At 40.6% G+C, this 72,089-nt stretch overlaps 2 protein-coding genes across 2 annotated transcripts in view; one reads left to right on the top strand and one right to left on the bottom strand.

Moving 5' to 3' along the window:
* rbpjl (recombination signal binding protein for immunoglobulin kappa J region-like) overlaps positions 1-953 on the bottom strand; it is a 19,910-nt gene extending 18,957 nt beyond the window's left edge. The window contains exon 1 of the mRNA XM_053636356.1: positions 474-953. Within this exon, the coding sequence (XP_053492331.1) occupies positions 474-586 (113 nt within the window). The 5' untranslated portion in view covers positions 587-953. The remainder of the gene's footprint in view (positions 1-473) is intronic.
* Positions 954-14,757: 13,804 nt separating this feature from the next.
* Positions 14,758-34,947, top strand: matn4 (matrilin 4). Its single transcript, XM_053636357.1, has 10 exons — positions 14,758-14,993; positions 15,413-15,976; positions 18,705-18,827; positions 18,966-19,088; positions 26,054-26,176; positions 30,592-30,714; positions 31,118-31,531; positions 32,228-32,383; positions 32,720-32,824; positions 34,689-34,947. Exons 1-10 carry the CDS (start codon positions 14,921-14,923, stop codon positions 34,745-34,747), a joined length of 1,863 nt encoding a protein of 620 aa, XP_053492332.1. The 5' UTR covers positions 14,758-14,920; the 3' UTR covers positions 34,748-34,947.
* Positions 34,948-72,089: the final 37,142 nt, after the last annotated feature.

The following is a 72,089-nucleotide window of genomic DNA, read 5'->3' on the forward strand; positions in this document are numbered from 1 at the left end:
TTTCCCTCACTGTACATTCCTTACCACTCTCCGGCTCCGCCCTCCATTCACAAACCATTGTTTGAGAATGCCCCCACTTCCACAGGGACTATATTTAAGATGTTTTCTCTTGCTAAGATATCATCTTTTGCAGTGTACCTTACATGAATGTTTATCTTTTTTTGCTTTCCTTTACTTTGGTTACTACTCACTAAAACCTAATCCTATACAATGTTACATGCCATCTAGTAAATGAGGTGTTTAAGAATGAATCCTGACTTGTAATATTTAACTGAGAGTTCACACTAAATGTAAATATTACTCTGAGGATATCACATATAAAACTCCACTGAAAAATAAAGTAGCATCATAAAATCTAAGCTAGACAGCCAATTTAGGTCTCTAGGTCCATAATGAAATTTTACACAGTTAAAATTGGGAGAATTGAATGAAGGATGTCTTATTCTTCATTGTCTTATATAAGACATTCTTACCGTTTCTCATTTCCATAGGACTTCTGAGCAACTCTGGCATGGAGAATGAGCACTGATTGGTCAGGTCTGTATCGAAGGTACTGTGTCACTGAGTCTCTGTTTATTCTTGGCATTAAAGCAAAACTCTGATCCACCCTATGGATGTAGACAATTTTCGTGAATTGTAGTAAACTGTTCTGGTTTAAGCATATTTATAATACTATGTATAAAATGTGGAATGTGCTGCAGTAAATATTTAACAAAAGAGCTAAACTAGGCATGTTTTGAGTTCACATGTTTTTTAAATCTCATTATACTTTTATCGTATGGTCAAATATTGACATTATATAACCTCACTGACATCATATATAACAATGACATTATAAACTCACTGAAGAGTTGGTCCAATAAGGCTGCAAGACTTGCACCTGAGTGTCCATATAGTACCAACATTAGTAATATGCACAGCAAATTGAAGTGGTTAAAAGTGGAAGACACCATGCATCATGGCCATTGGAACGTCATTTCCGTATTCCAAGAGCAATATTAACTACCTAGAAATACCATCTGCAGGGCAATGATTGCACCCAGTGATCTTTGAGTGCACACACACACACACACACACACACACACACACAATTGGCCAGTAAGTTACTGACTGTTGGTTAGCTTTTATTTGCAGTCATAAAAGGGGAGCACTGTTCTGTCACTAACCATATGATCTAGAGATACACATGGATCACATCTAAGAATAGTAGCTTTCTACAGTGTTAGTGAGCTACCCTGAATTATAATAATTTCTATTTGCTAGCTCACAATTTTGGGACAATTTTGTTTAAAGATTTTGTGTAATATTTGTGATTTCAATAATTTATTTTAGTTTTAGAAATAAAATAACACATAGAACTCTGCTGCCAACAAGTATAGTCCTTCTAATAACAAAAGCCCTATTCGGACTGTGTCACAACTCGAGGTTGAGCCAGAAGCAGGTGCAGATAATGACATTTATTTGAAGAAACGTACTAAGAAACGAATACACTATGACAACTTGGAAACACACTGTGGCAAGAAACAAACACCGAGACATAAACAACGTGAGTCTTAAACACTACTTGGTAGAATACTGTGGCAAAACTAAACATAGACTAACAAGATCAGGAAACATGGAACACAGGGGTCTAAGACAACGAAAGACCAACAAACCGTGCAGACACGGACTATATATACACAGGAGTGCTCATTAACCAAAACGTGAATCAGGTGCATGTGGTCATGTGACAACTAGTGCAGTGCAGTGGCTGATGGGAAATGGAGTCCAGAGTTTCTTGATATGTGACAGAACCCTCCCTCAAGGGCGCTACTCCCGGAGCACCCAAAATTATACGTCCTCCCTCTGGTGGTCCTGGTCCCCTGGGATAAATGTCCCCAGCAAAACCAGGAGGCCGGGCAGCTTCCACAATGGCATAGGGAGGCTGAGATATTTCCTCAGCTGAACATGAAAGCGGGGCGATGTCCTCGGCAGAGCATGAAAGCGGGGCAACGTCCTCCACGGGACAGGAGAGGGGAGCGATGTTCTCCATGAGACTCAAGGGGGGAGCGATGTTCTCCGCGAGGCCAGGGAGAGGAGCGAGGTTCTCCGCGAGGCCAGGGAGAGGAGCGACGTCTTTAGCGGAACATGGAGGCAGAGCGACGACCTCAGCGGAGCAGGATGGCAGAGCAACGATCTCAGAGGAACATGGAGGCAGAGCGACGACCTCAATGGAGCAGGAAGGCAGAGCGACGACCTCGGCCGAGCAGGAAGGCAGAGCGACGTCCTCGGCGGAGCATGAAGGCAGAGCGACGTCCTCGGTGGAGCAGGAAGGCAGAGCGACGACCTCAGCCGAGCAGGAAGGCAGAGCGACGTCCCCAGCCGAGCAGGAAGGCAGGGCGACGACCTCGGCCGAGCAGGAAGGCAGAGCGACGTCCTCGGCGGAGCATGAAGGCAGAGCGACGTCCTCGGCGGAGCAGGAAGGCAGAGCAACGACCTCAGCCGAGCAGGAAGGCAGAGCGACGTCCCCAGCCGAGCAGGAAGGCAGGGCGAAGTCCCCCGTGCGGCCAGGGAGAGGAGCGTGGGTCTCCGTGCGGCCAGGGAGAGGAGGGTGGGTCTCCTCGAAGCAAAAGGGGGGAACACTAGTTGCCAAGGAGCAGGGGGACTGAGCGACGACCTCAGCTGAACAGGCGGGTTGAGCGACGACCTCAGCTGAACAGGCGGGCTGAGCGACGACCTCAGCTGAACAAGCGGGCTGAGCGACGACCTCAGCTGAACAGGCGGGCTGAGCGACGTCCACAGCTGAATGGGGAGGCTGAGCGACGTCCACAGCTGAACGGGGAGGCTGAGCGACGTCCACAGCTGAACGGGGAGGCTGAGCGACGTCCACAGCTGAACGGGGAGGCTGAGCGATGTCCACAGCTGAACGGGGAGGCTGAGCGACGTCCACAGCTGAACGGGGAGGCTGAGCGACGTCCACAGCTGAACGGGGAGGCTGAGCGACGTCCACAGCTGAACGGGGAGGCTGAGGCTCTGAGGTCACCAGGTGACCCTTGGGCACGGGCGGAGCTTGGCTGGCCGTGTTGGCGGACTGTGGCACGGGCAGAGCTTGGCTGGCCGTGTTGGCGGACTGTGGCGCGGGCGGAGCTTGGCTGGCCGTGTCGGCGGACTGTGGCGCGGGCGGAGCTTGGCTGGTCGTGTCGGCGGACTGTGGCGCGGGTGGAACTGGGGCGACCGGGTCGGTAAACTTGGGCGTGAGCAGCATTTGGTCATTTGGATCAGTAGGCTTGAACGTGAGCTCAGGGACATGAGGCTTGGCTTGGACCTTCTTGACTGGAGGCTGGACCTGGAGCTCAGGGACTGGAGGCTGGACCTGGAGCTCAGGGACTGGAGGCTGGACCTGGAGCTCAGGCACTGGAGACTGGACCTGGAGCTCAGGCACTGGAGGCTTGACCTGGAGCTCAGGCACTGGAGGCTTGACTTGGATCTCAGGCACTGGAGGCTTGACTTGGATCTCAGGCACTGGAGGCTTGACTTGGATCTCAGGCACTGGAGGCTTGACTTGGATCTCAGGGACGTGAGACTTGACTTGGACCTTAGGGACTTGAGACTTGACTGGGACTTGGATATCAGGGACCTGAGACTTGACTGGGACTTGGACTTTCCTGACTGGAAGCTTGGCTTGGATCTCAGGGACTGGAGGCTTGGCTTGGATCTCAGGGTTGAGCTCTGTATGACGTTGCCTGTAGTAGTGGGTAAACGGCAGGGCAGGTTCGCCTTCCAGACTTACCCCCCTGAGAAGTTGTTCTAGCTCCTCCTTCGCCTCCGGACTCCCGAATCGCAACATGAAATCCCCCACAAACTGTTCTACACCGTCCAGGTTCCTACAGTGCCTCTCCAGTTTTAGCTGCACCCATTGACGGGCCGGTCCAAAGAACCGGGACCACATAAATCGGAGCCATTGCTTCTCCTCTGGCTTAGGGTCTAACAGGCTGGCGAAATAGTATTGACAGTCTACCAGGAAATACTCTGGGGCACCGAAAAATCCGTCAAATGGGTCCGGAAGCTCCATAAATGTCCATTGTGGGAAGTGGACGGAGTCTATAGCGGGGACGGTTGGCGTCGACTTCCCGGTTCTGCGTCTCCTCCGTTCTCCTGCTGCTTCCATCGTGGAGGCGATCTGCTGCTTCTGATAGTGGGTCTTTCGTTGTCTAAGACTCACGTTGTTTATGTCTCGGTGTTTGTTTCTTGCCACAGTGTGTTTCCAAGTTGTCATAGTGTATTCGTTTCTTAGTACGTTTCCTTCAATAAAAGTCATTATCTGCACCTGCTTCTGGCTCAACCTCGAATTGTAACAGACTGGATTAGTTTTCAGGACATATGGCTGTAAATTAATTGTTACTACAGACGTCTGTGATATTTATCATCAATTCGTATGGGAAAATCGATTTCTGTAAAAATTGCAGAGATGGGCTTGTTTTGGTCATTTACATGCTGACAATCCATCACAGCAGCCCCGCACGTCATACCTAACATGGCAATGACGATGATATGGTAATATGATATGGCACCAACAAAGCAAAAGAAATGCCGCAACTGGACGAGAGCTAAAATTTTATTTTTAGTTTCAGTTTAGGGAGAATGACATTATCAAACTCTGTTTGAAGAAATGGTACATAATCATTCCATTTGTGGGATTGGGAAGATTACAATGGGAAGATTTTTCGGGAAGTTCGCGGTGTTTGATGACTGGACTCAAGAATGAATCAACTACCTAAAAAATACAGAGTGCACTCACACAGGATTAGTTTAGCATGGGGTAATTAATGACTGTCAGAAGTCTGGAACCCATGGACATCACCAAATGCTGAATCTTTACCAACCACAACAGCACTGCCAAAGCTAAATCAGCAATAAGAAGCTTTCTCCACATATTAATCTAACCACCTGCAAATTACAGAATATACACAACAAAAAAAAATGACATCTTAGCAAATGAAAATATCTTGAATATAGTTAGAATTATCTAGTATTTCCTATAATAAGCTTTCAGTTAAACAAATATAACATTATTAAACCTATTTATAGACTATTTTTATTCATTTCAAACTTTGCATTTTCTTGGTCTATTGGCAGATTATTTAGCTTTTTTCTAGAAATAAATGCTTAAAAATGATAAAATGATCTGCCAATAGAACAAGATTATTTCAAGCCTGGAATTAGTACAACTGTTTAAAAATACATTTTAATAATCTTACATTTGGTTTGTTGTAATCTTGTAATAGGAAATACTTGATACACTTGACAGTTTAAGATATTTTGCTACTATATATATATATTTTTTTGCAACGTACTGTACTGTATACCACAGGCTAGCCATCTTCTCACATCTCAGCAAGACTGACAAAAAGAGAACATAGTTCTGGTAATTGTGGTGGCCTGGGAAAACTGTGAAATTTTTAACAATTTCTGCTATATGAAATTCTGAAAAATTAAATGTTTCTCTTTTGCATGAATCTCAACCAGAAGAAAAGTTACAGCATTTGTAAAAATAGGGTTAATCCCAAATGTAAAAAAAAAAAAAAAAAAAAAGGAGGGGGGGGGGCTTTAAAATATAATTCAAGCTCCAGTGAACCACCATAGTGACTGGCTAAAAAGGTATTTATTAATTTCATTTGAGAAATTTGCGATTTTGAGAATGCTACATTTATTTATTTATTTATTTATTTATTTGTTTATTTATTTTATTTTATTTTTTTTTACATATTTGTACATTTGTTCACCTTATTTGAATTCAGCCACAGCAACATCCAAAGGGTTTTCAATAATCTTCAATAATAGTTTTCAATAATCTTCAAGTTTGCACATTTTCTGAATTTGTTGTCAAAGAGTTTTTGAAATCTTCAGCAACAAATTCAGAAAATGTCCAAAATCAGAACAGCTCAAAAACCTTTACAACCGCAAACACAGAGACACTGTGGACCAAATATATGCATGTCCATTAAATAAACAAAAATTGAAAAATCAATTTCAAAATCTGTGAAACTATAATGTGGGAAATATTGAAAGTCATTAAATAAAACAAAGAAATAATGTGGGTCAGTACGAAATGCCAATATATGAAATTCCTGAATCCAAACAACAACAAACATTAACCAATGATATATATTAGAACAAATATCAGTAAATAACAACCTAACCGAGTTTTTTTTTAACAACCTAACATTTTTTTTTTAGAATAAATACAGACTATAGGCAATGCCCTAATAACCACAACACCAGTTACATACGGTATATTTATCTTAAAAGATAATCTCAGCCAAAACTTTTAAATCTTTAAATCATCATTGGCTAGTGAGATTTGTATCAACAGCTCCCTGAAAAAGAAGTAGAGACTTCAATGTCATGAATTTTGGAGAGCGTTCTGGATGCGGTTCTCTGTATAGTTATATTGTTTGCACTTTGTAGTGGAAATTACTTACTTGTTTAGTTAGTATATTAGTTCATAATTAATATTTGAGGTTTGGGTAGTCTCATATGACTTTTTTTCTCTAAGATGAGATCTCAGGAGTGGCACACAGCGGCAGTGGTGTCATCAATGTCCTCCTCCTCCTCCTCAGCTGGACACTTGAGCTGTCGTTCCAAATCTCACTAGCCAATGAAAGTAAATCGCTGTTAAGCCCTCCCAAATGTGAGATTGGTGCCAGAATGGTGAACATAAAATTGTACAGCATGAACAAAAAGTTTGTAAGAATAAATGAAAACTCTGGCAGTGCATTCATAAACCATGATTAGCACAAATGAAGATAAAGAAAACTGTTAACAAAGAATTCTGTTTACTGAAAGACCATTTAAAAATTTTGCCACCGAGTTCACTGTTTTCATTTTTAGTGTTTTTCTTCTTTCTCATTGTATATTTTTGTTTGTTTCTTGTTACGTTCATTACTTTTGGCACAAATTTAATTCCATACAATTGTTGCCTAAGCAATCAAAGCAAAACAGCACAATAGGTTTAGGCAAAGGGATTGAAGATTTGTAGTTTCACTCATAATGCACATGTTTTGACCACAAACAGTGGTGGAATTATCTGACTGTAGGAGGAAAGGTCTAGATGAATAAATGGACATGAGGGTACCATTTCTGCTGCAGCTGATTCTGTGACCTTTGGTGTTTTCTGTTGCTACTTGTCCTGTCATAAAGATGGGTACTGTTCTGACCTGAAATGTAGTTTTCTTCTTGCAATTTAAAAACATAGAAAGTATTAATGCTTTTTCCCATCAGTCTGGGTCTTTTTCCCCCACTTTGTGTTGTTTTTTTTTTTATTGAAAATTGCTCATTGATATTAAACCTGGTCAGTCATGTGTTGTTTGTATAATAGTACATTTAATGGCTAGAATGGCAGTAGACAGTTATTTAGACAGGTCTCAAGATGATGTGAGCTAAATTTTGTGAGAATTTGACAAAATTTGTTGGAGGAGTAGTAAAAGTGGCACTTAGATGAAGGCATATTTGGCATGTTATTGCACTTTTGACTAGTAAGTGGTACTGTTATTAAATGTGTTGCATAGCCTCAGAGCACAATCATGAAGATGTTTACCAAGATTTGTGTCAGTGTGTAAGGTCTTTGCTGAAATATAGCCTCAGTTCCTGTTTGGTGGTTTTGCCTTAAGATTTGTTTTCACTTTACATGCAAACCATTCGGAATATCAACATTATTTTGATAAGGTTTGTCCAGATTGTTGTGAAGACGATGTGTGCCAAATTTGGTGTTGATTGGACATAATTTGTAGGAGGAGTAGCAAAAAAAAAAAAATCAGTTTTTGACAAAATGCAAGATGGATGACAGGAAGTACACTTGAATTTCAGATGTTGGTATACATTCACTTCAGCATACTCCAGGTGTGAGGGAAATTATTAATTTTTACTTTGTAATAGTTTTGTTCTTGTTCTGTTTCATTCTCATCAGAGGATAATGCCTAAGAAGGCCATGTCATGTCACTTAGATCAGTACAGAATGTTTATCTGCTTACAGAGACACAAACATGTTCTTCTGTTCAAGGTTTGTCTGTACATATTCTAAGACCCTCTAACAAAGCCTGTTTGTTTCAACCTGCTTCTTATCGATACACAGAAGTGTGTCATGCTCTGCATTTCGTATATATAATAGTGGTTCAGCACAAGAGCTTTAGAGCGCTCTCATTATTCTATGCTGCTTTATTATATCCTGTATTAACCATCTATCTCTAATAAACCTTTTTACCTCAGAGGATGAGTCTGCAAGTGTTGTCTAATGTCCATGACACACGAAATTATATGGGGGAAAAGAACTGTGAATTTACAGTTGAAATCAAAATTATTCAGCCGCCATTGCAAATGGGGAAACCACTTGAAGCATTCATTGTAATGAACTATTTCAGCTGCTTTTGTTGATTTGTTCATTACAAACAGATGAAAGTCTGTAAATTTTCACAATAAACCTGATTTGCAATGGGGGTTGAATAATTTTGTAAAAAAACAAAAACAAAAACAAACAAACAAAAAAAAAACTGCAGCACAAATTCTTCAATTGGTATAAGGAAAAGAATTTAAAGTTGTCGAAGTTCTTGACCACAAGGTGGAATAGTCATGACACTTCTTGGGTACATTCAGGGCCTGGTCCAGAAGATACATTTCAAGTCTCTTGATGATATGTAGAAATGTGGTTAGAATTGTTTCATAATGCCATATTAATAGATTACGATCCGCAAATAAATGTAGTAAGATTTACAAAAATTAAACAAAGGGATTTTTCTTCAACAAGGAACGAATTTGTATTCATAAAGTTTTAGTTGTCTTCCATGTTCTTCCAGGACTTTTGGTGTTGCTGAGCATGCCAGTGCATTTCTTCTTTTTAGGAATGTACCAAATTGTTCATTTGGCCACACCTATAGTTTCTGCTACTTTTGGGCAGTGGTAGCTCAGTGGACATCGGATGTGTGATTTGGAAGGTTGTGAGTTCAAATCCCCTCACCACCAAGCTGTCACTGCTGGGTCCATTAGCCCTAACCCTCATCTGCTCAGTTGTATAAAACAAAATAGATAAATATAAGTTGCTCTGAATAAGGGTGTCTGCCAAATGCCTTTTTTTTTTTTTTTTTTTTAATGCTATTAAATTAACACAGACCTTTATATAATTTAAAATACCAGATTCAAGTGCATTTCCAGTTTACTTAAATATTATATATATATATATATATATATATGCATTTTATTATATTTTACATTTATTAGTAGACATCCTTATGATGACTCTCTGGCTCTCTCTCTCTCAACACACACACACACGGTCCTAAAGCTTTAAATATTCGCATATTATTTCTGAAAGACTGGTATTGATTGTTGGTAGCTTGCTAATGTTTTAATTTTATTTTAATAAACAACATACACATTAATAAAGAAATGAAAGCTATTGCTATTAAATAACATTAATAATCCTTAGTATTCTTAGTAGCTGGTGAATATTAGTTTAACATTGTGGATTAATTAAGCCCTTTTCAGATTGCCCTTATATTTCTTTCTGTCTGTTTGTTTGTTTGTGTATTCAATTTCTTCTTATGACGTTTTCAACTAAAACTAAGATAAACAATCTGTATTGCTTTGTTCAGACTGTTGGTTTATAGACACTGCCCCACTTTAGCTGATGATAAATTGCCTGTATGTTTTACGTTTAAGTTTCAGAGGGGATGGGTCCACATAACCTGCTCCACACATTTAATCCCAAACCAATGTCTTGCAAATTCATTCTGTGTCTTTGTTACAGATCATAACTGCACTCTAAATACTAGTATAGCTTAATGAGAAGTCTCTTAATTGTTTTCAGTCACTGTTCGGTTCATTTTGGAGAAGAGGGAAAACTATCCGGTCGCCTTAGGACCCTTCAGACCGAGTAGAACGAAGTAGTAGAGAGGGAGAGCGAGAGAGAGAGCGTGCGAGCTCGCGAGCGCGGTTAGTCTACCTGTCCCTTCTGGCCGACTGCATCTCATCTCTTCCCAGTACTTCGCCAAGGTGAGTAAGGGTTGATGCTTCAGCTCTTTCAGCTCTGTACACGTGAGAGGAGACCACAGAATCCCCATTTTGCAGGACTGAAAAGGAACACTTTTATTTTATTTTTGTATAAGGTATTAATGAATAATGTATTATGTACATTATAATAAACAAGTGAATGTTGGGAGGGGAATTTTGTAAATCAACAAGTTTTGTAAATCGGTTAATCTTTTGGCTCGTTTGTAATCGTCGCTAATATTTAAAATCAAATTATACCCAAATTGTAAACATTTTATAATGTATGAATCATGTAAAACGGCCGCGAATTCTGCTCTTCCCTCGCGCCCACAGCACGCTAGCATTGGACGAAATCAGTTAACAGCATATGAGACATTCCACCGAATGGGAGACATTTGCCTGTTTTAACTCTTTAAAATTAAATTAAATTTATATATATTTTCTATATATTTAATTTATATTTTTTTCAACACCGAACCTAATAACACATATTTCACTGTTCAAAATGTATATTGGTCAATCTCAGGTAAGTTTATTTCATTTTGTTTTACAAGGTTTCAAAGCGGGAGATGGATGCATTTTTCTCAGTCCTGTTACCAAAAATCTCGTGTCCTTTTACATGAAATGGTCGCTGCTCTTGGAACGCGTTTTATGAAATATTTCAGAATATTTTTTTTTATTTAAATGTTATATTTTATCGTACTTAAAATACTACCATAGTCGAAGACTGACACTTATTTTTCGTTTTAATCTGAGAAGCTGAAAGGAATTGTCTAAGTGAAACATTATGTACCTGAGGTTACATGTAAAAAGGTTGCTTTGTTCAAACGTAGTGAAAGTCACACATGGAAAAACAGGGACTGTTTCTTCTGAGAGTCTGCTTAAGCTAATATATGTCAGTAACAGTAGCAGAGTCCCACATCTGCTTCCAATTAACCTCTAACAAGAAGTTGCTGTTCCTTAACCCAGGGATATTATGAAGCTGTCAGTCAACCCTAAGTAATAGAAGCACAGCTCTCTAATTCTCTGTTGAGACCCTCTTCTGTGGTGAGATCCCCTTTTCTTTTGACAGTGCCCCAAGTTGAGCTGAGCAGAATGTGTGTGTTTCTCTTGTAGAGATTCCTCATGGCTTGATGTACACATGGTCATACATATAGAAAGAGTACTTTCACTTAGTTCTGTGAATTAATATTCATTCATTTTAATCTCCTTCACTTCATACAATTGTTTATTAACAGTGAAAAGCCCCTTCAACTTGGTCTTGTATGAAAAGTTCTGAACAGTTTAGAGTTAAGAGCAGGGTTATGTGTTCATAACTTTCCTTCGAACTTCACTAGTATGAAATTCAACAAAATTAATTTTGTTTATTAGGAGTCCTGAAAGTTATGTTGGTTTGTGTTGAGAATATCAGTAAACAGGAAATTAAATCCAGGTTCTCGGGACAAGTATTAATGGTTATTTTGGGCTTTTTTCTTAGAAAAAGGAGTAGGTGTATAAACTTTAAAATACTGGCTAAAGTTTACAAAACATAATAGTCTTAATATCGATAAAATAATAATAATAATTAAAAATGTTTTACAACCTGATCTCATATGAAATATGTTGGAATTGTAGCAAGTAAAAGCAATAAGTTGTATTTCTTAGTAAGTCATAAGAAAACTTGAGACTGCTTACTTTGTCCCCCACCTTAACCATAACCATTTATAACTTCTAATCTGAGTTTGATCATGCATTTTAATATGAATTTATCACCAAAACAAAACATTTTCAAAATTATACTTTTTTTTTTCGATATTAAAATGGCTTTGACCCTTTTGGGAAATTCATGCCTATATAAAGAGTGAATTTTCTGTGAAAGATAGCAACGCAGCCGTGGAATGCTGTCACTCACCAACTTCTCTCTGAGCTTCATTTTGTTCCTGCATGTCTTTCAGTCCTTCCTGTATCTTCTAGTGTTCTTTTGCCCTGCGTTATACTCCACTGTTCACAATTCGGCACTTAATTGCACCCATTTTTCTGACCTATCTGCAGTGAGTAGGTGGTAAACTTATCAGACCTCTACTATAAGTGTCTTCATTGCCTGCTGTTGTGGCATTGGTGTTGAACTCCCAGTGGTGTGTGTCAACCCCTGTGTACATTTGTTTTGTGAGATAACAACCTGCACTCAGATGTGTAGTTCTCATGCCCCCAATTTGCTTTGCAAATAGTAGCTGAAACAAGTAAATACATAGACTGAGATCCATAGAGTATAATCATGGATATCATCTGAATAAAGAATTATTTTACTTTGAGTTTATTTATATATTAAGCTATACATTTGGGTTTTATTAGTAAGACATAACTTTCCAAGTAGAGGGAAAGGAAAAATGAAGTAGCACACTTATCACAAATAAGTATTTTCATATTCATAATAATTGTAACAAACACCTGTCTTAGACAGGGTGTACAAATGAACTCCAGTTTAACTCTGCATGAAATATAACATTGAAGTAGAAGTTATGTAATCACTTTTATTCCCAAAGGAGTAGAATGGGCTGACGTGGGCCATTACTTTTCCTTTTACTTTTGTTGTGAGTTTCTTAACCTGCATCTTCTAAGATGCTCAGATGGAAATTTTGTTTCTATACGAGCACCTGTGTTGTTTTTATATGGCTGTTTTAACTATACACTCTGTTAGAACAATGTTGATTTACAGGATATAAGTACATTCAGGAATGTGGTGTTATTAATTTTATTCAGCCTGACCAGGGCAGGAGTTCATAAAACTACACATCTCTCAAGACTTCTATGGATAGTTTAAAGTTTTTTTTATTAGCTTCCTAAAGAGGTCTACATGAAACACTAAGGGTTACCCCAGCAGGACCAACATATTTTAGATCTTGTGACTGCAAAATGCAAATCTGATTGAAATGTAATTACACTTCCACTTCCAATATTCTAACACTAACTAACTAACTAACTAACTATAGACTGTGCAAGAAATTTATGTAAATGTATGCAATTAGGACTGAAACATGTATGTATTGTGACACTGCATAGAAGATTCTAGCTAGACTTTCCAGAGAAACGATGAACCAGGAAGTGGTTATACTGAAACTGATTCGTGTTAGGGAAGGTAAAGCTGCAAATTATGGCTGATCATAAAAAGCACTGTAGTGTGGTATTACTCTCTTTCTAATATCCTAATGAAAAAGAGGGGAAAAAAAACAGACAGCAAAATCTGTCAAGATCCATCGGCACTTTCAATTTAGATCATCTATTTAGTATCATAAGATAATGCATATAAACTGAAAGAAATTTTGACATTAATATATAAAAAAAATTCCTGGATGGTTACATGATATTCCAACAGTAATCCAACTGCACATTAGTAATCTTTCAATATTTAATAATAATAACTACAACTTCATTATAATATGTGGTATTATGAGTAGAATGTGTGAGTGCCTCAGTAACTCTTTAAAAGAATAGTTCACCCAAAAATGAAAATTCTGTCATAAATTTCTCACTCTCATGTTGTTCCAAACCCATAAGACTTTCCTTCATTTTTGGAGCATAAATGAAGACATTTTTAATGAAACCTGGGAGATTTCTGTCTCTCCATTTACAGTCCAAGTATCCAAAACTTTCAAGCTCCAAAAAGTTCATAAAGGCATAGTAAAAGTAATCCATGTGACTCAAGTGGTTTAATCCCAATTTTATGAAGCGATACGAATGCTTTGTGTGCGGAAAAAAACTAAAATTAATTGTGTATTCACAAAATATGTTCACTTTTGCATATATCTCCGACACGCATTCATGAGAGAACATTGTGTTGCACGTTGTGTTGACGTGACAGTGGACAAAAAAATGTCTGGAGGAAGATGGATTTCTTTTCCGATGTCTTTATGAACTTTTTGGAGCTTGAAAGTTTTGGTTACCTGGACTGTAGAAGGAGAGACAGAAATCTCCCAGGTTTCATTAAAAATGTCTTCATTTATGCTCTGAAGATGAATGAAAGTCTTATGGGTTTGGGATGACATGAGGGTGAGTAATTGATAACAGAATCTTCATTTTTGGGAGAACTATTGTTTTAACTACTCATGGATGATATCTAGACATGAAGTGCACACACATGCACTCACACACACGCATGCACACACACACTCGCACACACGCACACACACACACAGGGGCTCTTTGTATCAGTCAGACATAATGGAAAAAGGTCTGGTGATGCTGAAAAAAAAAAACCCACTGTGGTTCAGTCGAGTCCTAAAGGGAGCACAAATCAAACAGTTACACAACCTTTTACCTCAGAACTCTGATTATATAAAGTAGGAGAAAGAGCATGGCAGAAGGTCCCAAGGACTGGAAATGACTGATGTAGAGTGCTTGATAAGTTTATATGTACATTTCACACTTACTTTCTACTTCTAGTTTGAGTAATCTGCTGATGAGGAGCATATTCACAGCTTTGCTTAAGCCTTTTAACGTTTCCCAGTAATAGCCTCCTATATGATAATTGTACAAAGAATGCCATGCTTCAACAGTGATGTCCCTTCCCAGACCCTCCGAAAAGAACCATGTTTGTAGTCTCATATTACATGCTGCATGCCTTTTACAAGCTCAGCTGTGCAGATATTGTAATTTTCCTGTAATTACCTTGCACCGTATTTGAACCAACACCCTGCAAACATGCAAGTCATTTATGAGTTGAATAATTTCTGTGTTACCAACATCTGGTTGGAACTTCTACATGTTGCTGCAGGCAATCTGTTTGTCCAGGTTGGAATGAGCAGCTGTTCCTAAAATATATGCCTTGTGCTCTGACCTAGAACTCTCACTTTCTTTCTCTTGACCCCTTACAGACACCAGGGCAGATTGATTACACAGCAAGCCTGAGCATCAAGTGTCTAGAATGAAACATTTGTTTGTTTGTGTTGGTACACTGCTGGCTTTAGTGAACATCATGGAAGCGAGGCCAAAAGCAGGTAATTCTAAATAAAATACATCAAAACTCTAAGATCCAATTTATTTAAAATGCATAAAGTTTTATACAATATAGTTTGTGACACTGGTAAGCACTTTAACAGAAATCTGGATCAAGCTTGACTGGAGCTGTTGGGCTATCTACACATACTGCTAATAGGTTCTTTATTGCTGAAAGTAATTAGATAATATTTCTTTTCCATGTTAAAACTCCTATAGTGTTTCTAGTTTTGTCTAGTGGACATTACTTAAAGGTTTTACATGACAGTTAATTTGTTTATGTTTAGCCAGGTCAACATTGTTTACAACTTCCACCGTCTACTGTTTATTTCTGCCTCATGTTTATCTAAATATGCTGTGCTTGTCTCTTTTTGTTTTTTTTATATACCTCTCTGATCATACTTTTCTGGTTATACAGCAGGAGAAGAAAAGTGTAAGTCTGGCCCGGTTGACCTTGTCTTCATAATTGATGGCTCACGCAGTGTTCGGCCACACGAATTTGAGATGATGCGCAAGTTTATGATCGACATTATTAATGAGATGGACATCAGCCCCAATGTCACCCGTGTGGGTGTTGTTCAGTACTCTAGTCAAGTGCAGAATGTCTTTTCCCTGAAACAGTTAATTACTCATGAGGAAAAGATCAAAGCCATCAAAGAGATCATTCCATTGGCACAGGGTACCATGACTGGCCTGGCTATCCGTTATGCCATGAATGTGGCATTCTCTGCTGAGGAGGGGGCTCGGCCCAATGTGCCTCACGTAGCGCTGATTGTCACTGATGGGCGGCCTCAGGACCGTGTTGCTGAGGTAGCTGCGGCTGCTCGAGAGTCTGGGATCGAGATCTATGCTGTGGGAGTAGCCAGAGCTGACCTGACATCCCTGAGAGCAATGGCATCACCACCTTTTGAAGACCATATCTTCCTAGTGGAGACCTTCGATCTCATTCACCAGTTTGGGCTCCAGTTCCAAGACAAGCTTTGCAGTAAATAAATTTTTCTCATACTTCTGCTACAGTAAACACATACTGAATCTCCTCTAGCGCAGGGGTGTCAAACACAAATTCTGCCAGGACCACATCGGCATTTTTGTGAGCGCTTGAAGGGCCATAAACTATGCTATTCATTTTGTAACATTCTATCAATTAATACCAATAACTTATGCTCTGAAATTAGAATACAACACAGTATGTTTCTAGGGAAAAGAAGGGCTAAAACAAACTGTACTAGTGTATGTACTATGAGGGCTATGTGATACCATTAATTAATCTGATTAAAGGTATTTAAATTAGGGATGCACCGAAATGAAAATTCTTGGCCGAAGCCGAAACTGAATATAATGAAAAAAAGCTTGGCCGAAAGACGAAGGCCGAAACCGAACACCTTTTTTTTTTGGGTTTTTTCCATTTATTTTGCCATTTTTTTCACCATTGCATAAATTAAATAGTCAAAATGTGCTTTTTACTATTTTGTCTTGCTTTTCAAAGAAAAAAATCAATTACAAAAACTACAATTTCAAAATATTTATTTAACACTGAACATTTTTTTTCATTCCAGCAGGCATAGGCTGCCAACAAGGCACGATATAACTTTAAATAAATAAATGAGTAAAATAAAAATATTTTGATGTGGTCAGCTTTGAGCCCCCCTTGAATAGCCGATGTTAGGCCTATAACTGACTGCTGAAAGAATGGAACACTCTGTAGCCTACAACAAAAAGTGCATCAAAATGTGCATTGACAAGAGTGTAAAAAATGGTTCTATTCGGTTTTATACATCTGATTATATTGGGGATATATACCGCTCGCGTCCCTGTACACTTCGTGGAGTATTATAGTAGATATAGGATAGTTAGATACGTTGTTAATGTCATGTTCCCTTAAATAAATACGTCTTTACCTGCTTCCGTACTCTACTCCCTTACGTCTCGCAACTTGACAGAATACTCCGGAACAGAAACAAAACAAACGCACGTGTCCACAGTAAACAATGTCACGGTTGTCAACATCTGTAGAGCATGCTCTCATGCACGTATCACGGGCATGCGCGTGCCCGCTCATCGCTCCAAGCACACTGCGGAAGTGGAGGTCGTGAAATTCGTGGGTCTCACTCTGGTTGCTAGGCTATTTGGCGCGTCATCAAACACGTCATTGTTTGGTCAAATTTATTCGGACTTTTCACTTATTTGGCCGAACACCGAAAGTGCTTTTTTTTTTTGCTATTTTCGGCCGAATAATTTCGGTTGCCAAACATTCGGTGCATCCCTAATTTAAATATATATCTGTTTTTCCAAATATCACATATATAACATTAAAGTAGACATATAAAAAGAACTGCTTATCTGTGCTGAGCACATACTTACATGTCCTTACTATCCCATATTTCTTGTCTTCACACTTCATAAAAAAAAATTTCCCAACATTTTTGTAGGTCTCTACACTCAATGATTAATTTTGGGATTTGACGTCAATCACTGAATCACTGAAACTAAAGACCTGCATTTCTGAATCTTTTCTTGCACCAAACACTGCAGATGTGTTGATTATAACCAGTACAGAACTATTGTATGTGGCTGGTGTGAATCCTAGATAGTGTGAAAATGTTGAGTAGTAGTGTACAAGCCTTGTTTCACAAGGCGAGGCAGATTATTTGACCCATAGGTCTTGTGTTTGACACTTGGGCTCTAGCAGGTTTCACTGGAAAATAGTGTTTAAGTCTGCTGAATAAGAAATTCAGCTTTTGCTTTGCCTTATATGTCAGACTTAGGCAATTAGAGTCTTAACTCATTTATTGTCACGTCACAGCAAATCAGCAACTACAATTCCCAGAATGCAACATAAACTACAAACATGGCCTACAAGGGCTACACTTCCCATACACACACGCGCACACCTTCTCCCGGGTTCTGATCACAGACACCTGCACCCAATCACACACACACACACACACACACACACACACAGCGTATTTAAGTGATGGTTAAAGCATTACTAGCTTGTGATGTATGCACTCAGCAGCCTCGTCTCTTTCGTGAACCATGCCTTAGTTTCCGTATTCGTTAACCTGATTTTGCAGGTAGGAAGGCAGGCAGAGGTCAGACGATCAGGCAAACAGGCAGTACTAGGCTTAGGCAGATAATCGTAGTCAACAAACAATGCAAATATCAAAACCAGGTTAGCGAATATGGAAACTAAGGCTTGGTTCACGACAGAGACGAGGCTGCTGAGCGTATACTTCGTAAGCTAGTAATGCTTTAACCGTCACTTAAATACTGTGTGTGTGTGTGATTGGGTGCAGGTGTCCGTGATCAGAACTTGGGAGAAAGTGCACGCGTGTGTGTGTGTGTGGGAAGTGTAGTCCTCGTCGGCCATGTTTGTAGTTTACGCTGCATTCTGGGAATTGTAGTTGCTGGTTTGCTGTGACGTGACATTTATTTAATTGATTAAATTGACATTAGCAGCTGAGCTATTACACAAAGGCAGTAAATGTTACGGTTGATTTGAAAGTAAAATTTAAATATTGAAATTATAATGTTCAAGTGCAGTATTTTATGTATGCATATTTTCTTTTTTCTTTTTTTTTTAATTAATTAAACATTAAGTTTACTTTTTTTTTTGCCCATAGGTTAATCTGAGGTCAAATGATAACTAAATGATCTCTTATTTAATTTAAATGATTCTGTCTGAGTACTTAAGTGTGATTTTTATTTTTCAGAAATTGATCTTTGCGTTGAGTCTGACCATGGGTGTGATCATATCTGTGAGAGTTCATCTGACTCCTATCAGTGTATCTGCTTGCCAGGTTACACACTCCAAGATGATGGCAAGACCTGTAAAGGTGTGTACTACAGAACACAGCTGTTGGGAATTGTGCCTATGCAAAACTGAAAAATTATTTGTAGTAAATTTAAACAGAATGTTTAATGTCATGAGAGTTTTTATCTATGTGCTTTTATATGCTTACCTTTGATTTTAGGTATTGATTTGTGTGCGGAGGAGAAGCATGACTGTGAGCAAATCTGTATCAGTTCTCCTGGGTCTTTCAACTGTGACTGCAATACAGGCTATGCACTCAATGAAGATAAGAGGACCTGCACAAGTTAGTGACAATGTACATAGATTTACAGAGATGTAAATGTATATTCAGTTCAATAGAAATGGTGTAAGCAGTAGAAACAGATGTGCCTAAATACTTGAACATTGCCTACTCCTAAATCAGATAGATATGTGACAACTAATTAGACAACCAGCTCTCTGAAGAATTCTTTTTATGCACTTCTAGTTCATGGATAACTGCAAAAGGCCAATTAATTCAGTGTCCATTAAACTCAGTAGGTCCATATTTTGTGAATTTTACTGTAGAACTAATCAAAGGGTCCGATGTGGCTGCAGGTTTTCATTCTAGCCCAATAGGAGGCACACCTGGTAGTTGATAGGGGACCAAGATGAACTGATTAAACAAATGGAATCAAGTGTGACTCCGGGCATGGTTGAAATGAAAGCCTGCAGCCACTCCGGCCCTTTGTGGATAAGATTAAAGACTCCTTTAAAGTATTAATTTTCCATTCATTTTATTTAAGAGTTTCATTAAAGATTGATGCATTTCAATGTTTAGAAATTTTGGTGGGATTATTTCTGGTACAATTATTTTATACTAATATTTTACCTATCATAATATGTTTATTGAAGAAGACACGTAAGGATAGATATTATTTTTAAAAAAATGTTTTTTTTAAAAAAAAAAAAATACAATATAGTATATCAAGAAGAAACACCAGAAACCAAAATGCTTAAACAAAACCCTGTCAAAATGAATAGAAAAATAACACTCTTTTTAATGTTTTGTTAAAAAAATAGATTTTTTTAAAAGGCCAAGAAAACAAACAAACCCAGATGTGTGCTTATAATGTATTTAGTCATAACTATAGCATAATAAGCATAATTGAGCATAATGGAGGTTAGGATGGATGTAAGTGCAGATAAGAGCTTTTTTTAAAGAGAGGCAGGCAGACAAATCCAAATCATGAGACAATAGTGTGGTCAAAAAAACAGCCAATGTGTCATGCGATCAGCAAACGGGCATAAACGTGGCAAAACAGGAATCAAGAATGAGGGCGAGAACAAGATCAAAACAATAACACATGAACCAAGAAACAAAAGCTTGGTATGTGAAAAACTCACGTAATACTTCACGAAGTGCAAAGAGCCACAAGGGGTTTAAATGACAAACATAATCAAGAGTGAACACAAAACAGCTGAGTCTAATGTTGACACATACGGGAAACAACCAATGACAATACAGGACATAAATCATAACATAAACCATAACAAACCATAACAAATGCACGTGTGGAAAGTAAACAAAAGCTCCCTTTTCGGTTTCCGGACATGCTGCATGCTAAAGCACTAGCTCGAGGGGAAATCGTGACAGAAACCCGCCCCACCTCCCCCAAAGACAGAACACACTCCCCTCCTCTGGTGGTCCTGGCCCTCTGGGCAAAATGTCTTCAGCTGAACAGGGAGGCTGAGCGGTGTCCTCAGCTGAGAAGGAAGGCAGAGCGACATCCTCAGTGGTGTAGACCACCTCGCCACAGCACACACATCCTATAAGGGTACCGCTTTGGACAAAGCCTTCGAGGAGGTGACCCCTGTAGTGGAATGAGCCCTTATGCCCAGAGGCGTAGCGAGACTGCACATCCCATAAGCGAAAGAGATTGCTTACACTATCCAATTAGAGATCCGCTGCTTCAACACAGCTTCACCTCTACTGTCGCCGCCAAAGCAGACCAGCAGCTTCTTCGACTTACGCCACTAGCCAGAGTGGTGGATGTAATTACAGAGAGCCCTTACTGGACACAGTAGGTGCAATTTCTCTTGTTCCAGTGTGTTGAACAGAGGAGGGCACAAAACCTGCAACACTACCATCTGGGCAGCAGACACAGGCACTTTAGGAATATAATCTAGAATATAGAAAGGCCGTGGCTAATCCAGGGGCAAAGTCAAGGCAGTAAGGGGCAAGAGAGAGAGCTTGTAGATCTCCTACTCGCTTAAGAGATGTCAGGGCCCACAGAAGAGCTACCTTTAGAGTCAGAAGCTTCTCTGTAGCTGACTGTAAGGGCTCAAATGGATCACCTGACAGACCTTCCAGGACCACAGAAAGGTCCCAGGAAGGTATGCGTGCCCTGCAGATGGGCGTCAGCTGCCTGACACCACACACAAACCTCAATGTTAGAGGATGTTGCCCAACAGAGGCTCCATCAATAAGGGTGGGGCTGGCCAAAATGGCGGCCACGATGACCCTGATTGTAGAAGGAGCCAACCCTACTGAGAAACATCCTTATAAGAATTCCAGTATTGTAGCTATTGCACAGTTTACCTGGTCTAGCTGTTCCTCACACCATGAGACAAAAAGTCACCACTTGAGCACATATAATTTCCTAGCATTCAACATGGTCTCTACAACCTCAGTTGCGAGACCAGAATCTATGAGCTGGTGCCCCTCCACAGGCCAGACCCACACTGTCCATAGTTCCAGCCGATGCGGTACGCATTGCCTCCAACAAGAACCTCAGGAACTTCCTGTGACTGGGTGATATTTCTATGTGGAAATATGCATCTTTTAGATCTATTGTCACAAACCAGTCCTCGCACTGAATCTGTGGAATGATAAGTTTGAGCGTCAGCATTTGAACCTGTATGTCCGAAGAGTACGGTTCAGATGGTGCAGATCTAAAATTGGCCACATACTCCTGTTTTTTACAGACCAGGAAATAATGGCTACAAAAACCTCCCTCCCTCAGGGAACGGGGTACATGTTCTGTGGCCCCTTTGTCCAAGAAGGATCTTACTTCCTGCAGTAATGTCAGGCTCTGCTCGGTGCTGACTATTGTGGTGAGCACACCTCTGAACTGGGGGGTGTGTTTAACTCTGACCTGGATCTGGTAACCATTTTCTACGGTAGACAGAACCCATGGAGACACATTTGGCAGTAGTTTCCATGCTGCCAGATAGTCTTTTAGTGACATTAACTCTTCCACATTCTGTTGGAGGGAAAGCATAAGCTTTTCCTTGCCCTGTGACAGCTCACTGACCAGAGAAGACTGAAAACTTGGGACAGCCTTGGCTAGGGGAGGCCCTACAGTAGTACTGAGGGCTAACTGCCCTAACAACCACACGTCCATTGACACGTTCTTCTATGGTTCCTCAGTTCTGCTCCTTCTTTGTCTACTTGACCTTCATAATCATTTTCAGATCAGGACTATTAGCAGGCTGCGACTGTGGCCGCAGACGAGACCTGCTGCTGCATAGGCCTTGCCCACAAAAGCCAAGATCACCTTACATGGCTTGGATGGCAAAGCCGGCCCCCTGAATTACCTGCCATCGATGGAGAGAGGTAGCTCGCAAGTGCCTCCTCCACCTTCGGCATGGCTAAATAGCAGTGCTGTTTATTCCCCACATTGGCCGAATCATCCGACGTTGCGGGGTTATAAATACGGCTAGTGTATGGTTTTCCCCAGAAGCATGATATTTCATCATGCACTTCTGGTAAAAAGTTTTCTGTGGTGTGATTGAGATTTATATTCACTGCTTTAATAATCACTTCAAACAGCTCATCTCCGGCTCCTTTTACAGATCCATACGGGATCCCCAGGACCTAAGCAAGATCATGGTCAAGAGCAATCACCCTTTACAACTCAATCTCGGGATCAGTTTAAGAGGGCCTTCCTCACTCTGTTTGACAATTGAGTACCTGGTAATGCCCTTGGACTGATGAATGCACCAGCCATCTTCCATCATGACATCAACAAGGTCCTGAGGGAGGCCCTTGACCCTAAATGTTTGTCTATCTAGATGACATTCTCATCTGCTGTCCGTCGATGGATGAATACATTAGTTCATGTCAGAAGGGTTCTCCAGTTGCTCCTAGAGAACGATCTCTAAGTAAAATTGGAGAAAACACTTTTCTGTGCTCAGTCACCTTTTGGGGGTTTGGTGGTATTCAAGGATCATCTGAGCATGGACCCAACCAAGATCAAGGCAGTCATGGACTGGCCATGTCTGACATCTCTCCACCTAATTCAATGCTTTCTAGGCTTTACTAAAATGCTTTCTAGGCATTACTGAGCATTTTTCCTGGCTCTTCTTCTAGAATTTTAGCACCATACAACCATAACACTTTACAAACAAGTCTACCAGGCAGTTTCAGTTGAACTCAGAAGCCCAGGAGACTTTAAAGAGCTCAAGCACCACCTGTCCATGCATCCATTCCTGCAGCACCCAGATCCTGAGCTCCCTTTTATGGTAGAGGTGAATGCCTGTGATGTAGGCATAGGGGCAGTTCTTTCCCAACAGTCCAGCTCTGAGAGTAACCTGCACCCCTGTGCCTTCTCTGTGCATCATCTCACTGCTGTGGAGCGTAATGACAATATTGTGGCCCAGGACCTCTTGGCAGTAAAACTACTGGAGGGAACAGAACACCTATTCCTGGTCTGGACAGACCATAAGAACTTGGTCTACATTGAGCAGGCTAAGTGCCATAACCCTTGCCAGGAAAGTTGGGCACTCTTTGTTTCACGGTTTAATTTTGTGCTGTCATATTGACCAGATTCAAAGAACATCAAGCCCATTGCCCTCTCCTGCCAGTGGGAGCCCCATATTATGAGTGCCCACCAGAAACTATAGTCCTTGAAATGCAAATTGTGGCTCTGGTTCATGGTGGTTGGAAATCGGCACTTGGGGTGAGCCCAACCCAGGTGGAGGGCCTCCAGGTTATGTTCCCACCTCATTCAGGGTCAAAGTGCTGTGGTGGGGACATGCCTCAACCTTTGACTCTCATCCAGGCTCACCCACACACTGGAATTCCATAGGCACTTCTAGTGGCCACATATATACCAAGACATTCAGACATATACAGTTGCAATCAAAAGTATTCAACCCCCATTGCAAATCAGGTTTATTATCAAAATATACAGGCTTTCAGCTGTTTGCAATGACCAAATCAAATAAAAGAAACTGAAATAGTTAAACAACGAATGCTTCAAGTGGTTCCCTCAAATTCAACTGAAAATGCAACTTATAATGATTTCTCCAGTTTAAAAATTTATCAACCCCCTGAATAGAATCCCTCACAACAGAACAAATATGCAAAACAGGTGTTGTCTCAAGCACCCTTGATGCAACTAATCAAGGGATTCATTAGTTGCACCAGATGTGCTTGAGCTGGAACACATGAAATACCTGAACTGGCTAGGGGTAGAAAATGCATGAAAAACCTGGTTGGGGCAGAAAAAGGAAGCTATCAATGGCTGCAACCAGATTTCTGAAAAGGCAGGTTGTGAAAACCCTTGAGTGACTGCAAAAGACCTGCAACAAGACTTGGTGGCAACAGGCACTGAGGTTTCAGTGAGCACAGTCTGGTACATACTAAATGCAGAAGGTTTCCATGCCAGAACTCCAAAACGTACACCACTACTGACCCAAAAGCACAAGAAAAGTTGGCTCAAAATCATATAAATAAGCCACATAAGCTTTGGGATTCTGTTCTGTGAAGCGATGAAACATAACTGGAACTTTTCGCCACAATGGATCAGCGGTATGTCTGGAGAAAGAAGAATGAAGAAAGAACACTCTGTCCACAGTCAAGCAACGTGGTGGCTCAGTGATGCTCTGGGGCTGCTTTTCATCCTCTGGCACTGGAAACCTGCAGTGTTTGGAAGGTAAGGTGGATTCATTGAGGTATCAGGAAATCCTAGGAGAAAACATCTTGCCATCTGTGAGGAAGTTGAAGCTTGGGTGGTGTTTGACCTTCCAACAGGACAATGATCTCAAACATATCTCAAATTTCACCAAGGCTTGGTTGCAGAAGAAGTCCTGGAAGATTCTTCAGAGCCATCACTGTCACCTGACTTAAACCCCATAGAAAATCTCTGGTGGGACATGAAGAAGGCGGTTGCAACACGCAAACCCAAGAATATTACTGAACTGGAGGCCATTGCTCATGATGAATGGGCTAAGATTCCTCAGGAACCAGAAGCTGGTGTCTGGCTAGGCATCTCATTTGCAGCAGGTCATAACAGCAAACAGGTGCTCTACTAAGTACTAAAGATGCTTGTCATGAAGGGGTTGAATAATTTTGAAACTGGAAAAATCATTGAAAGTTGCATTTTCAGTTGAATTTGGGGAAACCACTTGACGCATTCATTCTGTTGAACTAGTATAATTGCTTTGGTTTGATTTGTTCATTGCAAACAGCTGAAAGTCTGTCAATTTTGATGATAAACCTGATTTGCAATGAGGGTTGAATTATTTTGATTATTAAGAAATGTAAATAAAATGCACTGTAGCCCATTCTTATAGCATGCAGTCACTGACTACATTAGAGAAGAAGACACCTTTGAGATTTTTAAAAAGTACTTTGAAGGTTTAAATAAAAATTTAGTAAGTAAAAAGTAAGGATTTTAAAAGAAAAAGTGTTTAATTTCAATAGCACTCAAGTGAATTATAAATACAGCAAAACAATACTTAAATATAGTAACCAAAAGACAAGAATCCCAGGAGACATGTTACATGTGCCAAACTGGGATGAAAATGGTGGGATAAAAAAAAGTTACATCAACGCATAATTACTTGCTACTCCTTGTAATTTCTCTTAATACATTAGCTTGTCCAACTTTTAGGTGTATATCACCACCAAGTATATGGATGTCTGTGGTACAACAGTAACTTTTACACCCAGCAACTCATGCACATTTTTATCTAGGGGGGTCAGCCAATCAGTGAGCAAATATGGCTGTTCTAGACTGCACCTTTCCTGGTGGATGCAGTAGTACTCTTTTATAAATACAATTCCTTGTAAAAAAAAAAAATACAAATGTGTCTTTTAAAATTATTTAAGGTACATAATTTCACTGTAATTACCTTTAGACACAAAAGGTGTACACTACCACCCTACTGACAAGGAATCCTACAATTTAAGACCCCTTTTGATACATTCATATAAATTTAGTCACCAACTACAAATTTCCATAAAACTTCATGAAGCCTGTTATGTCTTTGTTTTTCCAGTGATTGACTATTGTTCATTTGGGAATCAAAGCTGTGATCATGAATGTGTGAGCGTATTAAAGGGATACCATTGCCGCTGTAACGAGGGATACACACTTCAAGCAGATAGAAAGACCTGCCAGGGTATGTATGGACCAATTAAAGTACATACTTTTGAAGTGTCTATTTGATGGAGTAGAATTAAAGTTCTTAAACTGAATATTCCAACATATTTTGGAAATTCCTATAACAGATTCTTATGTTAAACCCATATATCAAAACTTGATTTTCAATTTTTACTTTGAGGAAAGGTTTGCTGTAATTGTATACATTTTCAGAATCACGGATATAAAGTCATCCATCTTTGAACTTTAAAAGTTTCCTAGTGTTTGTTCCTGCATCCTGGAATGACTCTAAAAAACATGTACAATATATCATTTTGCCAAAGCCCTTAGACTATAATATGGCTTTTCCAGACTTCCTTTTGCCGCTAAATAACAGCAAATCTGAAATAATGTAGTAAGTTGTCCAAAGTTAGTGAGCAACAGGGACAGTAACTTTTTTTCTCTTTTGACATTTAAAGTAATTGATTTACTGTTTTAAAAAATGCTTATTATGACTATTGTGACATTTTCTCAAGATTTCAAGATTGGCTTTCTGGCAAAACTTTGTTTTATGGCGCTCGGAAGAATTTTGGATATTTTAATGAATGAATATCAATCCATTAAAAATTTTAATCGAGTTAATCACAATCATGGGCTGTGATTAATCATGATTAATCGCAAATTTAGAAATACTAGGATTTAAACGTTCAGTTGAAATAAATAAATGCATGGAAAATAAGGAAACAGATTCTTCAGTTTTATTATTGCAACCATTAACCACAACATCTCTTAAATTGTTGAGGCATCCATTTGAACTGCAGACATATTGAGCAGAAACCAACAACTGTTACAAAGTAATGTCTGCTACAAAGTCACAAATAGCTTATCGGTTATTGTTTTGCATAGTAACATCAACTCAAATGAATGCAACAATAAGTAGGCCTATTTTAGAAATGGAATGCCATAATGTCTGTGAAGAGACAGCGTGAGAAATCTCTACATTCTTGGTTGAAGATAATTACTTCAAACAGTGTGCATCTCTGCAACATGCCTCCTGTCAACCAATCATACAGTTTACTCTTCTTTCAACCAATTGCTCAGGCAGACTAGCTTGTTCACATTTTCAGATGATAGAGCTGACCTCTTATGCAGAATGTGGCCTGCCAAAGAGAACAGTATCTCACATGGCACTGTTGAGGCAGGTGTAGCCAAGTACATTTTTGCAATATGGGCCAGCTTACCATATGTACCTGCTTGTGATGACCACCAATGTAGTGGACATGTTTCTATGCTGACACAGGGCTCTGCCTTGTACCTCTCTAGAGATTTATCTGTGGACAGTACCTCTTCATCAGACTCTGACTCTGATCCCATGAGTAGGAGGGCCATCTTCTTCTTTGGTGGCTCTGGCTCCACTTTTTCTCCAGAGGTCTGTGGTGCAGGTTCTCTATCCTTCAGAATCTCACTCAGCTTTTGCCACACCTCTCCCCTTTCTGCTCTGGGCAAGCACCTAAGGTCTTTGAACCTAGGATCTAGAGCGGTCGCCACCTTTAACTACCACAGGTTTGAGTTCTCCTTTCGCCCGTTGAGGTCCTTTGTGAATGCAGCCTTGAAGTGCACTATGTAGGCAGGGTCAACATCAGAGACCTCCACTGTACGCAGGTGATGACGGTGCAGGTAGCACCATGGAGCAGGATACATACTTTTCACCACCTAGGAGCTCAGTGATGTACCTACAGTGCAAACAGAGCACCACAAAATTGACTTAATGACTACAAATTATGTCTAGATGACTTACAAATGACTTATTTTTATCAGTAAAATTGGAGAAGACAGAGAAATCACATTACCTGCAGGGCGCCAGCACCGTTTCCAACTTTGCCAACCTGTCATATTCAGCTGAGGTTAGCATGGCGAAGTTGTGATTCTGCTGTGCCAGCGTTGCTTTCAGTGGATCTTTGTTGTGTTGAATCCACCTTACCATTTCAAGAGTTTTATTCCAGCGTGTCGGTATATCCTGGACGAGGGGCTCCTCTATTAGTCCATGAGAGGCTTGCTGAGCTTTCAGCTTCACGGTGTTTGCGGGACTGTGTCTGAAGTGTCCTACTATTTTACGGCACTTGGCTAAAACGCTGTCAAATCCGCTGTCCCGTAAAACCACGGTGATCACCCTTTGTATCATATGCGCCACACACGGCACATGCTCGAATGGTAGACTCCTTGCAGCCGCAATCATAACACGAGCGCTGTCTGTTCCTATAGTTGTGACCTTGCCCGTTATTTCCCACTCATTTGCAACCTTGATAAACTGGCTAGCGCATGCTTCGGCAAAATCACTGCAGTAAGTGCATACAACTTTGGTTTTATCAAAACTCCCATCTCGAAGCTTTTTATACCGAAACTTGTCGTTCAGCAGGGCGGACACCGTCTCCTCTGTCATTGTATTACTCGCGTGTGCCTTGCCCTAATCACACAAAGCTAGGTAACCATCCGCGCTGTAATAACGCGAAGAAGTTGGGGTCAAACTTGATTTTCAAATTAAAAAAATTAAACATAAAAACATTTTTAAATAATAATGCGTTAAAATTTTTAGATTAATCTCATGCGTTACAGCCCTAATATATATATATATATATATATATATATATATATATATATATATATATATATATATTCACACACACACACACACACACATGTATGTATGTATGTATGTATATATACATACATATGTATGTGTGCATGCATGCATGTAAACTCCGCGCACACAAGGCAGAGGCGGGAACCAAGCCCACATCCCTGGAAGTGCGTGGCAAAAGTCACAATGCCTCAGAATATGTGATTTCAGTTTTTGATTTTTAAGTAATTTTCAAAAATCTCTAAGAAGATGTTTTCACATCATCATTGGCGAGCAAGAGTAGATTGATGATTGATTCAAAGTCAAATCTAAAGCACATTAGTGTGCAAGAAGTAAAGGGATCTGAATACTGCAAATATATACTGTGTGTGTTTGTATGTATGTATGTATGTATGTATGTGTGTGTGTGTGTGTGTATATATATATATATATATATATATATATATATATATATATATATATATATATATATATATATTAGTGCCCTCCACTAATATTGGCTGTGAATAATTCTTTATTGTTTAACCTTTTGATATTTTGTTAAAACAATTCAAATATATTCTTCTCTCATGGAAATCAAACAACTGAAATCAAAACAGGTTTATAAAAAAATATCTTTGTTAAATATTAAATATAGGTGTGCAACAATTATTGGCACTATTTTAGTCAATACTTTGTGCTACCTCCCTTTGCCAATATAATAGCTCTGAGTCTTCTCCTATGATGCCTGATGAGGTTGGAGAATACATGGCAAGGGATCTGAGACCATTCCTCCATACAGAATCTCTCCAGATCCTTCAAATTTCGAGGTCCATGCTGGACTCTCCTCTTCAGTTCACCCCACAGGTTTTCTATGGGTTTCAAGTCAAGGGACTGGAATGGCCATGGCAGGAACTTGATTTGGTGGTCAGTAAACCATTTTTTGTTGATTTTGATGTATGTTTTTGATCAGTGTCCTGCTGGAAGATCCAACCATGGCATTTTCTGGCTTTCTGGCAAAGGCAGTCAGGTTTTCATGTAATATCTATTGATATTTGATGAGTACATGATGCCATGTATCCTAACAAAATGCCCAGGTCCTCTGGCAGAAAAACAGCCTCAAAACATTAAAGAGCCACCACCATATGTTACCATGGGCATGGGGTACTTTTCCATATGGCTACCTCTCTGTGCGTTCCAAAACCCACGTCTGGTGTTTATAAACCCAAAAAAGCTCTATTTTGGTTTCATCTGACCATATAACCTGATCCTATTTGAAGTTCAAGTAGTGTCTGGCAAACTGAAGATGCTTGAGTTTGTTTTTGGATGAGAGTAGAGTTTTTTTTCTTGAAATCCTTCCAAACAACTTGTGGTGATGTAGGTGACTTCAGATTGTAGTTTTGGAGACTTTCTGACCCCAGAGTATTTACATGAATTTTTTTAACAAAAGATCAAAAGGTTAAACAACAAAGACATTCAGTAACCCAATTAAGACAATACTCTGATTAAGAAACTACCATGTAAACAGAGATTATTGATTACCTTAATCCGACTAAAGTCGTATTTGAAGTAAACACAAATCGAATTAAGACATGTGGAGTATTCCTATTTTAGTCACATTACAAAGATGGCCATGATAGATTAAACCAATAATAAAATTGTTTTCTTTTTTTAAAAATAACTGGTGGTTTTGCAATGCCAGTACATTGAGGCAAAATTAAAAATGGTTGTGCAATCATTGTATGTAGTGGTATATTCCAAACAATTTTCATATCAATAATTCTTTAAATCACTTGTCTGTTTGCTTTGTTTGTTTTCTTGTTCTTGTTTTTTTCTAGCGGACAACCTGTGTAATGTAGTACAGCATGGCTGTCAGCACCAGTGTGTGAGTACACCAGGATCCTATCACTGTATCTGCCCTGAGGGTCATCTTCTCCAAGACAATGGAAAGAGCTGTGGAAGTATGAACTGCATACAACAAATCAATATTCAAGCTAAATATTTTACTCTCCCTGTTTACTCCTGGTTTTATTTAAATAAAGCAACCTATGGATGTTCCTTCAGAACAATATACAGTGCATCCGGAAAGTATTCACAGCGCTTCACTTTTTCCACATTTTGTTATGTTACAGCCGTATTCCAAAATGGATTAAATTCATTATTTTCCTCAAAATTCTACAAACAATACCCCATAATGACAAAGTGAAAAGAAGTTTGTTTGAAATCTTTGCAAATTTGCTGTGAATATTTTCCGGATACACTGTACATAATTGATCAAGAGAAGTTTAAGATGTGGTGTTTTTGTTTTTTGTTTTAAAAAAATCTTTTTTGTCTTATCATTAATATACCTTCCCTCAATTTTAGGCTGCAGATCAGCCAACATTGACCTGGTTCTCTTGATTGATGGCTCTAAGAGTGTGCGACCAGAAAACTTTGAGCTTGTCAAGCAGTTTGTCAACCAGGTTGTGGACCAACTAGATATATCTGCTCATGGGACACGTGTGGGTCTTGTACAGTACTCCAGCCAGGTGAGGACTGAGTTCCCACTAAGTATGTACAAGAGCAAGGAAGAGATCAAGGCAGCTGTGATGAAAGTAGCCTACATGGAGAAAGGAACCATGACAGGGCTAGCACTAAAGCACCTGGTGCAGGATAGCTTCTCTGAGGCTGAGGGTGCCCGTGCTGCCTTAAGAAACATACCCCGTGTTGGGCTGGTGTTTACTGATGGACGTTCTCAGGATAACATAACAGAGTGGGCCAAGAAGGCCAAGGAGGCAGGTGAGCTGCAGCCCAAAATTGCAAAATACAGACATGTTAATCAGTGTTAATCACACTACACAGATTAACTATTGTATGGTTAATGTCTTTGTACTTTCAACACTGATGAAGTATGCTATAAAATAAGTGTCCTGTGTGACTTCAAATGCACAAATAGTACACGTAATGTGTCCAAACACTTCATAACAACAGATAACTCTCATTTTAGCTTCTAAAGTAGGATCACACAAACCATCATATCTCTGTATGCACCACCTCTGTCTTATTAGCATATTTACACAATGACATGAGGAAATTTCAGTACACGTCATTGTGTCAATGCAAAAACATAAAAACAGATGACTACCATGAGTATGTGAGGGCCAGGGTAAGCTCAGGCCACCCTGAGCTTGCATAGCTTGCTCACAGTTATCTAGGTAAAATGACAGATTCAAACTCACACGTGGTATATGTTTTGGTACAGTTGGCCACCATTGCTCAAATGCCACTTTAGGCAGTTGCCATTGTGGATGTGTCAGCCCTGTTTGAAAGGCTAATGAAGTACCAATTGCAAGACATCAAGATAAATGAGTCCAGCCACCTTGACTTACCACTACTACTCATATCTTCATAAAACTGCAGAGTGTTCCACATTTATTTTTCACTGTTTGTGTTATGATATGAATCTTAAAGAGCTACATGTATTATGTTTTACAGGAATTACAATGTATGCTGTTGGTGTGGGCAAAGCTGTAGAGGACGAGCTGAGAGAGATTGCCTCTGAGCCACTGGAGAAACATTTCTTCTACACCTCTGACTTCACCTCTGACTTCAACCAGATTGCAGAGAACCTTAAACTCAATGTCTGTCCAGGTATGTGGAAAAGAGAAATTTTGGTCCCTGAAACAGAGAACACTTTCAGAGAACATGAATACACATTTGAAACCAAGCAGAGTATATATATTAGATGAATGAGGCAGAGTTTTGTCACCACTGAAAAAATTATCCTCTTGAACCATCTGGAGGACATTGTGTTTGTTGGCATGAGTACTAAAACATATGGCAACAAACACATATTTACTGGATACAAGTTTAATAATCAAATTTCAAATATTCCAATATAAAAGCTACTGAAATATGGAATGTGTTCTTCCCTCCTTCCTTCCTTCCCTCCTTCCTTAATTCCTTCCTTCCTTCATGTGTTTGCAGAAGAGAGTCAGGGTAAAATAGAGGTCAAGGACCCTTGTGCCTGTGATACTCTTGTGGAGTTCCAGCAGGCTACTATGGTCACTCTGAACCAGCTCAACAAGAAATATATCCTTTTTAGTTCTGTATCTTATCAACTAAAATTTTTATAATAGAAGTGTGTGTGTGTGTGTGTGTGTGTGTGTGTGTGTGTGTGTGTGTGTGTGCACGCATGCGTGCGTGCATTCCTACAAAAAGGAATATTTGAGAGATTTTCCTATTTGGTTACTCAGATTAAGGTTAGAGTTAAATTTAGGTGCAGGCATAGCATTAATTTAATTGGCTGCATTAATAATTGGAAGTGGAAGACACCTTTTTATGTTTACTTTTTTTTTCTTTTTACAACATCCAACTCATTTAAGCCAAAAGCCCTCCTATAAAGAAGTCTGTAATATGACTGTCTGACTCCGTAATAGTGTTTCACCACCAGACATTACAGTTTGGCATGTTGGTATAGTTACAAATTAGTATAGTATTACTAATATAATACTATACCCTGGTTACTAATATAATCCTATACCCTGGTCAAATACATGTGTCCATTTTCCATTGCATAGTGTAAGTAGGTAGGTATTAGCTTGGGTTAATGTTATCTCAATATCTTTTTTGTGCCATCATTTAACTCTGACTGCTGGAGCCCTACTTACAGCAAATGGAAATATCTGGTTCCGCTTCTCGGACCAAATGAAACTTCTTCTTCAGTTCCCCATTGTACACAGTGAGAATGTTGTCAGATAGTGCTACTGAAGATGGCAGTACGATAATGTGTGGTATAAAAAGTGATGGTAGCTAGCTAGATTTGTGATGGTTCTGTGGTGATTACATTTGATCACTCAATGGTCTGCATTATTTGTAGCCCACATATCCTTGTATAGGATAGTGGGATCATGGATTTGTTATCGTACCATGAGCTACTGCACTGTCCTGTGAAACAATGTGATCAAAAATGAGCTTCTGTAGTGCAATTCCCATACCAATTATATAGCAGTGACAAGTGTTTTTTGTTTCCAAAAAAGGCATTGTTTTGAGAATTGAATTAACTATCTCTCCATGACAGACAAATTGTTTATCATGTTATCATTTCAAGGGACAGATGGATAAATACTGGTCAAACCACTTATTCAGCGATGACCAGTGATGGTCCTGGAGACTGGCTTGACCTTTCAACAAAGTAACGTATGATTTGCAGTATTTGCGATAAATTCCAGTATCATACAGCCATCGTACAAGGTCTTCTTACCTTGTACACATATTGGACCACGTATATGCCATAATGAGCTACCACCTTGACAGTCGGTGACTACAGTCAGAGCTACAGGTATCCTGTCCTCCAAGCTGGGCATAGCCTGTTCTCATCTCATCTCTGCTACCTCTCTGGGTGTAGTTTTTTACATATTACTTGCCCATTTTTTGTAGAATGCCTGCTAAATTCAAGGCAGCCTTTCCTATGTTAGCATTGCTAGCTTCACTTTGTTCGCCATATTATGTCTATACATGCACTGTATAAAAAGCTATATAGCAAGATACACACTCATGCAGACAGTGTCTGCTTACATTGCAAAGCTATGTGCTCACTGCCTCGAAACTGGCAAATCTAAAAGTCCCTTAAGGCCCTTCCTTACAAGGAACCTGGGATTCCTGCCAAGTCTTTGTGAATCATTTTTAATTTTACGCCCAATTTTGTGAATCAGACAATTGACCTTGCAACATTATTATTTATTTATTTATTTTGCTAAAGCCAACTTTCAGAGCATACCTTTCTATGCGTGATCCATTTACTGCAATTCTACATCATTATCTGACTTTGTTGAAAGGTCCCTGCATATGCAAGCATGCACACAAGAAGATATCCAAGTTTATTTGTGGTTCATAGAACCACAGTTACATAGGTAACTGGCATTTTTCCACTATCCTGGGTCCTTAATTGTATCACTGTCAGCAATGACTACACGATTGGAGTATCTGGAGAAGCAGCTGCTCAAAAGGAAATGAGATTATTACATCATCTGCAAGACTAGAACTTTCATGGCTGAGCTCCAGTGATGGCCCAGATTGGCTTTAAAATAAGTTTTACATAACCAAAGGTCTGCTGGTATAGAACATATTTACTGCATTTACATTAACAATGACTGTGCAGGATCATACATGCACTGGACTCCATGCTAGATGCAGTTTTCCTTGTACCCTGTTTATGCCTGTCCTTTTTTATAAAATTATTAAAAAAAAATATTTATGATCAATTTTGTATTGTATTAGCACTGGTCTACGGTGTACAGTTTATACATTCAACACAATTTCAAGTTTTAATAATGTTTTTTTGTATTTTGGTTCTACTAAAATGACATTTTAAACAGAAAGTACTTAGATATAAAGTCAGATAAAAAGGAAAAACCAACAGAAAGTGTCATAGTAACTGTACCTTTTTAATTTGTCACACATCTGTATACAGATAATAAACTGGTTACTGAATTGCATTAACTCTGTAGTCACCTATTCTCAAGTACAGAATAATTTTAATACTTCTGCTTTGAAGTGACCTGGTTCAGCTACAGTTTACAAAACAGTTGCGCATACCTACACGATCAGTGCCCAGTTTCACTAAGAGCTCCTTGTGATCTTTTTTTCTACTTTCTGTCCTCTATGATAATTAGTTTATAGTGGCCAGCATATGGATTGAAGATGGTTAGGGAAATAATCAAGACTGAAATGGCTTTTTTATGTAGTTTAAATTCTGCACTAAATAGGATTTTTAGGACTTTGGTTTATTACTTGAACTTCTATGTGTAAAACAGCTTTAATGCAAAATATACCATTATATTTTATAAACCCTGACTTTGATGTTTAAATTTTGAGCCTTTTGTGCTTTTGTATACTTTCTAATAACCAAATGTGTAATGAGAATGTCTTACTGACAAAATGAAATAAAGATGAAACTTTATAATTTGCTGTTTGTTGATGCTGAAAATATTAAGAATGGTTCAAATTAATTTAGAAAGTTGCTCTTTAGATCGCTACTGAATTAATATTTTTTATATTTTGTACATTTATGAAAAAGCGAAACATGGCCTTGAATTGTATTTATAATAAGTCATTCTGGCTTCATGTGAATGGCACATCATGAATGTATTCTGTATTGGAGTTTATGGGAAATATCCTTTTCGTAACAAGTTATTTAAAAATTTTTTTTAATCCTTATTATCTGTTCACACACTGACCAAGGCCATTGCATTTGAATTTATTGTGACACGAGTGTAACAGTTATCATGGTATCTTCAATCTGATTATATTTCATTTACATTATATGGCCAAAAGTTTGTGTGCCTTCCCCAAATTCTTGACAAAAATTTGGAATCATCCTGTCTTTGTATGCTGTAGCATTACAAATAAATTCACTGGAACTAAGGGGCCCAAACATGTTCCAGCATGACAATGCCCCTGTGCACAAAGTGAGGTCCATGAAAAGGAGTGGATAAAAGGTTGGAGTGGAAAAATATGAGTGGCCTGCACAGAGCCCTGATCTCAATTCTACTGAACACCTTTGGCAAAAGTGGCCCAAATCTGATTTACTGATGAAATCCAAGTTCCCTTTCAAAGGGATCTCGACGTTGTATTTAGCATAACACTATGGGAGCGCCCTTGTGCTGGGACCGGCATCTGAAGCTTGTGTAAAATCATGCCTCTATTTATAGGCCTGCCATGATCAGGTGACGTGGCAATTAAGCGCGTCGCTTGATATATATATACATGGCACCTGTGAACCGTGCCGTCAGCCTTATTGTCTTCAGCGAGACTGCATGTCAGTTGTTTGTGTAACAAAAAGACACTTCATTTCTCCTCTATATTTTCTCAAAATCTCTGAACTTTTCTATCCGTTTTTAAAAGAAAAGACAAGAGAAAGAAAGAATGAGCGAGAGAAAATTCAGAAAGTGTGTTACGCCTTGCTCCCGTTTCATCACTGGAGGAGACGGACATGCTTTCTGTGTGAAGTGTTTAGGGATGGAGCATGCCACAGCAGCCCTCAAGGGGTCTGACTGTCAGCATTGTGAACGTTTTACGATTAGGCAGCTCGGCTCGCAACTCGCTCTCTTCTCGTCCTAAGGGAGTCGGGTTTCAGAGCCTCGTAGCAGGCTGGATGAGCGCTTCCTCTCCAGTTAAAATAAATATAAATCTCCCTCACACCACAGAAAACTCCCTTTTTTTTCCAGAACTGCATGATAAGATATCACGCTTCTGGGGAAAACCATACACTAGCAGTGTTTATAACCCCGCGACGTCATTACTCATTACTCAGCCGTCATGGGGAGTGAGCAGCACGGCTATTTAGCAATGAAGAAGGTGGAGGAGGCACTTGCGAGCCACCTCTCTCCATCAATGGCAGGTAATTTAGGGGGGCCAACTTTACCTTCCAAGCCATGTAAGGCCACCTCTGTGTTGGTGGGCAAAGCTTATGCGGCAGCAGGTCTTGTTTGTGGGTCACTGCATACAATGGCAGTGTTGCAGGCCTACCAAGCAGACCTGCTGAGTGAGCTCGATACTGGGGAGGGAATTGGGCCCGAGGCAGTGGCAGAACTGCGCCGCGCCACACCACAGATTTGTTTCTCCGTTCGACCAAGCAAATGGTCCGTGATATCAGCTGTTCAATGGGTAGCTTGGTTGTGGCGGAGAGGCACCTATGGCTTAACCTCTCAGGGATTGGGGACAAAGATAAGGTCTCCTTGCTGGATGCCCCCGTTAAACCTTATGCCCTGTTTGGTGGCGCGGTTAATGCCATCGCCGACAGGTTTTGCGAGGCAAAACAGCAAACGGCAGCGTTCAGCCAATTCCTTCCCCATTGTGTCAAGTTCGCCCGGCATCCATGAGTGGAGTTCATGCTAGTGCAAGGGAGGCACAGAAGGCCAGTGTGGCGGCCTGCCTACCCCCGTGGAGAGCCAGGGGGACCGGGCAGCCACAGCCTGCTAACAGGCCTGATCTAAGAATGATCATAAAAGCAAAGCAGACAAAGAAGGAACGGTCCTGATGGGCCACGGAGGGACGTATCAGGGGACATGAATTTGCTAGGGCAGATATCCCCCAGTGCTACTTTAGGGCCTGCCCTAGTCAAGGCCATCCCATGTTTTCAGCCTTCTCTGGTCAGCGAGCTGTCACAGGGCAATGAAAATCTGATGCTTTTCCTCCAACAAAATGTGAAAAAGCTAAAAGATCACTAAAAGACCATCTGGCAGCATGGAAACTACTGCCAAATGGGTGTCCATGGGTTCTGTCTACCATAGAACATAATTACCGGGTCCAGTTCAGAGCTCGACCCCCCCGGTTCAGAGGTGTGCTCACCACAGCAGTCAGCACAGAGCAGAGCCCAACGTTAGTGCAGGAAGTAAGATCCCTTTTGGACAAAGGGGCCACAGTACATGCACCCCGTTCCCTAAGGGCCCTCCCTTAGGTTTTTACAGCCGTTATTTCCTGGTCCGCAAAAAAGATGGGAATATGTGGCCAATTTTAGATCTGCGTCATCTGAACCATACTCTTCAGACATACAGGTTCAAGATGCTGACGATCAAACTTATTGTGACACAGATTCAGTTCGAGGACTGGTTTGTGACGATAGATCTGAAAGATGCATATTTCCACATAGGAATATTGCCCAGTCACAGGAAGTTCCTGAGGTTTGCATTTGGAGACAGTGCATACCAATATCAGGTTCTTTCCTTCAGGCTAGCTTTATAATTTATTATTTATTTATAATTGCACTATCCATTGTCATCCAGATGAGGATAGGTTCCCTTTTGAGTCTGGTTCCTTTCCAGGTCTTGCTTCCTCATATAATTTCAGGGAGTTTATCCTTGCCACTGTCACCTCTGGCGTGCTCATTATAGATAAATTCATATATTTAAAATATATCCTGAATGTACAGTGATGTGAAAAAGTATGATTTCATCATACAGGCAGCCTAAGCAAACACAGAATACAGTTTTTATTTTAATTTTTTATTGAAGCTAAAAAAAAAATGTTATCCAACACTTATCACCCATATGAAAAAATAATTGCCCCTTAAACTTAAAATCTGGTTCTGCTACCAATAACTGCAACCAAAGGCTTCTGATAACTGAGATCAGTCTTTCACAGGGCTGTGGTGGTCCACTCTTCTTTGCAGAACTGCTTTAGTTCTGTCACACTGGAGGGTTTTCAACCATGAACGTCTGGGTTACTCATGTAACCCTGTTCACTCAGAAGGGTTGCGTTGCGTTTAACATAACACTATGGGAGCGCCCTCGTGCGTGACTGGCATCTGAAACTTGTGTAAAATCATGCCTATTTATAAGGCCTGCCATGATCAGGTGATGTTGCAATTAAGCGCATCGCATGATATAAATATGGCACCTGTGAACCACACCGTCAGCCCCTATTATCTGAAGCGAAGGCGCAATTCACAGGCCTACCCCGAAAAAGTATGACAAAGCTACGCAACGTCTCGTTCCCTTCTCAGGGAACAGGATTACATGCATAATCCAGACGTTCCCTTTCAAAGGGAGGTCCACTTTATGTTTAGCATAACACTATGGGAATGAGAATACCCACTCTGTCATACCGAGGGTATGGCCTGTTCAAAAAGACCCAAGCCAAGGGTCACTGCAAGACACGAGCCCGGGGAGGAATGAATATCCAGGCTGAATTATCGAATGAATTTGTGTGGCACAGACCACCCTGCAGCAGCACACACATCCTGTCACACATCCCACAGAACACCACTTTGGACAAAGCCTTTGAGGAGTGGAATGGGCCCTTATGCCAGCAGGCAGTGTATTGTCTCCTTGGAGGCAAACACATGCAGTCCCGCTTGGTCAAACCTCCGCCATATGGACTCCACCACTTGTGGATGGAGCCACCAATCCCTGGGCCTCAGTCCCTGCCTCAACAGGATGTCTGCCCCAGACACAACCACACAGCTAGTCTTTTCGGGTGTACCACTCCGTTTGAAAAGAGCGTGTTATGTTCTGTCCCGTCGGTTGAAGCAAATCTTTTAGCTTTGGCACCAGTCTTCCATTATTTATCACTTCCAGTTTTGATTGAAAGTCCAGTTTTGAGAAATGTTTTATCTTATATATCTAATCTTCCATTTTTGCTGTCAGAGCAAAAAATAAAAAATAAACTGATTGAAGCGGTGCACTTAACTTTCTCTACTTTACTTTTTTAGCTAGCATATTATCCACAATGCCATTTGTCTGTAATACGTGAAGAAGAAGAATAGCAGAACAAGCCCATATGCTCACACACGCCCCCTTCAGTGAGGCAGGGGTACTGGCTGCCTCCCCTCCTGCTTTTTCACGTTATGTCAGATCACCGAGACTAATATGTTATACACATAGGTGAAATACATGACCTAGACTATGGAATGTGAGGACATATAATAAAAGTGTGAACAAACATTACATTGTTGACATACAGAGAGATCAATTGCACGTGCTCAAGTTGTCCAAAAAAAATTGCAGCTCAACCCAGTTTGTGAGGGATTGCACAATCCAAGAGGAGGCTCAGCTCATCGCTGCCTCCCTTTGTGTCTTTTCTGCCAAATTTGAACAGTAAAATACACAAATTCAGCGATATTGACTATAAAAATCATTGGAATGATTGGAATCATACAATAATTACATTTCTATCACAGATCAATGGACAAATATTTATTTATTTATTTTTAATCATTATTTGTTTTCTTACATTTCATGATGACACAGGGGAGGCACTGCCTCCCCTGCCTCACCTGACCACACGTCACTGGTTTGCCCTAACATTCCAGTTGCCCAGAATGTACATTGCACTCACTGACAAAACTTTCCATCTGCCCAGAGAAAAATTAGTTGCACCTGCCTGGGGGTGCAGACATAATCCTCCCGGTGGTCAATATATGAGACCACCGCTGTGTTGTCTGTAAACACATGGTGACCTCTCAATTGCGAAAGAAGGAATTTCAGTGCTAGAAATATGGCCCACATTGCTAGGCAATTTATATGCCGCTCCAGATCAGAGACCGTGAGCTGGTCTAAGACCGCGCTCCAGCCCATGAGGGAGCTGTCTGTCATTACTCTCTTGCGCTAAGGAGACAACCCTAGAGTGTGACCCAAGGCTAGAAACCAGGGACACTAAAATTCTCAGAGCACATAGGCATCGCGACCACCTCTTGTACGTTCTCATCTTTGGGCGGTTCGGTCACCGCTGCTTCCGTTTTGCTTTCCGGTATTTTAGGTAGGGACAGGGTCAGTTGAGCGGTTTCCTGCTCTCCTAGTTTAACCAAGTTAAAAAAAAAAAAATTGCAGCACCAACACGTAGAGTTTCACCTTATCGTAATTGTTCAGATCAGTCCTTGATAAAATACCTCATATTGCATCGTCCAAGTTGTTTTCGACAGTCTTTCTTAAGCTTTCCTTCTCTGCAGTGATGTTTCTAAGTTTATCGAGCTGATGTTGAGGGACTGAATACATTTTCTCCGTGGTCTCCATGTTAATTGTTGCGGGATGCAATTAAGCTGCTTATAAAAGTAATGGCTACACTGAGCAAAGGCAGAACAAATCCTCCGGATTGATTAATAACTTTCCTATTTCATTCTACGGATGCTCTTTTATCCACAAATTGTTTGATCTATTTTTTTTGTTTTTTTAAAACCCGGTATTGTTTTGTCATCAGCGGTATGTTTCCCCTGAGTATGTTTAAAGCTAGTTCACATATGCTCAGGATGAGATCTGTGGGCGCATCACGTAATATATCTTTTCTCCTTCGGGGTGGAGACCGGTGTAATGAATTCAGCAATGGGAGGGTTTTTTTCAATCGATCAGACATTTGTTGTCGATACTTTAAAGTTTTTCTTCTTCTTCAGAACTTACACAACCAGTTTCTCTCCCAGAAACAACCCTGACCGGAGACGAAGTTCTTCTGCTGTTTGTGCTTTCAGGTCAACAAATAAATACCCGTAAGGTCTAAAGACGGCATCAAGAAAGCATTCTAAAAAATACTTTCTGTTACCCGGATACAGTTGATGAGCCAGTATGCTGATCTGTAATTTGTCTCTAGGGTTTTTAAAAAGAACCATGTAGCTGGTGTTTAGGTTGATTGTTCTGCTAGTCTTGCCTGAAAAAAAAGTTTTGAACAAGGTAGGTGAAGCCTTTTCTACTTCATCGTTTTTACTGGCAGATTCCATCAAGTCATCGATTACCAGCAAGTTTTTTTTATTGGGAAGAAATAGTTCGTCATCACACAAAGAATCAGGGATTCCTTGAAGAAATTTTATATTTATTCTGGTCATCATTTCATCGTACAGAGGTTTCCAACACGTATAACACCAGACAATGTTTTCAGGAACTACAGACATTGCCTCTTTACAGTTTTCCAACAACATTTTGATAAAATAAGATTTTCCGCTATTAATTCAATTTCAATTCAATTTTATTTGTATAGCGCTTTTTACAATAGACATTGTCTCAAAGCAGCTTTACAGAAATATCAACATGGTATACAGATATTAAAGGTGCGAATTTATCCCAACTGAGCAAGCCACTGAGTGGCGACGGTGGCAAGGAAAAACTCCCTAAGATGTTTTAAGAGGAAGAAACCTTGAGAGGAACCCGACTCAGAAGGGAACCCATCCTCATCTGGGTAACAACAGATAGTGGGAAAAAGTTCATTATGGATTTATATGAAGTCTGTATGGCCTTAGGAGCAGCCGTAGTCCCAGCAGTCTGGAATTAGAGAAGATTTGAGCTCCATCCAGAGGCAGAAAGGATCTGGATCCCTAGTATCTCCATAAATTCATGTGGGGCTCGGCGAAAGGAGAGAGGGAGAAAAAAGATAATTATGACTGCGAAGTAGTAGAACAGAATCTAGTCAGGGTAGGCTTGAGTAAACAAATACGTTTTAAGCCTAGACTTAAACACTGAGACTGTGTCTGAGTCCCGAACACTAATAGGAAGACTGTTCCATAACTGTGGGGCTCTATAAGAGAAAGCTCTTCCCCCTGCTGTAGCCTTCACTATTCGAGGTACCGTCAAATAGCCTGCATCTTTTGATCTAAGTAGGCGTGGCGGATTATATAAAACCAAAAGGTCGCTTAGATATTGTGGCGCGAGACCATTTAGTGCTTTATAGGTTAATAAAAGTATTTTATAGTTAATGCGAGATTTTACTGGGAGCCAATGCAGTATTGATAATATCGGTGTGATATGGTCGTACCTTCTAGTTCTAGTTAGGACTCTAGCAGCTGCATTCTGGACTAACTGGAGCTTATTTATATTCCTACTGGAACATCCAGACAGTAAGGCATTACAGTAATCTAATCTAGAGGTGACGAATGCATGAACTAGTATTTCCGCATCATGTAGTGACAATATGTTTCTTATTTTAGAAATATTTCTGAGATGAAAGAAGGCTATCCTAGTAATATTATCTACATGAGCATCAAATGATAGGCTGGAGTCAATAATCACTCCAAGGTCTTTAACTGCTGCACATGATGAAACAGAAAGACCATCCAGAGTAACCATGTGATCAGAAAGATTACTTCTAGCTACACGTGGGCCTAATAAAAGTATTTCTGTTTTATCAGAATTAAGTAGAAATTACTCGGTCCACATACGATACATGAAAAGGGAAGTTGCATCCTAGCGTCAAAAGCAGTCATGTTCATATTTTCCATTACAAAATACATCAACAGAAACTATATACACATATATACACGAATAGTCTTAATAACCATAAGGGAGAGTTGTAAAATCAGGTAATAAAACACGCTTATCGTACACAACACTGAACCTTTTCGACTGTGATTCTCAAATGAAACCCCTTTTTATCTCTCATGATTTGGTTATGCTTGGTTATGAGTTGACCGGTTTGATCCGGATTTTTCACTCGCTCGTCCACCAGTTCTGTCAGTGATTTCCAATTGACAGTTTCAGCATTGATACAATTTAAAGTAATGCCTTTAGCTTTCATGGTTGTTTTTCCTTTTACAGTTTTGTAACCATAGGTTTTAGGACCTGCGCTTACGAATTCTACGCTTTGATCGCCATCATCTAGTTCGCTGGTAAGACCACACAAGTAATCGCTTAAGGGCGGCATCCAGTCACCTTCCTTACTTTTAAAAATGACGTTGTCGGTGTCTGTGTACAAACAACGCTGATCCAATCAATCCATCAAATTGTACAGCTCAAGTCTAGCGTATGCTGTAGTGAAAATGCCGATGAATACATTAGCGTTCAGCGGTTTAATCAGTCTCTCGTCTGTGTAACGCCACTGCACCATCGTCACCATCTCATTCAAAAAAGAGACTGTCTCACATTATAAATATCGGAGAACGTGAACTGTAAAAACTCGGCAGGATCGCGAATTAAGGTCGTGTTTGATCTGTCTGGTCTTTGACACATCTTACCCCACAACGAATTTAGTGCGAGTTTAGCCACGGATCTTTTGGCAGGATTACCGGTGATACATTTCCGATCCAACGTGCTCCCTTTGTTCTACTTATATTTGCGAATGTACTCATGTTTAGAGGATTCATCAATGACCCAGGACGGATAACCTGAACTTTCCTGTTTGGTCTTGAGGAACATTTTAATATATCTCGTAAATAGCTTATCAGACCTTTTAGGAAAGTGCCACACTTCAAACACTTATAGAATTTTGTAACCTTTTTCAACAGCTTTCTCAATTTCGACAGAAGCCCATGTTCCGGTAAGAGCTCTCTCCTCATCCGTATGATCGCACTGTTTTAGCTGATGCTCAGCGCACGTTCTACATAGATGAAAGAGGAGTTTGCATTTTACACGAAACGGGAGAACAGGTGCCCACAGACTCCTAGGCGGTAATACTTTTACTCTGACGATACCGAAGTAATATTTCAGAGGTTTAAAGTCACGATAAATGATGATAGGGTGATCGATCGGGTATGTCTTTGTCTTATTTACAAATGGGTAAAGAGAGGTAAAATTTAAATAATCGATTCTCTCACCAGGTTGAGCTACATAATGCAAATGTAACGCATTTGTTCGACCACCGTAAAGAGCATCGCGTGGGTTTAAACGCTCAGGAAAGTCTTTTAGAAAGTTTAGCACGCGGTTCTCATTTTTCTTCATTTCATTCCTCTCGTGTTCCCACATCAGAGTGACTTGCAAATTGAGAGTGTCTTGCAAATTCTTAATTCTCTCCATCGATTTTTGATGGAGAGAAGGTAGCATTGGATGAGCTAAGAGGATGCGGGGTCATTGAGGGAAAACACTTTTCACAGCCATGATAAAAACATCCAAGAAACTCAAAAACCTTACAGTTTTCCCCATCCTCAAAGTAACCAACATAATAGGTACCAAACCTGACTTCACCTTCGTTCAATGCGTGTCGAATGGGTAGGATTTGCGTTTTAGAAACGTATTCGAGCCATTGTATGGAAGGTGTTGAGAAAGATTTCTGTCCGGTGATGTAATTATCAAGTGGCGGAATACCTAAAGTGTCTTTACGCAGGAATTGGTTTCTAAAGATTTTCATGCACACAGATGCAATCATTATGCATTTAAAAGGATCAATCTTTGTACTTTTCAGAATTTCTTCTCTGAAAGCTAAACAGCCCTTTCTCAAAATTTCTACGTCGTTCACACGGTATTCGGCCATCTCTTTCTTGAAATCAAAGACTTTGTCAGAAACCGTTCTGTACCACTTAAAGAATTCTTCTCTATTGTTAGGCATCATGCCATCTACACCGTAAAACTTAGGGTCAGGATATGGTCCTACGTAATCCTGATGTTCTATGGTGTTCCAGAAATGGGGGAAATAGCCTTTCTTGCTTTCTGAAAAACCCATGGCTTTCGGGATGCTGCTCAACTTCATGGGTAAGAACGATAGACTATCAATGTAGGACTGGTGAAACACGGTATCGATGAAACACAAAATTTTACTGCCTTGCGCTATGATTTCGGGCATGAGTCCTTCTTTCACTAAATGGTTTAACAAAAGGTATGAATCTAACCCTCTAGCATTATGTGCAATAAACGTATAACCGTTGTATATATTACACCGAAACTTCTTAAAGAAGGCACTGACGCAATCATCCCCTTCAACCACACACTCCTCTCCCTCAAAATCAATACAGCATATGAAATTAGCTACATGAGTTCCTGTTTCCTGTCTAGTCTCGAAATTGCAAAACACATAATCCTCATTTTCGCGTTCTTTCCTAGCCCGCTGTATAAAACATCTATGCTCGATATCCTCGTTGAGTTTTTGGCCACAGAGTATGCATTTCGAATGTGTACACACGTGTTTCTCAGGATTAGAAGGTTTATCCCGTATCACACGTTTACATTTACCGTTGTAGAATCCCATTTCACACATAGAATATTTGCCTTTGCTCGACTGAATCTTTGCTTTATGCCTCTCGAAACAGTATTGTGATCTACATAGTCTCTGACACTCTAGACATTTAGTTACATTCTTAGGGTGTTTGTAACAATCGGGATCGTGACAAACGTTGCAGCTATAATCGCATTTATGTTTCCATAAAACGTCAAACCCCGAGTTGCAGAAATGACAAACATGACTCATTCCTAAAAGTCCGGTGATACTTTTAACCCCATAATAGTGGTTGTCATGCAAAAACAAGTAAATAGTTTTTTCGTGGGGAGTCTTGCTAGTTTGAAAGAAAGAGTGATGACAGAACAATGTAAGATTACGATTTTACCCCAAAGTGGTCGGACGATTTGGACGACTATTTCAAGGGTATTATCGGTAAAAAATTTCGCATTTACTCTGAATTGCATTTTCAAGCATGGTCAGAAAAGAATGTAAATCGATGACACCGCTGTCTAATTGAACGCGTGATGAAACAATCGTATCACCTCTGATTTCAACGGTTACGACATCTTCAGCAGAAATTAAATTGTCAGTGATTTCAATCACACTGTTTAAAATCTCTAAATTATAAAAATCTGCAAAGCTGTCGACATTAGCGATCGAAGAAAAATTCACTCTTCTCCTAATCTCAGTGTTGTTGAATCTTTCACGATTAATTATTAATTATTAATTAATTATCTAACCCATCCCCATCTTGCGAAACTTGGATATTAGGGTCTAGCCCCCCATCATCTTGTTCAACTCAGATTGCATGTTTTCCATTTGAGAATCTTGGATATTAGGTGATTGCGTGATTTCCAAATGAGAATCTTGGATATCAGGCAATTGGATATTTTACATTTGAGAATCTTGGATATTGGGGGACTGCATGTTTTCCATTTGAGAATCTTGGATATCGGCCGAGTGCATGTTTTCCATTTGAGAATCTTGGATATCGGGCAAGTGCATGTTTTCCATTGGACGGTTGTACTCATTATCGTTTTCCAAATTTTGTGGAATATTGGCGGGGTTTTCGATTAAGTTAACCAGACTGTCATTTATCCTCATAAGACTTTGATTAAGTTCGTATATCATATCATGAGAAGATAATGGTCTACTTTCCTGAGCGTTTTCTGGAGTTGAGACGATATTCTGATCGGGACATAATGCCATATTTTCATTGAGTTGATTCACTTCATCTATTAAACAAGGATTTATCTGCATAGATTGTCTTTGTTCGATTAGGTTATTTTGTAACTCTAACAGACATTGATTTAATTAGAAAAATATGTCGTGCATCGTCACCGGTGTACTTGATACAGTTTGACTGGAATTTTGGCTGGGGTTTTCATTTTGAGTATTGCTCTGGTCTGACGATCTTAAATTTTCATTCAACTGATTGACTGCATCGATTAGATCAGGCTATAATTGTACTGAATGACCATGTTCATTTAGGTTATTTTGTAACTCTAACAGACATTGATTTAACTCAGAAAATATATCGTATGGCGTCACCGGTGTGTTTGATACGTCGTAATTTGGACTCTGATTAGGTCTCTCACTAACAACCTGTTGTGACAGAATTAAACTTTCATTCAGACGGTTGATCGCTTCAGTTAAACATGGGTTCAGGGTTGTGTATGGATCATGATGTAACAGACCATTTGAAGAACTCTGGTTTCCATCATAATAGAAATCATTGGGTAATGGAGAATTTTCAGTACTCATTTTTTTAGTCTCTGTATTCGAACTGCATTTCGGGGGTTTCTGCATTATATCTATCATACAATTTTCTAATCAACTTTATGTTCACTGTGAGCCATCTATTCACATTTTCAAGTGTGTTGTACATAAAGGGACAAAATCCATAGCTTGACCAGATTCAATTGTATTATCAATCTGTCCAAACTTTTCCAATAAAGCAGTCTTTGCTTGGAAGAATTCATGCCATGCTATGCAGATCTCCTGTAAATCGAGGTCGTGCTGAATGTCGGCTTCCGAGTTGAATTCCTCTTGGTCTTCTATTGCATCACTCGTATCTATAAGTCACTGAACATGTGAACATGTGAAAGAGGTTTGATTTTTATTTTTTGGTTTGTTTTTCATTTTTGTACTGGGTAAATAGAAGGTAAAATATAAGTCAACTCACCTGAAATATCTCCGTTGTAAGCACTGATCATCACGATGCCCTCAACTTCTGACACAAACAAAGTTATAATTACGTATGAAACATTCATGATTTTATGTTATGACTTACGTATGGAGCTCAGATTCAAAATGTCTTGAGCGGTTGTTTCGTGAATCTCGTCATCAGAAATATTCACAAAGCTGTTGTCTAAAAACAGTAAAGCAAATAAAATATACTATTAGTAACTTAACAGTCCCCCTTTTAGCTCGCTACACAGATCTAAGAGACAAATTTTAATTACCTACTAGAAATGCATTCGCTTGATACAAACAAAAATATATATACGTATGAAAGACTTTACAGCATGAAACATTCATAATTTAATGTTAAGACTTAGGAGTAGAGCTCAGATTCAGGAGGCCTCGATCAGATGTCTTGGAAAATTCATCATCAGAAATAATTACGGTGCTGTTGTCTAAAAACAGTAAAGCAAATAAAACATACTTTTAATAACTTAACATTTGCCTTTTAGCTCACTACACAGATCTAAGAGACAAATTTTAATTACCTATACACTAGAATCAGATGAGCTTAGCTCGGTCTTGTACTGTAATATAAGTGTAATGAATATTAAAATTTTAGATAAAGTATCGTACCAGATTAAATAATGACCAAATAAGCATGATGATTGCTGTACTCAGAAAGATTAGTTTTAGGTTTATATCAATATCATTGTCAAATGGATAATTACATAAACATTGTATTTCAATTCATAATTAACTATTTTAATTGTTTAAAATACATCATCTTACCTGCTGAGAAATCCATGGTGTCTGGAAGTTTTGAAGGATAGACTCTGGAAATTCTGTCGAACCTTTGCTGATTTTCAAACTATCGAAGTGCTTGACTTTTATAGACAGGGTCGTATGCATGCGTGTTTTTCTGCGTCTGTGTGTGTCGAATACAACGGAACAGGGTTTTACGGGGTTGACCTTTGACCTAGGCCTGACTCTCGGAGTGCTCGACTTTTGTAGACTGGAACCTATGCATGTGTGCAACGTGTGTGGGTGTCTGGAATACACATGAGCATACTATGTATGAGAACATGTGTGTCTGTGTGTGTCTGGAATGCATGGAAACCGGATTTAACATAACTATTTTTTATGTGATGCAATACAAGTAATATGTACAGTGGAGTTACAAAAATACAGTATCAGTGAATATATTAAAATATAGACAGTAGGGATTGCAGATGAGACGTATGTACAGTATGAACATCAATGTATGTACAGTTGAATGATGCATGTACAGAAAATAGTTAAACAGTGAGGTTGTTCAGATAGTGCAAATATGAATAGTGCAAGTAAAATATTATACTATATACAGAACATTTGTTAAATAGATTGAATGTACAGATAATACAAATATGAATAGTGTAAGTAACTATCCAATAAATAACTGTCCAATAAAGTACTGAGCAGTGCAGTATAGTGCAAGATGTGAAATTTTAGAGTGGAGGGTTTGAGTTTAGCAGGGTCACAGCCTTGGGGAAGAAGCTCTTCCTGAGCCTACTTGTGAGGGAATGTAGACTCCTGTAGCGCCTGACGGAAAGGAGGAGGGAGAAAAGTCCATTGTTAGGGTGGGAGGCATCCTTAATGATGTTTTTTGCCCATCCCAGGCAACACTTGTGGTAGATGTTATCAATGGTGGGTAGCTGGGTGCCGATTATTTGTTGGGCAGTTTTAACTACCGCTGGAGTGCTTTGCAGTCGGAAGAAGAGCAGTTGCCGTATGAGACTGTGATGCAGTTAGTGAGTATGCTCTCAATGGTACAGCGATAGAAGTCCACCAGGATCCTAGGACACAGGTGTGCTTTCTTGAGGCACCTTAGGAAATAAAGGCGCTGCTGCACCTTTTTGACTATGGTGGAGCTGTTAAGGGACCAGGTGAGATCATCATGGTCAGGGGTGGACAGAGAGTACAGAAACGGGCTCAGCACGCAGCCTTGTGGCATGCCGGTGTTCAGGGTGATGATGGAGGAGGCGAGGTTGTCTAAGTTAACGGACTGGGGCCTGTTAGTTAGAAAGTCCAGAGTCCAGTTGCAGAGTGAAGTGCTGATATCAAGCTGGCTGAGCTTGGAGATCAACTTTGAGGGAATTACAGTGTTAAATGCTGAACTGAAGTCAATGAACAGCATTCTGACGTATGAGTTTCGACTGTCTAGATGGGTCAATGCAGAGTGGAGTGCCGTAGAGATGGCGTCCTCTGTTGACCTATTGCGGCAATAGGCAAACTGATGTGGATCCAATGTGGCAGGGAGACAGGATTTTAAGTGTGATTGGACCAGTTTCTCAAAGCACTTTGCAATGATGGGGGTGAGTGCAACCGGATGGAAGTCATTGAGGGCCGAGGCAGTGGAGTGCTTTGGTACTGGAACAATGATGGCAGTCTTCAAACTGGTGGGGACTGTTGCCTGAGCCAGGGACAGATTGCAAATTTCCATAAAGACCCCAGCCAGCTGCACCACACAGGCTCTGAGCACTCACCCAGGTATTCCATCCAGGCTGGCTGCCTTCCGTACATTCACCTTGCTCAGAGTAGAGCAAACATCTGTGATGGAGAGTGTGAGAGGCTGATCACCTGGTGGGAGAACCACTTTGAGGGGGGTCTGTTACATTATTCAATATATTTCTGTTTGCTCTATGTGCCATTTGTGTGTCGGTGGTGGGCTGGGTTTTCTTTTGTCTCCTCCGTCTTCTCTAGACCCCGCCTACTGCATGCCTCACGTTCCGGCTTGCTACTGGACGATCACGTCTTGTTCCCGCCTGCTCCAGCCTGGTGCGATGGGATTGGTTGTCGGCACGCTTCCGGAGGTGTACTTAAGCCCCATCAGTCTTCATCCCAGGGCAGATCATTGCCATTTGTGTTGTGTGTAGAGACAAGTGCATTTCGGCTGTGTATGACCTTATGCCTGTTTTGACTTTGTTTATGCTCTGTCCCATTACGATTCACGTGATACACTTATATATATATATATGCGTGTGTATATAGTATTTTGTTATGTAACACACTAATAGTCACCTTTGTAAATAGTGCACAGTTAGGATATATATATATACATATATATATATATATATATATATATATATATATATATATATATATATATATATATATGTGTGTGTGTGTGTGTGTGTGTGTGTGTGTGTGTGTGTATATAGTATTTTGTTATGTAACACACTAATAGTCACCTTTGTAAATAGTGCACGGTCGGTTAGGAGTGGTTTGTAGGAAGTCGGCGCCATTTTTGCTGATTCATCTTTTCTCCTGTTTTGGGTTAGCAAGGGAGTGAGGGAAGACAGTGTATTTTTGTTTCCTTGTCTTCTAGGTTAGCTAGTTTTCTTTGGTCAAGTTAGAGGGAATTTTTGTTTATTATTTTGGCCTTGCCGGCTTCTGAAAATTAAGACCACTGTGTGTATAAAAGGTGCTCCGTTTGGGAGAATAAAAAACCAACACAAACGCAATCTTGGTCTCGCCAACCCATTTTCTTTTATTTATTTATTTTCTTCTTTGTATGTTGCGGCCCGACCTAGACCGGGTTCGTAACAGAATTGGGGGCTCATCCTGTGCTTATCTGGCGTAACAGAACTGGGGGCTCATCCTGTGCTTATCTGGTGTAACAGAATTGGGGGCTCATCCTGTGCTTGTCCAGTGTGTATCTTGGCATACCTGAATTGTGCTTTCCCTCGTTTCGTCCTGTTTCTTGTTTCGTCCCGTTTCTCTTTCATCACGTTTGTCTGACGGTTTTGTCTTTGTAGTGGGGGTGTGTGTGTTCAGGTTAGAAGAGATGGCTACTAAATTTAACTTGGATCAGTTTACCATTTGTCCCACGTTAGAGCAGTTTGAGCAATGCCGTAAGGATGATCTGTGACGCTTGCGGACTTTTATAGCATATCGGTTGCACGGAGCGCCACTAAGCGAGACACCAAAAATGGTGTACGAGAAGCTGGTGAGACAGCGAGTCATGCTTGAGCCTACCGAGGCGGGTGTTGCATCTCCGGTCAGTGGTTCCGAGGATCTGGCTGCAGCGGAGGCGGGAGTCAAGCCCGAGGAACCGACACGCATAGATTCCATGGTAGTAGACTCTCCATTAGAGGAACCCATGCTCGCGCTGCAGCTAAAGAGACTTGACCTTGAGTTGAGTCGTCAGCAGTATCAAGCTCAGCTACTGCAGTTCCAAACACTGGAGCTGGAAACTAAGAAGGAGATAAAGCTGAAGGAGCTGGAGTTAGAGTTGGCGCTGTGAAACAGGCCAGCTCCCGGTTCACTTGTGTCTCCTGCACCTGCGTCTCCTGCACCTGTTCATCAGTTATCGCCTGTGCTAGAGCGTGGCACCTCATCTGTAAGTCCTGCTGGTTTTGATGTTAGTAAACACATTGCATTAGTTCCTATGTTTAGGGAAAGTGAGGTGGACACCTATTTCCCTGTGTTTGAGCGCATTGCTGCCACTCTGCAGTGGCCTAGAAATATCTGGTCTTTATTGCTACAGTGCAAGTTTGTGGGAAAAGCCCAAGAGGTATGTTCTGCTCTAACGATGGAACAAAGTTTGGATTATGAAACAATTAAATCAGCTGTGTTACGAGCATATGAACTTGTCCCCGAAGCTTATCGGCAGAAATTTCGAAAACATACCAAAACCGCCAGCCAAACATATGTTGAGTTCACGCGTGAAAAGTCTGCGTTATTTGATAAGTGGTGCGCTGCAAATAAGGTCATTAGTTTAGATCACTTAAAAGAATTGATCCTGCTTGAAGAATTTAAGATTTGTATTTTGGATAAAATTGTTTATTTGAATGAACAAAAAGTCTCTTCGCTCGCCAATGCTGCCGTTTTGGCTGATGAGTTTGTTCTCACGCATAAAACTGTGTTTTCCCCTGCGCAGCGTGATATTTCTGATCGTAGCTACAGCTCCAAAACTCCTGTGAGCACACCTAAAAGCGCTAGTGAGTCCCGTGAATGTTTTTACTGTCGCGAATCTGGTCACCTCATTGCTGCTTGTCCCATTTTAATGCGCAAAAATTGACGGAAAGCACAAAACAGTCCTAAGAGTGTGGGGTTAGTGCATGTACAGCGACAACACTGTGACAGTTTGCATTCACTTTCTTCAGTTGATTCTGCATTCGAACCTTTTATTCTGGATGGTGTAGTTTCACTCTCTGATACAGATTCGGACCGTAAACCACTGTGTATTCTGAGAGATACCGGAGCAGCTCAGTCCTTTATGCTGGAAGGCGTTCTTCCTTTGTCTGAACACTCTAGCTGTGGTGCAGATATTCTTGTTCAGGGTATTGAACTTGGTGTAGTGAAGGCCTCATTGCATATGGTTTATCTTCGTTCTGAGGTTGTGTCTGGCTTCGTTAAGGTTGCAGTTCGACCTCAATTGCCAGTTAAGGGAGTTTTGTTTATTTTGGGTAACGATTTAGCCGGTGGAAAGGTTTTCCATTTACCTGTGGTAACAGACGCTCCTGTGTTGCAGGAGAGTGATGATCTTTTACGTGAGCTTCCCTGTGTCTTCAGTTCCTGTGTCATGACACATGCCCAAGCTCGTAAAATGAAAGGCGCTGTCGATATTTAAGACTCTTTTATGTGTAATGATGACCCCTTGTTTGAAAACCAAGATTTGTGTTCTAGTCCTGAGGTTCTTCCTGAATCAAAAACTTCTTCAGTATTGGAAGAAGAGTGTGGTAAATGGGGTGTTGGGCGAGAACAGCTTGTGGCTGCCCAGAAAACGGATAGTTCGCTCTCTCACTGTATCGCTGCTGCTGTAGATAAGGCACAGTTACCTTATTGTTCTACAGCGTATTTCTTTGATGGGGATGTATTAATGCGTAAGTGGGTACCCCCGAACTCTGAGCATGATTGGAGGTCAGTTTTTCAGGTTTTGCTTCCAAAACCATACCGAACCCAGGTGTTGAGTATTGCCCATGATCATGATCTCTCTGGTCATCTTGGTGTGAGGAAGACATATGACCGTGTGTTAAAGCATTTTTTTTGGCCTTCTATGAGGTCAGAGGTTGCCAGGTATTGCCGCTCCTGTCATGTGTGTCAAGTTGCAGGGAAACCAAATCAGGTGGTTCCCCCTGCTCCACTTCAACTTATACCTGTTATGGGAGAAACTTTGAAAGAATTTTAATAGATTGTGTAGGTCCCCTTCCTTGAACCAAGTCTGGTAATACGTATCTACTAACTTTGATGTGTGCTGCTACTAGGTTCCCTGAAGCTATACCCCTGCGTAGCATAAAGTCACGTACTGTCATCAGAGGTCTTGTTAAGTTTTGTACCACTTTTGGTTTGCCAAAATACATGCAGTCAGACCAGGGTTCAAATTTTATGTCTGCTCTGTTCAGGAAGGTTATGACACAACTGAACGTGCATCATCAGGTCTCAAGTGCTTATCACCCAGAGTCCCAGGGTGCATTAGAACGCTTCCACCAAACGTTGAAGTCTACGCTTAGGACCTACTGTTTAGGTCAGGGAAAAGATTGGGAGGAAGGGATTCCCCTGTTATTATTTGCTATCCGTGATGTTGTACAAGAGTCACTTGGTTTCAGTCCTGCTGAGTTAGTTTTTGGGCACTCTGTTCGAGGACCTTTAAAGCTTTTACAGGAAGAGTTCCTGTCTCCAAATCTGGTGAAAACCCCAACTAGGAATGTCCTTGATTATGTTAGTTCCTTTCGTGAGCGCCTACATACTGCTTTTGAGTTAGCCAAAAGTTCTCTGACATCCTCTCAGGCCTGTATGAAGGCTCGTTTTGACAAAAAGGCTGTTGTTCATACATTCCAAGCAGGTGACAAGGTTTTGGTTTTACTGCCATTACCTGGCTCTGCTCTCCAGGCTAGGTTCTCAGGTCCTTATGTTATTGAGTCTAAGTTGAGTGATGCAGACTATGTTGTGAAAACCCCTGACCGGAAACGAAAGTCTTGTGTGTGCCATGTGAATATGCTAAAGCCTTATATCTCTCGTGCTACCATGGATGTTGGCTCTTCAGTTCCGGTTGTCACGTCAGTAGCTGCTGCCTCTATGAGCGTGCCGCCGTCTGAGTATTCTCATGAGGTGGATGGTCTCAGTTTAGGTAGGGCTTGTTTTCCCTGTGCTCAGTTGCCAAACTCTGAATGGCTGGCAAATATCCAGTCTAAACTTGCACACTTGTCAGAGCCAACCCAGGGTGATTTAATAAGTCTTTTACAGCAATACCCATCACTGATTTCTGATACCCCTTCTCGTACTACTGTCCTCAGATTTGACATTGATGTTGGTGATAATGCGCCAGTTAAACAAAATGCTTATAGGGTTAATCCCACAAAACGTGCAATTATGATAGAAGAAACAAACTACTTGCTTGAAAATGATCTTGCTGTGCCTAGCTGTAGTCCCTGGTGCTCGCCCTGCCTGCTAGTTCCAAAGCCTGACAAAACCTATAGGTTCTGCACAGATTATAGAAAAGTCAATGCTTTAACTAAAGCGGACTCGTTTCCCCTCCCAAGAATGGAAGATTGTGTTGACCGAATTGGAAAAGCAAAGTTTGTCACAAAACTGGACCTTCTAAAGGGTTACTAGCAAGTTCCACTCACTCCACATGCATCTGAGGTTTCTGCTTTCGCTACACCAGATAGGTTCCTCCAGTGTATGGTAATGGCTTTTGGTCTGAAAAATGCTCCAGCTACATTTCAGCGGCTAATGGCACAGGTATTAGGAGATGTAGAACTGTGAAGCCTACCTCGACGATGTGGTCGTTTTTACAGACACCTGGGATAGTCATATTTCGGTGTTAGCCCGTGTGTTTGCTTGTCTCCAGACAGCCTCGCTTACTCTTAATCTCACAAAATGTGAGTTTGGTCATGCCACTGTAACCTACCTCGGTAAACAAGCTGGACATGGTACTGTTCGCCCACTGGATGCTAAAGTTAAGTCCATTGCCACTTTTCCTGCACCTAAGACAAAAAGAGAACTTCATCGCTTTCTTGGGATGGCTGGGTACTATAGGAGTTTTTGTAAGAATTTTTCAGATCTTGTGTTGCCTCTCACAAATCTCCTCCATAACTCTGTTCCTTTTGTGTGGTCTTCTAGCTGTGAGTCTGCTTTTGAGTCTGTTAATATGTTGTTGTGTAGTGCACCTGTTCTTTCTGCTCCGTCTTTTGTGCAGCCCTTCAAACTTGAAGTAGACGCCAGTGGTACGGGTGCCGGTGCTGTCTTGATTCAGGAAGATGCTCAGGGCATAGACCACCCAGTTAGCTTCTTTTCTCACAAGTTTAACCGTCATCAGTTGAACTACAGCACTATTGAGAAGGAGGCCCTTGCCCTTTTGCTTGCGCTCCAGCACTTTGAAGTATATATTGGTTCTAGATCTGACCCTGTTACTGTTTTTACAGGTCACAACCCTATAGTGTTTTTACACCGTATGTCAAACAGCAACCAACGGCTCATGTGGTGGTCCTTGATTGTCCAAGGTTTTAACATAACCATTCAGCATAAGAAAGGATCTGAAAATGTTGTCGCTGACTCACTATCTCGGTGTTATCTTAATGACAGTTGTGAATCTGATGTTCACTCTTGGGGGGGGGGGGGGGGGGGGGGTGGTACGTTATTCAATATATTTCTGTTTGCTCTATGTGCCATTTGTGTGTTGGTGGTGGGCTGGGTTTCTTTTGTCCCCTCCCTCTTATTTAGACCCCGCCTACTGCATGCGTCACGTTCCGGCTTGCTACTGGACGATCACGTCTTGGTCCCGCTTCCGGAAGTGTACTTAAGCCCCGTCAGTCTTCATCACAGGGCAGATCATTGCCATTTGTGTTGCGTGTAGAGACAAGTGCATTTCGCCTGTGTATGACCTTATGCCTGTTTTGACCTTGTTTATGCTCTGTCCCATTACGATTCACGTGATACATTTATATATATATATATATATATATATATATATATATATATATATATGCGTGTGTATATAGTATTTTGTTATGTAACACACTAATAGTCACCTTTGTAAATAGTGCACGGTTAGGAGTGGTTTGTAGGAAGTCGGCGCCATTTTTGTTGATTCATCTTTTCTCCTGTTTTGGGTTAGCAAGGGAGTGAGGGAAGACAGTGTATTTTTGTTTCCTTGTCTTCTAGGTTAGCTAGTTTTCTTTGGTCAAGTTAGAGGGAATTTTTGTTGATTATTTTGGCCTGGCCGGCTTCTGAAGATTAAGACCACTGTGTGTATAAAAGGTGCTCCGTTTGGGAGAATAAAAAACCAACACAAACGCAATCTTGGTCTCGCCAACCCATTTTCTTTTATTTATTTATTTTCTTCTTTGTATGTTGCGCCCCGACCTAGACCGGGTTCATAACAGAATTGGGGGCTCATCCTGTGCTTATCTGGCGTAACAGAATTGGGGGCTCATCCTGTGCTTATCTGGTGTAACAGAATTGGGGGCTCATCCTGTGCTTATCTGGTGTAACAGAATTGGGAGCTCATCCTGTGCTTATCTGGTGTAACAGAATTGGGGGTTCATCCTGTGCTTGTCCGGTGTGTATCTTGGCATACCTGAATTGTGCTTTCCCTCGTTTCGTCCTGTTTCTTGTTTCGTCCCGTTTCTCTTTCAGCACGTTTGTCTGGCGGTTTTGTCTTTGTAGTGGGGGTGTGACATAGACCGGGTTCGTAACAGGTCTCCTTGTTGCCTCTGTCGAAGCAAGCGTAGAAGTGGTTGAGCTCATCAGGGAGGGAGGCAGAGTTGGAGGGTGTTTTGAAGTCCATCAGGATCTGTATTCCTTGCCACAAACGCCGGGGATCTGAGGAGTTGAAGTGCTCTTCAATCCTCAGTTTAAATGTATGTTTGGCCTGGCAGATTCCCCTCCTCAGATTGGTCCTGGCAGAGCTGTAAGCCTCTTGATCTCCAGACCTGAAGGCTACATTTCTGGCATTGAGCAGGAGGCAAACCTCTCTATTCATCCAGGGCTTCTGATTGGGGTAGATTTTTATTTTTTTGTGTGCTGTACTCTGCCCACACACTCGTTGATGTGCTCCAGAACAGAGTTGGTGTAAGTATCAATGTTAATCTGTGTGTTTGTGGTGGCCTGGGCAGCAAACATGTTACAGTCTATGTGTTGGAACTGGTGCTGTAGAGTGGAGTCAGCACCTTCCAGCCAGATCTTAACGGTCCTCATTGTGGGTTTCACACGTTTGATGACCGGGGTGTACTTGGGGAGCAGGAACAAAGAAAGATGGTCTGACTGCCCTAGGTGGGGGAGAAATGTGACTTTATAGGCATCAGTCACGCTGGTGTATACATGGTCCAATGTTTTATTTCCTCTTTTGGAATAGACAATGTTCTGATGAAATTTCAGGAGAACAGATTTTAAGGTGCAGTGATTAAAGTCCCCAGCGACAATGAAGGCCCCATCCGGGTGCAAGGTTTGTAGCTTGCTAATAGTAGCCCAAAGTTCTTTCATGGCCACTTTTGCATTAGCATCCGGCGGAGCATAGACTGCTACAGCAATGATGCACGTAAACCCACGTGGTTGGTAGAATGGCCTGCACTTAATAATCAGGAACTCCAGATCAACAGAGCAGTGGGTATTACCAATGAGAGAGTCCGTGCACCATGTTTTGTTTACATAAATGCATACTCCACTGCCCTTGCTTTTACATGATGTAGCTGCCACTCTGTCGGCTCTGAAGATAGAGCACCCATCCAAGTCCACCACGCTGTTTGGCACATTGTTGCATAGCCATGTTTCCATGAAGAGAGTACAGTCTATAAGCCATCTCTGTGTGAGGGTCCAGATCTTTAATTCGTCCAGTTTGTTCGTCAGAGACTGCACATTGGCGAGGAAGATGCTCGGAAGAGCTGGGCGATGTGGGTTTAGCATTAGCTTAGCACGCAGCACTCTACACTTCCCCCGCCTTTGTTTACAGTCTTTACGCCGCTGACATGCACTTCCACCCGGTATGAATGAAATGCTAGACCGCAGTGTTCTCTGTAGGTCTGGAGGGAAATCACCAAAATCAAAAGGATAGTCCAAAGTTATGTTGGAACACCGATAGTCCATATGTCCAAAAGTGTCTGTCTGCTGTAAATGAAGTAGAAGAACTGAAACTAGCGAGCATGTGAGTAATAACCAGGTAAATTATCACTATTATCTGAAATCTGGTAAGATGCTGAGCCTCGCGTTGTGAAGGGACTGTATGCTCGTTGGATAAGGCCACAACAGCGCACCAAGGAGGAAATCGGTGAGCTGATTATCCTAGAGCAGTTGTTGCATGTGCTGCCATATGATGTGCGTACATGGGTGAAGGAGCGTGAGCCTGCAGATGGACTGACAATGGCCTAATGAGCAATGCAGTATGCTAACGCATGCTGAGGGGAATGGCCACACCAACAAGCAACAGTGATAAGAGATACTTCATAGACTGACCAGGACAAAGAAGGTTCTGTTCAAATGTTTCTATGAAAAGTTTGATGTGCTTTTACTGTCAACAACAGGGTCATAAAGCTGCTAATTGGCCGTTGCATAAGCCTAAACTGTAGAGCTACTGCTATGTGCCAAGGGGGGTGACAAAGCAGACAGTACTGAACTCTTTATGCACTGTTGCACAGTTTCTGTAAATGGACATACCTTGAAAGCTTTGATTGACACCAGAAGTTCAATGTTGCTGATTAAACATGGTTATGTCCCTGAAAATGTGTTTGATTATGTGAAGACCTTATCTGTACAATGTGTTCATGGTGACAAATCTGAATACCCTACAGCTGAGGTTACAATGAATGTCCATGAACAAATGTATTTGATGTGTGTTGGGGTGTGTTGGTGTCATTATACAGTTTACAGACTTCTACATAATAGTGACCAGCAATACTACATTGGAAGAGTCATACATTGAGAGTCATAGAAAACAGATTAAGGAACATAAAACCACCACACCTCATTACACGACTGCCCAGACCCCTTTCAGATGTGAAGTTTTGTAAAGCCTCAGAATGGCGAGCATGGCTGCTATTCTACAGCCTGCTTGTCTTAAATGGACGCCTCCAAATATGCTATATAAAGCACTTTTGCCTTTTGGTGTCTGCCATATTTTTGCTTCTCAAAATGCAGGTCTCTTTTCAAGATGTCAACCACGCAGATGAGATGGTCTTAGAATTTGTTGTACGATTTTATTTGCTCTATGGGGAAGCATCTATGACACTGTGACAGCAGGCCGGCAGCCCACACACACAGAACAAGAAGCATGCTCCTTGTGCAACTGCTGGCAAGGTGCTGAAGGGACAGCACCATTTCAGCACCTCAGTTGTTTTGGACAGCAAAAGCGCACATGGTTGCAAGGCAGGGTGGTAGAAACACACACGGCTGGTGGCCAATGATTGGAGCGGCTTCTCTCTACCATCCAGCAGAAGAGAGGCTGCTATAAAAGGGAGTGGTAGCCCCTGTGGTAGCTGTGAGTTCATGCTCCGAGCATATGCACGCCAACGTGTCACTCTCTCTTGTTATAGACGCAAACACAGAAGACAAAAACAATGAGGACAGTGGAGAAGAAACTCTGCAGCTGCGCTACGCCTCTCCTGACCTTCCTCTGCCTCCCCGACGGCTCCTAGGTCTCTCCTCATGGCAGCTCCAGCCCCCTCCTTGTTTAAAAATTTCTGTCACATAGAGCTATACCACACTTTACAGCAAAAATCAGTACCATCAATGAGCATGTTCAAGAATTCTGTTTAGAACTGACAAAACAATAAATTCTCAACATGGCAAGACACAACTGTTTTGGATAGTGGCAGTGTGCAGAATATAACAGATTATATAAGAGGTGCATTCCTTTCTTCAGAGAGACATGTTCCAGATGAAGTTGTTGTGCACAGAAGAATGGTACATAATAGTCTGGTGCAGTGGTATAGGATATATACTGTACATGGTAGCAAACACAGAATCAGGAGCACAGAAAGGATGATAGCAATAATTATTATTGCAACATGGTACCACCCCCCTAGCAAGGATTCAAAGCATCCTAGTGGGTTCCAGGGGGAGGCATGGTCCTATAACAGCATCCCTTGCGCCTGTCTCATGTGAGCAATTACATCAATGAGAGTCATCTGGAATATAAGTGCAACAGGTCTTTTTAAACATGACACATACCATCCCCTCTTTGGCTAACATCATATCTAGGGTCATCCTATTCTGCTGCTCAGTAAGCCGCACTGCTTGTAACTCTGAATTTGTTGCTTGAAACCCCTCAATTATTTAATTTGCAAATAACTCAAATTCATAACTCAGTTTATCGATTACTCGATTTATCAATTACTCCTAAATTCAGTAGTAGCCCTGCTGTCACGAACCTCGAATCGGCACAGAAGCAGAAGCAGGCGGCAGGTGTAGAGCGTGGTATCGGGAAGTTCAAGAAACGTAGTCGTAAGACAGGCAATGGTCAAGCGAATGGACGAACAACACAAACGGGGTCAGGCAGAGAGCGTAGTCGAAACCAGAAACAAGGGTCGAGGATAACAAGAAGACTAACTAACTAGATCGGCTTGGTAATGCAGAGAAACGAGTTGACTGAACATATACTTCGCATTGACTAGGTGAATGACATCCCTAAGTACTAGCGGTCCGTCTACCTTAACTGCTGTAGCCATTTCAAGGATTACCTTGTATGGTCCTTGGACCCTTGGCTCAGCCCACTTTCTATTGGGCACATTCACATAGACCCAGTCATCTGGCTTGGGCCTTTTCTCAGGCGTCACAGGTTCATTGTGAGGTCGGTTGGCCTCCTTCACGTGGCGATAAAGGGAGTGATGTATAAAAGCTAGTCCTTTCAAGTAGTTTGACAAGTCATTCTCCACTTGTTCTATATGGGAGGGGCTCATCTGCCCCCAGATATGCTGCCAAGTGGTCCTCTGCCAGCTGGAACACCTCATCTATCAATGCCGGATGGTGGCACTGGACCCATTCTGCCATAACCTCCAGTAGTTGGGTGACAAACCTCTCCAGCACCATGAGGTTGACTACTTATTTGGTGTTGCACTCCTCTTCCAGCACCCAACTTCAACAGGTGACATGGAGCTGCTGGGCAAATGCAAACAGGTGGCTGACAATAGTGGCAGCAAACAGACTGTCCACTGCGAGTAGGGCCAGCCTGATACTTCAAAAAGTTCGATGATTGTTTTCGGGTCATTCTGTGGTCCCATCTTCTAAAGCGTTACTTGGGCAAGGCTGCGGCAGCTGCTGGGGCTGCTGCCGGAGTACCAGCTGGCTTGACCAGGCTTCGGAGCACCTGCCAGCCCTCCATCTGGGTTTGGAGCCGGGCTGGGAAGTGCTGCTACTGCTCCTTATGCAGCTCGAGGAGGGTCTGATGTTGAGTCTGGTGGAGGCTGGTGAGGGAATTAATTATTTTGGCTAGTGGCAAGGATTCCATGGCAGTGGAGCTTCGTCACTCCCCAGGCTTTGGCACCAGTGTTGCACTTCTCCTGGGTTGGGTCAGGAATGAAGAGGCAGGAGCTGAGGACAACTCAAAGGCTCTTTATCCTCTTTCTTTTTACCTTTGGTTTCAATGAAGTCACTCATAAAAACACACACGCGCACACACACTCGTCTCTGTTCTGGTTGTCTCTCTCTCCAGAGGCTCTCGTCTCTCTCCTCCATGTCCTTTCTGCCATTCACTGAAACCCAGATCATTCATTAGGAAATTTCACACAGGTGTGTGATCCTGTTTTCTCTGGCTCCACCCTCCATTTACAAACCAACGCTCAACCACAGCCCCATTTCCATAGATGGCATTATAGCAATAAAGGGTGACTAAATTTGGGATGGGATGTTCAACAAGCACGTATGGGTGTGATGGTCTGATGTCTACACACTTTTGGACATATAGTGTAAAAAAACAGATTGAAATGCTTGGGTATCCTCTTAATTCGACATGGATGCATATGTGTGAATGGATAATAAGGTCATATGATGTAAGATCAGCTTTTTGCTTAATCATGACACTTTTATTCTGCCTTGTTACCCTCAGTTCAAAACAACCTGAACATAATCTCAGTAATATGAAAAAATATATATATTTTTCAGGTTTATTAAAGAATTTGAGCTATGCATGTAAGGTATTTGTTCCTCTTCAATATTGTTCCACTCTTACTATCTTAGTAATTGAGCCACTCTTGATTTCATAAAACATAATATAAGGTTTAAGAGTTAAGGTAAATGCAGCTCCGAGTTTTGTAAAAATACATAAGTAAATAAAATAAAATTCACCCTCATTATAATTTTCTCCTGTGCTAAACTTGCATTTGATCAACACAAGTGCCTCAGTTGCAGTCAAAATCAAAAAGCTGATGTACCATGAGATCACAGCAAACCTAATGGGTGTTAAATGGTTCAATCAAAAGCTGATGTACCATGAGATAACAGCAAACCTAATGGGCGTTAAATGGATCAAAGAAACTGTTTTCTACATCTTGAACTTTTCTGACTATCTCTGTGGACTAATTTTAATTTGTTTTTCAAAAGTGTTCTTGGTTGGGTTGACCTTTGCCCACTCTTCTTAAGCTCCAGGGGAGATGTCATATGTTCCCACTGGTTTTAGTTAATTAACCCTACAGGTGTGCATTAGGAGTTAGTTCAAAGCTTTGGGGAAAAATGCACATGCTTTGTTTTCTTTCTTTCTTTTTTACAATACTGAAGAATATGGTCAGTAATACAATTGATACAAGGGGTGTTGATGGGCTTTTTAAAAAATCAACATACACAACTATATAACAAGTTATCTTAGGGGTCAATTTAATGATTCTGATGCACTGATTTCATCTAACATGAATCAAGAAAATAAAATAGAGACCAAATCTAACTGGTTATTATGTTTTTCTTTCTCATACTGTAAGGTATCACAATAGAGTTAGAGCATCTGAATAAAAATGGGTGAAGATTCTATTGCATGGATTCATGTCTTAGTGAATATTGGGTTACAATCGGGCCCTGTTTGTATCATCAGTTCAGGTGAGCTTTAGTACTTCAGGTTTAATGTTTGCTCTTCTCAAAAGTTACTAAAAGCTTCAATGACAAAAATGATCAGGCAGACAAATTAAATTACATACTGACCAGTCATGGTTCTATATTAAGAAGACACAAATGTATACTTTAGACCTTGTTACCATGAACATACAGTGTTTACACCTCCACCTCAGCTGCTCCGACCACATCTCTGTTATGGTAATCCCAGCATATAGACCACTACTTAAACATGACAAACCTGTTCTGAAACAGGTGTTCTGAGGGAGCCATCTTAGCACTTCAGAACTGCTTTGAACCCCAAACCATAACATTTCCACAACCGTGCTTCACATGAGGTGCTTCTCCTGAAACACTGTCTTTGGTCAGCACCAAACTTGTTTGCTATTACTGTGCCCAAACAACACAATCTTTGATTTGTCTGTCCAGAGCACCTTATTACAAAAGGCCTGGTCTTTGCCTATTTGCTCATTGGGAAACTGTAGTCATGCTTTAATGTTCTTTTTAGATAGCAAAGGCTTTTTTCTCTCATGCATGTCAAATTTGTGCAATCTCTTTCTTAATGTAGATGCATGCACTTTGACACCATCACCAGTTGCAAAACTTACTAGCAGATCCTGTGATGACATTTTGTGGTTCTTGAAGACTTCTTTTTGCATCAGACGGTCTGCCCTTGGGCTGACTTAGCTTATTATTACTTATTTTTTCACGAGTGTACATGGTTGCAAACACAGACTTAAGAGCACAGAAAGGATGATAGCAATAATTATTTTTGAAACATGGCACCATCCTCCTAGCAAGGATTCAAACCATCGTAATGGGTTTGAGGGGGCTGCATGGTCCTGTACCAGCATCCCTTGCACCTGTCTCATGTGAGCAATTACATCAGTGAGATTATCTTCATCTGGAATATAAGTGCAACTCTTTAAACATTACTCATACTTCATTTGCAAATAACTCAGATTCATAACTTAGTTTATCGATATGTTGCCGAGCCCCAATTACTCTTAAATTCAGTAGTTTACTTTGTTTCAAAGTTTGTTGTGGTGCATATGCCCACATAGCAATTTTTTCTGGCTCAGCTCTGGTCCGTAGAACCAATTCTCTCTCTACCCACATACTGCAAAGAATGACAGCCCATGGACAGCCCAGACTTGGTTTACAAACAAGGGCCACACATAGGCCATACCTAGCCCAAATGTCAGCCGATTAAAAGCCCATACATGACCCTACACTGGGCCAGAACAAGTTTCGGTAACACTTTCTATGATGCCCATGCTTCTAATGAATTATAGCCCCATTTATAATTATTTATAAGCAAGTTCAAGAGCAACATCAAAGATGAATGCAGAATGACCGGCTAAAAGGCAACACTGGCTGTGATTTGTTCATTTATGTGAAGCCCACCAGGAAGCAGCTCTTACTGACATGCAGGGTATACTACCAGCCTCACCAGAACTTGGCCATTTATGAAAGAATGGTAGCCACAAGGTCTAGAATTGTGGATTTTTGGAGTTATGAAGCCAAAAGTTCAGTGAGCCAGTGGAGGGTGCAGCTGTCAGTGACGTGTCAAAGGTGGCAGAGAAGAGGCCATGCTATCCTGTGACAATTGTGAACACCTCAACCTCTGCCAAGAGAGACAAAACCTCAACTGGGAGAAAACACTGTTTACTGCCTTCAAAGGAAGAAGTACAGCAAGACTATTTACAAATGCAGGTCTTGTGATGTGTTCCTGTGTACTATATTTGGCCATCTTTGTTTCACTGAGTTGGGATTATGTCATGGACAGCCAAGCTCAATGATGCGCACTAGACTCTAACTCTTAATTTTTTTTAATTCTGTTTTTTTTCTGCACTTTTGTTCATGTTTTGCATATACTAGTTTATATTTTGCACTTTCATATTTGTTGTAAATAGTTATTTTTGCCTCCTAAAATCCAATACAACATCCATGTCATAGCAGGTGGAAACAGCACCTTCTGCATGCCTATATTACATATGTGACAGTGCTGACAAAACTCTGGTGCTGATTTCAGTAAAGGCTAAATGAGATTAGTAAGTTTCAAACTTTTTATTTTTGAAATTGCACATTTTGTAGCTAAGAGTTTCATGATTTTCCAATTTGTTATTTCATTTTGTGCCATTTGGATATATTTATTGTTTATTTTGTTGGTGGTTTATGCCATCTGGACATGTTCTATTTGTGTAATAAGCACATCTTCATGAGTTCTTGTACTTTAACTATAATAAATTTTATGAATACATTAATGGAACCATAATACTGACTAATTAAGGAATTTATAATGCATAATAAGCACATCTTCATTATTTTTTAACATTTGCATTATGGAAACTGTATCCTATGCCTTCACTTTACTTAAAGCCATCAATGATGCATTTATAAAGGTTAGTAATTGTATTATAACTCACAATAAGTATTTATAAGGCAGCACAACACACCTATCATAACAACAAAATAAAATAATTTGCTTATTGGACCTAGAAATAATTCTGCATTACCAATAAGCCATTATAACTATAATATAATAACCGTAAAAATGCAAGCTGCATTTTTATGAATACATTAATGGAACCATAAGACTGACTAATTAATACTGTGGCGACAGACCGTCGGTTGGCGCACAAAAGGGAAAGAGCGCTCCTCCCTTGACTGCCGCTGGGGTGCTGAAGAGACAGCTCCGCTTCAGCACCGCTAGTGTTTTGGACAGCCAGCGAGCGCGTGGCGGCAGGGCGGAGCCGCCGAAAGACACACTAGCTGTGAGCCTAGATACTCTGGTCATGTGTAGGGGATTGGCATTGATCTTCCAGTAAGTATTTCATGTGGTGTCAAATGTGTGCTACAGTTTCTTGAACATCTCATGCTCATCATGACAAGTAGTGACGCAGGTACCCAATTCAGCCCAGTGTCCTGACAAGTTTTTGCCAATTTGGATTTAATTGTTCCATTTGCTCTTTCTACTAGTTCTGCAGATTATGGGTGATACAGGAGAGCTTATGTTTGATGCCCAATTGTTTTGTTAGGCAGCTAATTAGACTGTTTACAAAATGGCTGCCATTGTCAAAGCTAATCATTTTAGGTATGCCAAATCTTGTAATTACTTCCCTTGCTAAACATTTAGCAACTGTCTGTGCCTCTACCCATATAGAGAATCTGTCTACAACTACTAGACAGTACCTGTTCCCTTCCTTCATTTTTATCACGTCAATAAAGTCCATGTAGATTAAAATTTGCTTTCAATAGCTTTTGATTGCGTCTCAACATGCAATCAAAAGCTGATATACTATGAGACCACAGCAAACCTAATAGGAGTTAAATGGTTCAAATAAACTCTTTTCTAAATCTTGAACTTTTCTGACTATCTCTGTGGACTAAAGTTAATTTGTCCCAGGAACAGACTGTGTGTTTTTCAACAGTATTCTTGGCTGGGTTGACCTTTGCCAACTCTTCCTAATGAGAGCTCCAGGGGAAATTGTGAAATGTCAGAGGTTCCCACTGGCCTTAGTTAATTAAACCTACAGGTGTGCATGAGGAGTTGGCACAAAGCTTTGGGGGAAAATATGCACATGCCTTTTTTTTTTTTTTTTTTTTTTTTTTTTTTTTACTTATTGTACTACTGAAGAATATGATTAGTAAATTCATTGATACAAGGGGTGTTGAGGGCTTTTAAATAAACATACAACTACAAGTTATCTTAGGGGTCAATTTAATGCTTCTCATGCACCGTTTAATTATCAATAATCTAACCAGTTAATTTGTTTTAATTTTTCAGACTGTAAAGTATCACAACCAAATATTTCTTTTGGTTTTATGTGCAATCAGCACCCAAGTATTACCCCAAGTAATTGAAAAATAATGGCTGAAGAATCTACTGCATGGATTTGTATCATCAGTTCAGGTGAGCTTTAGTACTTCAGGTTTAATATTTGCTCTTCTCAAAAGTTACTAAAACCTTCAAAGAAAAAAAATTATTACATTACACACTGCTACTCTTAGTTCTATATGAAGAAGACACAAATGTATACTTTAGACCTTGTTACCATGAACATTCAGTGTTTACAAGGCTGCGCCCTACCCCCACCTCAGCTGCTCAGACTACATCTCTGTAATGCTAATCCCAGCATACAGACCACTACTGAAACATGCCAAATCTTTTCTGAAACAGGCGAGAACCTGGTCTGAGGGAGCCATCTCAGCACTTCAGAACTTCTTTGAATAAACAGACTGGAATATGTTCAGAGAGGCTGTTACATACCACACCACCACATATATGGAGGAAAACAGAGCATCACTGGCTACTAGCAAGTGCATAGATGATATGACTTCCTTCAAGTTCATTGCCACATGTGCAACCAGAAACCGTGGATGACTGCTGAACTGCACTTTCTGCTGAAAACACAAGACTGCTTTCAAGTCTGACAACATTGCAGTCTTCCACACAGCAAGGGCCAATCTATCCTGGAATATTAAAGAGACCATGAAGGAAAAATCCATGGTCACTAAAAATACCAAGGACACAAAGCGCATGTGGCAAGGCATCACAGACTACATAGGTATATCCCTTGTCTGTGATGGTGATGCCTCGCTCCCTGACATACTAAATGTTTTCTATGCACAGTATGTCAGCGGGGAAGACTACCCCAAACCCCACCAACACAGTACTGTGTCTGTCTGCAGTACACATAACTATATTAGTTAACAAGGGGCAAGTTAATATACACACACACACACACATATATTTATATATGTATATGTTTGCGATCCACGGTGGCTTAGTGGTTAACACGTTCGCTTCATGCCTCCAGGGTCAGGGGTTCGATTCCCACCGTGGCTCTGTGTGCCCCTGTGTTGTGGGGATTTCCTCGGGCAACTCCGGTTTCCTCCCCCAGTCCAAAGACATGCATGGTAGGCTGATTGGCGAGTCCAAAGTGTCCATAGTGTATGAATGGGTGTGTGAATGTGTGAGTGATTGTGCCCTGTGATAGACTGGCACCCTGTCCAGGGTGTACCCCGCCTTGTGCCCGATGCTCCCTGGGATAGGCTCCAGGTTTCCCCTTGACCCTGAAAAGGATTAAGCTGTATAGAAGATGGATGGATGGATGGATATTCATGATCTTTTATTCTGCTGCAAATCTGCAACTCATGCTGAATGGAGCAGATGCTTTCAGTTTGTACCGTCCGTTGAATGTTCTCCAACTGAACTAAATGGTTTTTATTTACATAAAAAAGCAAAATGACAGTGGGCGTGGCGCCGTGGGGGGCAATGGTAAACGGTGTATGGCCGAACACCATTACACCATGCCTAACTCTTTGTAAACATATGATGCTTTTGTTGCAGCTATCTGTCTCATATTAGCTCACCCTTTTTTCACCCATGTTGAAAGCTGTACCTTTCACTGCCCTTCTTCAGTTTTTCTTTAATTTTCTGCCCTCTCTGTCTGTTTGGCATCGTGACTTTACTGACTATATAACATAAATATTATATAACAAGGTTACTTGCATGTCTGGAAATGCTGCTAATATTGCGAAAAGGTTAGCAGAAGAGCTAATGGTTTCAGCATACATATCTGCCTGTTGAAGCAAGACGCATTGCGACTGCATCATGGCAACAAGACTATCAGACAGCAGACTTTATTTGTCTGTCTCGGATAAATAAATATGAAAATTCTCTGACTTCCTTGTAATTCATTTGCTACCGTTTTGTGCACGCTCTCATGTTAATTTGAATTCTAATGCTTTTTACATAATATAATTTTTTTATTAATTAATGTTGAGAGGGGTACTTTTAAATAATTTCAAAAAAGTGCAGGGGCTCAGTCATGAAACACATAGAATGCAGTCTTCCCACCACACTGGACCCATTGCATTACACCTGCCATCTAGGGATGTAATAATCCATCGATATGGATCGATGTATCGATCAAATAACCAAATGTGCCTCACACACACAGGGAAAAAGAATATGTGTTACATTATTGCATGCCTGATAACTAAAGTAATTAACTACACTACATTTGTATTTAAAGCAGCACATCAGTTACTTATGCATTAAAAAGCGCCGTTTTCTCATGTCATTTGGTTCAGCACGTGCATGCTCTCTCTCGCTCTCTAACACATACACACACACACACACATTCACACGTGTGCATACCCAGGTCGTTAACATGGACATATAAACAACTGCCGTGGCGCGAGTTTTTTTCAATTCCTTCTCCCAGATTTGTTAATTCTTGTAGCCACTGAGCCCTCAGAATTCTTTTACTCTTATATGAACTTGAGGCTCTGTGTTACGCCGATGATATTTGGTGGAGAAAAAGAACATTTCATATCTGTGGCCGTACATATAAAGCCACCCAGAGAAAAAATTTGTCTTAAGTGTGTAAAAAAATTAAGAATGGTGTAATTTTAGTTTCATTCCTAGACTTAAGAATAAGTGTGCTTCATAAAGTAGCCTAAGTGTTAAGACTAGGTCTCAGCGCCTAAATTATTTACAAGTGCTGGAGAGTTATCCTAACCTAGTTAAGAGTAACAACATGGCAACAGAGAGGTGGAGACCATGCACTTTCCAACCAATAAATAATGTGTTGGAATTATATGTCGACAAGGAGTTGATAAAATGATACAGGCGTGATCATCAAGGTATTAGAACATTATACCATCTGTGAAACATTGTGGGAGTAGTATCAATGTTTGGGCCTGTTTTGCTGGATCTGGTCCAGGATGGTTTGCCAGCATTGGTGGAACAATGATTTCTGAAGTATACCAGCGAATTCTAAAGGAAAATGTCAGGACATCTGTCCATGATCTGAATTTCAAGAGAAAGTGGGACATACAGCAAGACAACAACCCTAAGCACAAGATGTTCTATCAAAGAATGGTTAAAGAAGAATAAAATTAAATTTGTTGAATGGTCAAGTCAAAATCCTGACCTTAATCTAACAGAAGTTGTATAAGAACCTGAGGCAAGCAGTTCATGTGAGGAAGCCCACCAACATCCCAAATCTGTTTACATCGCTGATTACAGCATGTAAAAATTAATGCAATTACCAATTACTTTACTTCTGCGTTACTTTCAAACCTATCAAACCTACAAAAATACACTGCAAAGTGAAACTCATAGTTCTTTCAATAATTTTATGCACGCAACGCATGACATGATCACAAAAAGTTGGATTAATCATAAAACTTACCTCAGGTGTTGTCACTGTTTGTAGGACTACCAGACCGATAAAATATAAAACTTTTCTAACTAGGCTAGTTTGGTGTTGCTAGCCAAGGGGAGGCACAACTAAGTTATTATGCTACTACTAGCTGCTACAATGCCATGCAAAGTACATTATCTTTCCTTATGCTCTGCTTATATCATGTTCACATAAACTGGAACTCATATAGACATTCACACACCCTGTTCCCTTTCAAAGGGAACTTCGACATTGCGTTTAGCATAACACTATGGGAGTGCCTCTCGCGCGCGACCAGCATCTGAAGCTTGTGTAAAATCATGCCTTTTTATAGGCCTGCCATGATCAGGTGACGTGGCAATTAAGCGCGTCCCGTGATATAAATATGGCACCTGTGAACCGTACCATCAGCTTTTATTATCTTCAGTGAAACACTGCATGTCTGTTGTTTGTGTAAAGAAACAAAAAGACGCTTCATTTCCTCGCTATCTTTTCTCAAAATCTCAGAACTTTTCTATCCCCTTAAAAAAAAAAAGAGAAGAAAAAAAAGGAATGAGTGAGAGAGAAAAATATGAGTGAGAGAATTCAGGGAGTGTGTTACGGCTTGCTCCTGTTTTATC

The sequence above is a fragment of the Ictalurus furcatus genome, chromosome 11 (assembly GCF_023375685.1).
Source record: "Ictalurus furcatus strain D&B chromosome 11, Billie_1.0, whole genome shotgun sequence".
Classification (NCBI taxonomy): Eukaryota; Metazoa; Chordata; class Actinopteri; order Siluriformes; family Ictaluridae; genus Ictalurus; species Ictalurus furcatus.

What these genes read in the sequence shown, in the direction of transcription:
- matn4 (XM_053636357.1), top strand. Translation starts at nt 14,921, where the DNA reads ATGAAACATTTGTTTGTTTGTGTTGGTACACTGCTGGCTTTAGTGAAC. An exon ending in GTTCCAAGACAAGCTTTGCA is followed by an intron (nt 15,977 to 18,704) that starts GTAAATAAATTT and finishes TTTATTTTTCAG; the next exon opens with AAATTGATCTTTGCGTTGAG. An exon ending in GAACCAGCTCAACAAGAAAT is followed by an intron (nt 32,825 to 34,688) that starts ATATCCTTTTTA and finishes TAATTGTATCAC; the next exon opens with TGTCAGCAATGACTACACGA.